The following is a 71,815-nucleotide window of genomic DNA, read 5'->3' on the forward strand; positions in this document are numbered from 1 at the left end:
TGAATCGGCCGGGTATCTCTCTGATTGAAAAATTGCCTTTGGCAAATTGTTCATGAACTGATGGTGCAGTCTCAGGTAGACGTTGCATGTCTTCAAGGTAGAGAGAACACCATCGCAAGTAGTTGGTCGAATCGAATGCCGCAAACAGGTTCAATGCACGCTGGACAGCGTCAAGATGCAGTTCCCAAATCCCTTCACGATCAGCTCTCAACAGATCATGGACAATATCCATCATTTGCAAGAACTGAGTCCAGAACTTGAAGTTTTCATTGGTATCAGACCGTGTTTGGATGAATCTGTTCAAATCTTCGACCAACGTTTTTGATGCATCAGCAAACTGAACCATATACTTCTGACTATCTGTGATGCATTTCTCCTTGACACTAGACTAGACTGGAGATTCGTCAGGATGGCAAGCTCATGTGTATATTGGTCGATGCCTTTCTCGGAGAAAAATTCTTTGTACTGGAGGCGTTCAAAGGCTTCAGCAAGGAGCTGCATACCCTCAAGACAGCGGCTGTAGTGACCTCCATGTAGAACAGAATTCTCGATGACAGTTGGACCAAAAACACCAGCCTGCAACCATGTGATGTCCGCGCCACTTCCATCCAGGAGTTTGCCAATACATTTCAAAACAGTTTTCACTAAGTGAAACGTTCCCAGGCATGGAACCAGGGTCCTGAATTCCTCTGGTCTCAGCAGTTGTATATCACGGACGATGCAATAAACACCTTCATCACAATACATTGGTATCTCATTTTGAGTCAGCTGAGAACCAATGTCCATAAAGTTCTTCATAGCCGTATAAACTGTCGCGTACTCTGTAACTGGATGCGGCAGAACAGGCACAAATGCAAGATTCTTTAATGGGATGGCCTCCTCCGTCCAAACAGAGTTGCTAGCACTCCAAGATGGCATTGTTTGTGACTCGGGGTAGATGGACACTTCATCATGCATGACGTTCAAGCATGCGAGGGACCAAGAAATATCCTTCAGTTTTGCTGCATCGGCTTCGGAGGAAGTGTAAGGCAGTTCGGCCACTTTGTAAGTTGCTGGGATGTCAGCACGGCGTGCAGGCTTGTGAAAGTCGGACAGTACCTGGCATTTTAATATTAAACTGAATGACTGTGGACCATGTGTGACCTGCGTGTCATAAATCTTTGGTTTACTGGTCGACGACGGGGGTTTGTCTTGGTAGAGAACAGTCACAGTGTCATGTTCAGATACATTTGCCCCCTCATGGTCCCAGTTGTCAATTGCACCGGAGGTGAATTGCCCAGGATCAAAGTGTGACGGCAGTGAAACGCGATCGTTGTTGTGCTGTGCTGTAAACGTGGCAAGTTCATGTTGGTACCTACGCAGCTCCGGGTAGCTGATTGCTAGTCCTCCGTGGTTTAGAACTGTAGTTACAATTTTGCCACCACGCCCAAGACCATGAACTGATTCCGCATTCATAATATGCATTGGAGTTCTCTTTCTACCGCAGTGATGGATATAGTACATGACTTGGAAGACAGATTGTATCTTTCTGCAACGCTGTGTGGAGAGGGTGTTACCTGATGGCTTGCTACCGGTATCGTAGTCATCATCATCTTCTTCATCCTCATCAACTGGTTCATCACTTTCTGTCATGACAGCTTCGGCTGCTTTTGCATATGTGTCAGGATTGAAATTGTACAAATGACTGAAAAAACGTAGTACAGGTTCAGGGATATTCATCTCGCTCAAGGAATGCTTTAGATCATGCGCATCACAAAAGCTATCGTCAAGGCCAAAATCATACTCATCTAGAGCCTTCCTAATCACACCAGCGCATACCTGAACAGGATCAAGGGAACAAATGCGCTCAGCTAACACTTTCTTTGGAACACTGAATACCATCATTGATTTTTTGAACGAACTGGGATATGTAAAATCAATCTCATTACCAAAAGTGTTCAACAAGAAAACTTTTACATCTCTATTACGAAAGTTACATTTGTCATCAATATTGTTCAAAGAGTCTCTGATAGCACTAAGTTCATAACCCCTCCCTTCTTTTAGGCCTTGCTCTAACTCTTTAACAACCTGATTCCAAGCAAGCTGTTTCTCAGACACTTTTGGTATGGAAGCTTTATCATGCGAGTCATACTTATACAAGTATTTAGTCATGCAGTCCCTGTGGTAGTACAGATCTGCTCCAAACACAGAATGTGCATCTTGAAGGTCGCACGTTCGGGTGAACACATCATCTTGAAAGAAGTTTGTCGCAGCCAGAAAGGCTGAAGCACGGCCTGATTCACTAATGCGATATTTCGTGTACTGTTGTTTGTGTGATTTACTGTCACAGATAATACACTTCACTTGACGTAAGGCTGTTGTGGACGTCTCTGTATTCGGTGGATGTCGGACGGCCTTAGAATGAGTACTTCTATCTTCTTCCTGCTCAGAATGGGACAGATCTTGGCATACAGCGAGACTCTTCCTTTTCCTATTGAGAACTGAAGTCATGGTATATTTTTTGTAACAGTCATTGGTCACATGATAAACAAACCCATCTCCTTTAACCAGCTTAAGCCGTTTGGAAACTTGATCATTGTGGATGTAACTTGCTTCTCGTATCCTTTTGCAACCATTAGTTGTGCTCACAGTTTTATCCCCCGCGCTTTTCTGGCAGATGATGCAGTTAGTCGCATCAAACGAACTGTCTTCGGGCGGTCCTGAGAGAGTAACAGACTCCATCGTCAGCGGCCACGCCTGAAAAACAAAAAATGGATATTAGTTACGTTTGTACGGCTGTAAAAATCGGCAAAGTCGGACCATATGCTGAAAATATAAAATGTGAAAGACTGATAAGCCACAAAGAAACCCATGTTTATCCCTATTAAAGGGCTTCATAAGGAAGCTTCTGACAAATTTTGGTTGCTTTATCTACATAATTGGGTGTATGAGAGGTGATCGGATTTTGAGCGCCTTTCAAACTGAAAGTGATTTTTGGAGAAAAAAAAGCTAAATGACGGGGTTTTTTTTCTAAAAAAGACAGTTTCTAGTATTGAACCATGCTAAAAATGTGTTAGTTATGTCTAAACATGATAAATAAATGTTACATTTGAATCTAAAGCTGCCTACTCTTGAATTATTCCATGAAAACTGAATTTTGCTATTTCGGCTAATTGGCCTCAAGTCATAATCACGTATTGGGGTGTGCAGAAAAAACGTACTTGATCTGGGAGTGTTACCCAGATTTTTTCCAAGGGTCTCAACATATAGAACAGGAAAATCAAAAGTTTTGCCGTAGAAGAGAGAAGCAACCCCCCAGAGCCAGGAGTACAGGGGAAAGTTTAAACATTTTAAAACTAAACAGTGAAAACTAGCTGGGGAAATTCCTGAAATGAGGGCATGAAGGATTCCTAAGGGGGATTAAGGATTCCAGCACAGGTTCAGAAGCAGGAACAGAAGGATAGGAGATTGACAGAAAGGAGAGCAGAGAACGACGGAACAGGGAGGTGTATAAGCAATATTTTAGAACTGAAGGAGAGGCCTACTTTTTTTAAATTTTTCATTAATGTTTTTTTGAAGGTTTGGTGAAAGTGGATCAGAGGAAGAAGGATAAAGTTGAAGAAATATGGTGAGAAATGGAATTGGAAAGGTGTCGTTTGGCTGGAGAGGATCGAGTTATGAAGGAAGGAGAGGAAAAAACAGAAAAAAACGGGTGGGGCGAAACAAGTGGTTGAAGAATGAACGAACATGGGAAATAGAAGGACATTCCTTCTTCTTTTTTTTTTTTTTGTATTTCGACGAAACAGAGGGTAAGAAGTTCCTGGAAGTATGGGGTGAAAAAATACTGGAAAAATGGACCACAAACGAAAGTGAATGGACCACAAACGACTGCCGAGAGGAGACAATAAAGCCTCGAGGCCTGGAAAACCAGGCCTGAAAACGCGGCAGGAACCAACAGACAATTACACACAGGTATCCACGATTTACACCGAGATCTAACTGGAAACATACTTGAGGTTTGTCAAAAATAAAATCACAAAAACATTCCATTTGATTTAATTTAATGGGGGTGAAATTGTTGTCATGGACACCGTTTTCTCTTTTCCACATGGGACTTGTCTCTTTGCCATGTGGGACGTGTCTCTTTGCCATGTGGGACTTGTCTCTTTGCCATGTGGGACTTGTCAATTTTCCACTTGGGACTTGTCTCTTTGCCACATAGGATTCTTTCTATTCCACATGGGACTTTTTCTATTTAATGTCGTGTTTATAATAAATATATCAGACAATATAGTGCACATATTATTTTTGCCTTTGTCTGTGAGTGCCACATGCTGAATTTTATTTTTTCTGTGTCAGATTTACTTTTCCGTTTCCAGTCACCGATTTCCTGAATTCTGTCCATTTCCCCAAAAACTGAACACTTGCTGTCCAGAACTGCATTGGGAATTTTCATGAATTTGGAAGTACCATTTAATGTACAGCTTGAATGGGGTGTTTTTATTTTCAGATTTTATTGTGGAAGTAAAGGTAAAGTCCGAGTTCATTGACGATTACCCCTCGCTTGTCAGAGGTGTGGAGATTGTCAAAGGACATCATTTACAACAGTAAAAACAAAAATATTGTTGCAGTTTTGTGTTTTTACAAATAAAGGTTAATTTTCCCCTCATAGTTAGTCACACTACAACATGCAGCCTCATTTAAGCTCAGTTATTTCTTCGTAAGTGTAAGTGTAGACCTTTCCGATGTGTAGTTTTGCGTTGAGTAGAATAATGAGAGTTAGGTCTCCTTCCAATGCTTATGCCACCTCGATCCTTTGGTTTTGGCGCAAATTACCACGAGGCCGGCCTGACAAGTCGAGGCAGGCCAAAGGAAGGCGGGACAGGAGTAGTGGGAGTGACCGGTAAGCATGAGCCGCCATTCAGGGCTCGAGGGGAGTGGCTTAGCACTGCGGCAAAAGGCGTGGTTTGGAACATTCGAGGCAGACCAGGGCGTGGCAATATAACCCTGTGCCCGAAGCCCCCACCTCAGTTCTGAGGAGAGGTGTGCTGGAGTAGTTATGAGGAGGACATGCGCTGAGTGATGAGCTTGAGTTATCGGTTCGAAGCGCTGTGTTGAATTACAAGTTCTGAGGAGAGGTGCGCTGAACCAAGTTGGAGTCCTGAGAGTGCGCGCTGTTGAATTGAGTTACAAGTTGAGTGCTCGGTTGAGCTTGAGTCAGATCCTCCGTTGAGTTACGAGAGTGGAAGCGCGCCATTGTATAAATCGCGCTGTGAAGGACAGCCGTGTCGGGCTACAGAGACGCGCGTATATTTTCCCGCCTGCCTGCCTGCCTTTGTTCGAGATACGCGCTGCGAGGATCCCTCCCGCCTGCCTGCCTGCCTTCGTCGAGGGACGTGCTGTGACCGGCAGAGGGCCACGTCGGGTGAGCTGTTCCTGAACGAAAAAGCCGGTGCGTTGAGCACATGAACATTCCTTTCTTTATCCCCCTGTGAGTGTGAATGGGTCCATTGTCTGGGGAGATAAGGTAAGACTGTATAAGATCTGCCCTGTGTCTCTCTTCTTCTCCCGATCATTATAAATAATAATTAAACCTGTTATTTCTTTGATTCGACTGCTTTTGTGCCTTCCATCATTGACTGAGCATGGTACGAATTATATCGCTCTAATCGGGTTCCAATACAAGGTAACTGCAGAGACCATGTGGTGCGCCATCTGCTCGGGTGCACTCAAATTACGCATGGTTCGTGCGAGACTTAATCCCCGCTGCCGCGACAGCGCGGGTACTTAGGTACGTGTGAACATTCTCCCGAAACCCTGTCCCGCGTCCGACCGGAAGTGGCGACTCGAGTCTCGTGGTTTCGAAGACCCAAAGAGAACAAGGGGCTTAATCTGCCCTTGGTAAGGGAACGGGGGTCGCGGCAAAACCATAACATTTGGTGTCAGGAGTGGGATTGGACCTGGAGTGCGCTTCACGCACTCGAAATTACGAGCGGACGAAATTTAGTTGTTAAATCCAAAAATTGTATTCGTACCATGGCTGGCCAAGGCGGTCGAATGCTGGTGAGGGTAGTAGTCAGGTTCACTATGTTAACAAATATAATTTCGTTCACACTTTTGGTAGATAAGCAAAACTATACATTTTTGGAATATTCAGAGCATGAGGAGTCCAAAAATTAATGTTTACATTTGCGTAGACACCTTTGCGAAAATGACACTCAGGACAGTGATGAAGATAGTCAGGTTCACTATGTTAACAAATATAATTTTTTTCAAAATTTTGGGATTAGCAAACTTGTACATTTTTGGAATCTTCAGAGCATGGAGAATCTGAAGATCAATGTTGGCATTTGCACAGACACCTGCATGGCCGCCATTTTGGATTTTGAAAATGGCCGCCATAAAATACATATTTTGCGCGATCTCGGCTTCTCGTCAACCTAGAGACTTAATTAAATATGCTAATCCTATGTTTTCTGGGTCAAGGAATCCAATAAAGGCCTCAAAATAGTGCTCAGGATTATAGAAAAGCAACAAACAAAGGTAATTGAAAACCATTGTCTTTATATTTGTGATATAACTGTATTACATAATACATGATATTGCAAGTCCTTTGAAGTTATAGGTTGTTATAGGAAGTTATAGGTAGTATCAGATTGAACTATAAGTCCTATACACAGGATCTACGAGGTCTATACCGTTCAGGAATATGCTTTTACAGATCTTCATCACTGTCCTGAGTGTCATTTTCGCAAAGGTGTCTACGCAAATGTAAACATTAATTTTTGGATTCCTCATGCTCTGAATATTCCAAAAATGTATAGTTTTGCTAATCTACCAAAATTTTGAACGAAAAAACATAGTGAACCTGACTATAGATGAAGAGGAGGGAATGGATAACCCAGGACCTGCAGGAGAGATAGTTGGTAGTGGAGGAAGCTGAAGAGGGGGCGTCAGCTGGCGAAGAAAATGGCAGCACTTCGCACGTGGCGGCGAGAGTCGAGCCCGCGGTGCCAGCGGTTTCGGATCTGTACATACTCATAACTCAACTACGAGCATCCATAGAAATAGCGAGTGACAAATCCACCAAGGAAATGAAAGATGGGTTAAAAGGATTGGAAAACGAAATAAAGGAATCCAGATGTGATATGGAAAAATTGAAAGCAGCATCAAAGAGGGATATGGAAAAGGTGGGGGAGGACATGAGGCTGCCGGTTGAGCGAGGAGGTCGCATTGGTACACAACGGGGTGAAGCAATGTGGGGAATGCGTGGAGGGCGAAGTAAAGTGGAGCAGAACTAAGTTGACGGGGGCTTTGAAAATCGTGGCGCGGGGTGTAGAAGAGCCGACGGTCGCCGAATTGGACGAGGAAATTTCATGGGCGCCGGCGGTCGTCGAGAAAAAAGAAATGATTGGGGCCGAAGAGACGGTAGAATCGGAGAACAAATCGCGGGAGGTAGAAATGGAATGCACACAAAGTCTGTATTCACACCGTGATGCCGTGCTTGCTCACCTCAACAAAGGTTTACAGGTGCTGGCAAAGAAGCCGGGGAAGGGGGACCCCGAGGTGAGAAATAATGGCGCGAATGTGTTTGGCGCGAACGGGTTTTTGGCGCGCTTGGGAAAGAGATGAGACCCGGGCGGTCGCGGAAGGTCCATTGTGCAGTGTACGAGGGCGATTGGTGTGCTGTATGAGAGAGAGTGTGCGCCGAAGCGGGAGTGAGAAAAGTGTGCGACAGAATGTGCACGAGAAGAGTGTGTGGAGAAAAAGTGTGCGCCAGGGTGTGCAATGATTGAGTGTGCGAAGGAAGAGTGCACACCCGAGAGTGTAGAAAAAGAGTAACGGGAGAGTGTGTTACAGAGTGTGTGCAGGAGTGCACACCCGAGAGTGTGGAAAAAGAGAGTGCGATAACGGGATGTGTGAGGGGCGCGTGTGCGCCTGGTTGTGCGGTAGAAGAGTGCATAACGGAGTGTATGGGAGGCGCGGGGATGCCTGGGTGTGCGAGAGCAGAGTGGGTCGCGAGGTGCGAGGACATGGCTCAAGCATCGACACCGACCGGGGTAGCGTTTTGCGGGACGGATAGCGGACGCGAGCCCCCGGTGAGTTGTGTACAGCAGGGACCGGCGGGGATCGGTGCTGCGGCCGTTTCACAAGGACCGACGTGCACGATTCGTGCCTGCCCCCGCACTGTATGGTTGGTGCCGTGCCGTGACGGCAAAGGCGCTCGGCGAGGTTCAAGGGGAGGTAGATTTCGGAGCCACGCACCTTGGTGGGTGCGGTGCTCCGACCGTGGGCGGTTGGGCCACCGTGCGTGGGACCGCGAGGCCCCGCGCAGGGATGGAGCCTTGCACCTTGGCCTATCCATACCTCCCCCTTTGGATTGAAAATGCTGGAAGGACACCCCATACAGGAGACCAACCACCCGAATGGATCGCTCGGCCCTGCGAGGTCGAGCCGTGACGACAATGTACATCCACATGGGGAGGCTTGAGTGCAGTGGACTGATGAGAGTGGTGTACCCTACATGGAAGAATGGTAGTTTGACCATTTCTTGCACGACCGGTGCCCATGAGCATTAGTTTAGGGGGATGGCAGTGATAGGCACATGGGGGTGCCAGGAATGGTTACCTCCATGGGGCACCGGGGCTAGCCGAGGGAGGGCTAGGATAATGTTAGGGAACTAGAAGACTGTAGTGACATGAGAACTAAGCAGTGACACAGTACTATAGTGGGGACGGAGGTAGATTAGGTGGTTGATAATGACGAAGGGAGTGCATAGTTTAAAGGGAAGACGGGTAAGCACGAGTTGTAGGGGAAGTAGTTAGATAGATGATGCTGTGTGTTTGATGAGAAATTGTGTTGAGAATAACCGGAACTGTGTGTTTGAGAATAAATGGAATTGGTTTGAGGAGTGAGAACAAAAGGTGTATGTAAAAAGGCACTTGAGCACAAAAGGGGTGCGAGACAAAAGGTGTGCCAGATATTTGGTGTGCGAGAGTAGTGGTGAGTGGAAATAATTGCTGTGCGAATAAGTGGTGTAGAATGCTTGGTGTGAAATAAAAGGTGTGGAATGCATGGTGCGAAGGAGTGAACGGGGGGAGGTGGAACCCAGTCACGGACGCCCGGGGTGGGTAGTGTAAAGCCAGGTAGAGGGCATAGGCAAAATTTGTATGAATCTTGACACCTGTGGTGTGGGTCATAGCAAGTCGTGCTTTGTTGGGTGCATGAGTATGTGGAATGGCTGGGCGTGTGGTTTAATTGGTGCGTTGGTTATTGGGGCACTCCGCCACTGGTAGTTTGTCGGCCAGGTGAGGCTGCAGGTAGGCGCTGGGAGCCGGTTAGTTGAAGTGTGATTGGGGCCCGAGGATCCCAGGAGAGGACCCGGGTTGCCCAATGCCAAGGTGGGCATCAGGGGGTAAAGTGCCAGGAGGGGCCTTCCCCAGTCAGGGTAGTTGTGAGTTGTTCAGTGGGGCCCGAGGATCCCAGGAGAGGACCCGGGTTGCCCAATGCCAAGGTGGGCATCAGGGGGTAAAGTGCCAGGAGGGGCCTTCCCCAGTTAGTTAGTCGCAGGAGCAGGTAAGCTCGGGTGGCGACTTCAGTGGCGGAGGTGCGCAGGTAGGTCGACCTGCTAGTGGAGCCACACGACCCAGCCCCGAAATTGTGCAAGGGCACAGAGAGAAAATTTGTTGGGAGTGAGACCCAAATTCAGATGGCACCACAGGGTGGACAATGGGAATTCGGGTTTTTAGAACCACATCGTTTAAAGAGGCCGATTGGCAGGGTACGACCCCGGGTAGGTTAAAAGTAAATGCCAGTAGTGTAGCTAGGAGATGAGAAATCCCTTCGCACCATCCACAGCCAGTCACCAAGGAGGATGAAGCTCCACACCAAGACACTATGAAACTGTTTGAGTAGTAAAGACCCATCATGACGGAGTGTGACATTGTGTTTGTTCCATTCCTTCCTGGGAGGGATTGGGAGACGAATTTGGATTGGAGGGGGATATGGGAGACAAGACGTAGGGACGAATTTGTAAATACAAGGAGGGCTAGGGTAGTGTAAGCCGACGGTGGGGGGTACGGATGGTTAGGGACGAGCCTGCTCTGCTCGCTCTTCCGCGCCCCTCGCATCGCATTACCTTGTGTTTCTGTGTGCCGTTGCGTCCTTTCCTCTTTGCTGGTTGTGCTTTGTCTCTTCCCCCACCCCAGAACCATTTTGGAGGTGGAACTGTGCAGCACCATCAATCTGTGCAGCATCCCTGCTGCACCTTGCTACCTCTGTGCAGCCGAAAGGCGAAGCATTTGCTGCCGTATGCTTTTGTTGTAACTTTGCTGCCACCTGTGCAGTACTTGGCTGCCACAAACCCCTTGCTGCACATTATTACACTTATGGACCACAAGTCTTGTGGTCTTGCACCTCTGCTGTGCAGCACCTTGCTGCAGAATCATCTTGCATCTTCGGACCACTTGTTTTGAGTGCCATTAATGTCACGCAGTCAGACCACATAAGGTTGGCCCTGCCTGGCAAATAAATGAAATAAAAGCATTTTTGTGCATTTTTATTATGGTGTGCTGGGGATGAGAAGATGTGTAAGTTTAGGTAGCCCTGAAGATCAAAAATGGCCTGTATGCCGGTCCGGGGGCTAGCCTGTTTGATAGGCACACAGAAGAAGCAAGATGCAAGAAGCAAGCAGCAAATGTCATGATTGATGAGTGTGTTTTGTGTTTTTGCTGTGCTTTCTCTCCCCTCCAATCTTCTCTTTCAAAAAGGACAGGTCCTGGGTCATAGAATTGTAAATGAGGTTAAGTTTTTGTGCTTGTAAATATGAAAATGCTGCCCACTGGCTATGTGTTTAGTTTGACAAATTCTGGAATTCGGTTAATTGTGGGTGTGAATCTGATAGGTAGCTACTCAACACAATAGGAGGGACATATTTAGTGTTTTAAAACTGTCGCATACATGGGTTAGAATAAATGTTAGGGGGAACCACACCTATATGTGACATGTAAAAGTAAAGTTAATTTTGCATGTCATTCTCTAACCGGTCGTTTCAGTTGTTTGTTTCGACTCGGGGACGAGTCTGATGAGGGAGGGGGGAAGTGTTGCAGTTTTGTGTTTTTACAAATAAAGGTTAATTTTCCCCTCATAGTTCGTCACACTACAACATGTAGCCTCTTTTAAGCTCAGTTATTTCTTAGCAAGTGTAAGCGTAGACCTTTCCTATGTGTAGTTTTGCGTTGAGTAGAATAATGAGAGTTAGGTCTCCTTCCAATGCTTATGCCGCCTCGATGCTTTGGTTTTGGTGCAAATTACCACTTGGCCGGCCTGACAAGTCGAGGCAGGCCGAAGGAAGACGGGACAGGAGACGTGGGAGTGACCGGTAAGCACGAGCCGCCAATCAGGGCTCGAGGGGAGTGGCTTAGTACTGCGGCAAAAGGCGTGGTTTGGAACATTCGAGGCAGGCCAGGGCGTGGCAATATAACCCTGTGCCCGAAGCCCGCACCTCAGTTCTGAGGAGTGGTGCGCTGGAGTAGTTATGAGGAGGACATGCGCTGAGTGATGAGCTTGAGTTATCGGCTGGAAGCGCTGTGTTGAATTACAAGTTCTGAGGAGAGGTGCGCTGAACCAAGTTGGAGTCCTGAGAGTGCGCGCTGTTGAATTGAGTTACAAGTTGAGTACTCAGTTGAGCTTGAGTCAGATCCTCCATTGAGTTACGAGAGTGGAAGCGCGCCGTTGTATAAATCGCGCTCTGAAGGACAGCCGTGTCGGGCTACAGAGACGCGCGTATATTTTCCCGCCTACCTGCCTGCCTTTGTTCAAGATACGCGCTGCGAGGATCCCTCCCGCCTGCCTGCCTGCCTGCCTTCGTTGAGGGGCGTGCTGTGACCGGCAGAGGGCCACGCCGGGTGAGCTGTTCCTGAACGACAAAGCCGGCGCGTTCAGCACATGAACATTCCTTCCTTCATCCCCCTGTGAGTGTGAATGGGCAGATCTTATACAGATAAGTTAAGACTGTATAAGATCTGCCCTGTGTCTGTTCTTCTACCGATCATTGTAAATAATAATTAAACCTGTTATTTATTTGATTCTACCGCTTTTGTCCCTTCCATCACGGACTGAGCGTGGTACGAATTATATCGCTTTAATCCGGTTCCAATACAAGGTAACTACACTACACGGACCACGTGGTGCGCCATCCGCTCGGGTGCACTCAAATTACGCGTGGTTCGTGCGAGATTTGATCCCCGCTTCCGCGGCGGCGCGGGTACTTAGGTACGTGCGAACATTGTCCCGAAACCCTGTCCCGCGTCCGACCGGAAGTGGCGACTCGAGTCTCGCGGTTTCGAAGACCCAAAGAGAACAAGGGGCTTTCTCTTCCCTTGGTAAGGGAACAGGGGTCGCGGAAAACCATAACAATATTAATCTTCAGTGATGGTTCTCAGACATGCCTTCATGGGAAAGCAATAAATTGTCAAATGGTTTGCAGATGAAGTGCTTGTGGGGACGATGGAAACTTTCCAAACTTATTTCGAGACTTCCCAAGATGCTTTGAGCAATGAACATGGAAAGGAGGAAACACGTGATTCTCATCCCACGGAGTCCAGGAAAGATGTTCAGCTGCATGAGGGGAAGTCAAACTTTGTAATGAACATATCACACGGCTTTGACTTGTTTGTTTGTTATTTTTAAAGATGAAACCTTTTTGTTCCAAACTCAGGAATAACAGATCCATTAAATTGTGGTCAACCAAGTGAGCTTGTTTACATTCACTGGACATGGATATTAGTTGCTTATAAAAGACGTAGATGTGGACAGGGATTGTATTTGAATAAAATACCTCGAAATTTTAATGCAATTTGCATTTCTGGCATTTTCTCAGGATTGATCGCACACATAAAGCCAAGTTGGAAAAGTCTCTGCTTTATTAACATACACTTCGGAAATAGCATTGGAAATAACAAATCAAGTGAGATGAATGCACTGTGTTTGGATGACTTGCTGTGGAAGTACGTTGTCCAAATCAGTTTCATAACAATCTTAAAATATATACTATTTGATGTTTCCTTCTCCACAATGTGTTAAACCTGGAACATTTCCGAGAACAATAAATCTGGAACATATTTTGATTTAATGGTAGCCTCTCCCAGCTAAGCTCGAGTTGCACATCACACCATTCAGGTTCAATCTCATCTCACCGTCTCTCCTATTGGACACCAGCTTGCGCTATGACCCCATTCTAGATTCCATTCCTGATTGCTGTTTTTATTTCCTCTGGAAACCTTTCTTAACATTTCACGTACCATCTGACATATGAAAATACTTCAGCCCATTGCCTGAAAAACAGTGATTCCATCTCTCACAGACAACCAGCAGAAGATCAAAAAATACTCCCACACCTGAAGCATTAGTTTTAACCCAGGTAGTCCTAAATACTCACAGTACCTCTCTGAAAGGATGAACCAACCAACTCTCATATTTACTTCTTGGATTAACCTTGTGCTATTTTGAAAGAAATTTATTTTTGACAACTTTGTTGGTATCACCATTCCCGATGGTGTCTCCATGAAAAGGCTAGTTTTCCATGTGCGCTTCCAAAGGCAAGTGCAAGTCGACTATAAATTCTACAACAGGCTTGTCTTCCCTTAATTCTTCACGCTGTCAAAAAAGAAGACCGAAAGTCTAACATCGGCGAAGCCAGGCTTGTTTGATACTTTAGTTGAAGAGGATAGTATGATCGAGGATAGGATAGTATGAAAAAAAATAAAAACAATAAAGCTGTACCAAACCTCCCCATCAACAAAAAGTTTAATCAGACCGAAGAAGCCGTGGAGGCTGCGACATTGACCCTCTCCCCAACCTCCATCCCACAACTCCGGCGATATCCACAGCGTTTGCGTGGAAAAACACTGAGAAGTCCCATGCACACGCAGCAGAGACACCAAGGTCCACATGCAGACCAAGCAGTGGGCGGAGGGGCACAGGAACGAGCATGGTGGTGGGCCCGATGGCGAGCAGATCAACTCATGAGCAGAGGAAGGGCAGCCGTGGCAGGGAGGGAGTGCCCATCTGTGATGCCAAGGCAGATCCAAAACGTTGCCGACAAACCCAAGGAGAGGAGAAGTGGGATTGAAGAGAGTGTGGGAGTGTTAACGCCATTTTTATTGTTACAAAAACGATACGACGGCATTACTTTATTCTGTGTTTCGAGTCAACAATGAACAAACCATACACCACTTCAATCTGAAAATTTTGCAATAATGACAAACGGATTCCAGTGTTACGATTATATTTACTATATTATCTTACTATAATTCACCAAATGTCCGTCTGTCCGTTCGAAGGTACCGCAAAAACGGCTCAATCGATCACAACGATATTTTGGGTGGGTTTTGCTGGGACCCCTGGGAGGAAAATTGGCTTTTCTTGTTTTTCCAATTATTCCAAGTGTTCCAATTTTCCAGTTTTTCCAAACACGATGGAATAATATTTACCGATTATGAACAGTGATGTGGCTTTTATTGAAATTATACAAATACTGTTTCGATTTTGATTACAATTATGAACCTGCCGCGAATGCCGAAGTGGACAGATGACGACAATGCGTGGGTTTGATAATATCCAAATACAACCGTCATTCAATCGTAATGTTAAATCGTTAAATCGTTTTACGATTTGACGGTTTTTCGAAGCTGTTCCACGATCTTCACGCACGCTCGAAGTTAAGTAATTGTCACAATTGTATTTTTGTCGAAACTGTATGTATCTTACGTGTGAGTACCTTTTGTGTGTCCCTCGGAAGATTCTCGGTGTTAATCTTTCATACCTGTATAAAGTAGTCGAGTATTTCATGCCACGCGGCCTCGTTGTTGAAGCTTCCGACCTTGAGGCTTGGTTCTCTCTGGGCATCCAAAGTGAAGTTATTTTTTCATTCGTGTGTTTGTCAAATTTCAACTCGTTATTTTATCGTCAATGCATTATTGTTTGTTTATAGTTAGTTTTGCTTTGAATTTCCTGTAACTCGTAATTAATTAATCATGTTCTGCACCACGTGTGTGCCCTTGTACCTCCGTCGGTGTTTGTTTAATTAAGTCCCCGACATCGTGTTTTGCTTGGCTCTTAGATTTTTCCCTTCTACCCCGAACATAATATTCTTTGTCTGACGTTTAAATCCCCACTCCCCCACCAAAAAAACAACAAAAAAAAACATTTATTTTCCTTTCTCCACGTGTGCTGTTGTCTCATCCTGTACTTCTGTCCAGGTGTGCTGTTCGCACCGCCCCCATTATCTCCTTGCCATCCACCTTTTGCCCTGTTCACGTGACTCGTGGTTGGCCCTCTCGGCCCTCCCCCCGTTGGTATTTTGTGCATACAAGATTGTTCACGGTTCTGTTTAAATATTATTTTAATATGTTTAAACTTTCCCCTTCAGTGTTTTATTCAGTGGTATATTACAACACGCTGTTTTTCTTCCTATTTAAAAGGCTTTTTTCAATTTCCTCTCAAACTCATTCCACGTCAAAAAAAATAAATTCAATCTCTCATACGTCTCATATCCCGGTGTGTACCCTGGTTAGAATAGGTACACTGTATCCCTGCATGTCGTAAGAGGCGACAAAGGGGGTTGGCGTCAGGAAGGGCATCCGGCCATAAAAACATTGCCTCAAAAAGAGAACCATGACAATTACAACTACATATGGGCAGGGTACAGCCCGAAGTGGAGATCGGTTTCTGAGGTTTGGGACATGGAATGTAGGGACAATGACAGGGAGATCAGGAGAAGTGGTGGAAGTATTGGTCAGAAGAAGAGTGGACATATGTTGTGTGCAAGAGATGAGATGAAAGGGAAGTGGTGTGAGAATGGTGAAGGGTAGGCTGGGACAGAAATACAAGTTTGTGTGGCAAGGATGCCCGGAGGGCATGAATGGTGTTGGTGTTCTGTTTTCTGAGGAGTTTGTAGACAGTGTGGTGAATGTGACTAGAGTGAGTGATAGGTTGGTGATGGTGAAAATGATGATTGGAAAGCTCTTGGTGAACGTCAGCTTGGGTGGCAAGGGTGCCCGGAGGGCGTGAATGGTGTTGGTGTCCTGTTTTCTGAGGAGTTTGTAGACAGTGTGGTGAGTGTGACAAGACCACTCACCACAAGACAGTGTGGTGAGTGGTCGGAGCGATGAAGAGAAGGACAAGTTCTGGTGTGCGATAGAGAAGCTGATGGAAAATGTGAAAGAAAAGGAAGTTGTTGTGGTAGGAGGAGACCTAAATGGACATGTGGGTAGGATTATGGACGGTTTTGAGGGAGTTCATGGGGGTTACGGATATGGTGTGAGAAATGGAGAAGGTGAAAGGATTTTTGAGTTTGCTGATGGAGCTGATTTGTTGATTTGTAACACTCAGTTCCAGAAAGGGGATAATAAGCTTGTTACATGCACGTCAGGTGGGTTGACGACAACCGTTGACTACCTGATGGTGCGTAGGCGAGATAGGGGGCACCTCCGGGACACAAAGGTGATCCCGGGGGAGGAGGCTGTTTCACAGCACCACTTGGTTGTCTGCGACATAAGGGTGAAAGGTGCGAGGAGAGCTCGCAAACCGAGAATGAAGGTGTGGAGGTTGAAAGAGGTGACAGTAAGGGAGGCATTAAAAGAGAGGCTGAGTCGGGTAGGCTGGGACAATAGTCTGTTGGGAGTATCAATGAAAGATAGTCTGTTGGGAGCCGTTGGTGAGGTATGTGGATGGACAAAAGGACCACCGAGGCACTCGGAAACATGGTGGTGGGATGATGAATTTGGAAAGAGGATTGACGAGAAGAGGAAGAGGTTCAAGGAGTGGCAGAAGGCGAAGGGTACGGGAGCAGAAAAAGCAGAGCATGAAAGTTATAAGGCAGCCAAGAAGGCTGCAAAGAAAGAGGTAGCAAAGGCGCAGGAGGCATGTAGGAAAATGTTCGGAGAACCCTTGGATTTGGAAGAGGGTCAGAGAGCGGTATTCAGGATTGCAAAGCAGATAGCGAAAGAGAGGTGTGATGTGATGGGGGTGAGTTGCTTGAAGGATGAAGTGGGACAAATCGTTGTGGACCCAGGTGGAATTAAAGGAAGATGGAAAAGATATATGGAAATGCTGTTGAATACAGAGAATGAATGGGATGGCAACAGAGATTAACCCAGTTTTAGGACCGGCAGAGAAGATAACCGAGGAGGACGTTGAGGAAGCGATTAAAGCAATGAAGAGTAGAAAAGCGGGAGGGCTGACGGGAGTTGTGGGAGATATGTTGAAAGCAGCAGGAAGTTGGGGTGTGAAGAGAATGACAGAGATCTGTAATCTGGTGGTGAAAGAAGGCCGCATTCCGGTGGATTGGTAACTGAGTACCCTCATCCCTCTATACAAGGGAAAAGGTGACCCTCTGGAGTGTGGCTCGTACCGAGCGATAAAGTTATTGGAGCATGGAATGAAGGTATTGGAAAGGGTGTTGGAGAGGACGATAAGGAAGAAGGTGAAGATCGACGAAATGCAGTTTGGATTCATGCCAGGAAGAGGAACGACAGACGCGCTCTTTATTGTGAGGCAGTTGCAGGAGAAGCACATGGAGAAGAGGAAGAAGTTGTTTCTTGGGTTTGTTGATCTGGAGAAAGCATTCGATAGGGTTCCACGCGAAGTATTGACATGGGCATTGAGGAAGTTAGAAGTGGAGGAATGGTTGATCAGAGTCATGATGGCAATGTACAAAAGAGCGCGCACAGCTGTAAGGATGAAGGACGGGAACAGTGGTGAGTTTGAGGTGAAGGTGGGAGTGCATCAGGGGTCGGTACTAAGTCCACTACTATTTGTAGCTGTGATGGAGGTGCTGGCTCAGAACGTAAAGGAGGGTTTACCGTGGGAGTTGTTGTATGCAGATGATCTGGTGTTGATTGCGGAAAGTATGGATGGACTGAAGGAAAAGATGAAAAAGTGAAAGGAATGTATGGAGACAAAAGGTCTGAAGGTGAATATAGGAAAGACTAAGGTGATGGCAAGTGGTAAAGCATGTGGTGAGGTGGAAAGAACTGGGAAGTGGCCATGTGCTGTGTGCAGGAAGAGTGTCGGAGTGAACTCCATTCAATGTACAATGTGCGCTGAGTGGGTTCATCAAAAATGTAGTGGTCTGAGAGGGTCATTAACCAGTGTGGCAGCTACATTCAAATGTAAGGTGTGCACAGAGGGAGCTGCAGATGGAGGAAATGCTGAGTTTGATCTTGGAGACGGCATGAAGCTGGAAGGTGTGAAAACATTTTGCTACCTCGGAGACATGCTGAATGGAGAAGGTGGATCAGACACGGCAACAGTTGCTGGAGTGAGATGTGCATGGAAGAAGTTTCGGGAACTGAGTGGCGTGCTGATGAGGAGGGGAGTGTCGTTGAAGCTGAAGGGAAAGGTGTATGCTGCATGTGTGAGAAGTGTTATGATTTATGGGAGCGAGACATGGGTCATGAATGTATAGCAGCAACGAAGGCTGGAAAGGGTGGAAATGCGAATGGTTCGGTGGATGTGCGGAGTATCGTTGAGAGAGAGGAAGACAAATGATGAATTGCGAAAGATTATGGGAATAGAGCCTGTGATTGATGCTGTGAAGGGGAACAGGTTGAAATGGTTTGGTCATGTGTTGAGGAAGGATGAAAGTGACTGATTGAGAAAGAAGAGTGATGGAAATGAATGTAGAAGGAAGTAGAGGACGGGGAAGACCGAGAAAGACTTCGCTAAAGATGGTGGAAGAAGAAATGCGGGCAAGGGGATTAACAAGGAGAGATGCAGAAAATAGGGCAAAATGGAGAAGATTGTCATGGGGACCGCAAGGCTAACCCCCACTCTAGCAGGGAAAATGGCCTTAAAATGCATGTTGTTGTGTTTTGTCTCATACGTCTCCCTCACTACATGTTCTAAATTCACATTCTTTCCATCCCTCCTCCATCGTTCTGAATCGGATTGCTAACTTGAAAATCACAACAAACCCAATTTGTTATCAATGTTCGTCTTTCATTAATCATCCACTTTCTAAACTACCCTCTTGCCCCTCCCCTCCAAATCCCCCCCCCCCTTGCCCCATACACTCGTAAACTCCCCCCTTGCTCCTCCACTCTTAAACTCCCCCCACACTCCTCCCCTTCAAAATTCCCCCCAACCCCTCCCATTCAAATCTCCCCCAATACCATTCCTCTCCAATTCTCCCTCCTCCCCCCTCCTCCTCAAAACTGCCTCCTCCCCACCTTGTCTCCCTTCTATCTCATACCTCCACCTCCCCCAACCTTCTACTTTCCTCTGCCCCCCCCCAAAACAACCCCTCACTGTGCCTCATCCCTTCACCATCAAACCTTTCATCCTCCTCATCCTTCCCTTTCTTGTAACTCTTCTGTAATCTCTGACACACTATCAACTGCTCTCCCTACCTCCCCCTCTCATCCTTCATCTTACCCTACCCCTATCCTCCCCTGTCCTGTACCCGATGCTCCCCCTCTCTCTTCATTAACGGTATGGACCTCAAACATCCGGGGCCTTCGCTCAAACCTGACTGATCTCTCCATACAGGTTGCTTCTGACAATCCAGACTTGATCTGCTTAACAGACTTTCCTCCTTCAAGATGTCTCTGATTCCTTAATATCTCTTCCTGGTTACTTCCTCCTCCGGTATGGTAGACCTGAGCCTCATCCTGGTGGTGGGGTGGCTATCTTTATCAAAAACTCTTCCTCACTCTCCTTGCACTGCCCTCTCTCCTCCTCACCCCCAGGAGTACCTCTGGCTACGGCTTCCTCTCCGCTCCCACCTTTTGTTCATATGTGTTCTGTACCGTCCTCCAAACAGTGATGACTCCATTTACATTTCACTGTCTGACGACATGGACCAACTTCTATCCACTCATCCCAACTCTCTCTTCCTCATATGTGGTGTCTTCAACTGTCATCATGCCAGCTGGTTTGGTGTGGGTTCCTCTCTCACCAGTCATGGCACCTCAGCAAAGGACTTCTGTGACTCACTGGGATTGACACAATCTGTCAATTTCCCGACCCGGATCTCAGCCAATGGAGTATCTTCTCTTCTGGACTTGGTTATGACTAACTTACCTGCAAATGTCTGCTGCTCTTCTTCTGCTCCAATCGGTTCTTCTGATCATGTGCTTGTTAAAGTGGACATCTCACTTGCCATTCTCAGAGAGCCTCCTCAGTGCCGACGAGTCTGGCATTTCACTCAGGCCGACTGGGAAGGTCTTCAAGCAGCCATCAATCATCTGGATTGGTCTCCCATCTCCACTGCCTCTGACATCAATTCTTCCTGCGAATTCTTCCAAAGCAAACTGCTCTCTCTCATGCACAGATTTATCCCATCTCGTCTTCAGTTGTCTTACCCTTCCTCCCGTCCATGGTACAGTGGTACACTGAATCTTGTGGTGAGGCAGTTACCCTGAAACAACTTGCCTTTGCCTCCTGGAAGGCTAATCCAACTGAAGGCAATCTCAGTTCCTTCCACCAAGCTCGGAACAAGTGTGTGTCTACCCTCAGGAGTGCCAGGAAGCACTATCTCTCCACACTCAAGAATGAACTCTCAAACCTGTCTCCTTCCTCCAAATCCTGGTGGCGTCTGGTCAAAGCCGCTTCTGGTGTTTGTTCCCCCTCCATCCCCTCCCTTACCTAAAATGGCTACACAGTTGACCTCGCACGTGACAAAGCCGAATGCCTCAACTCTGTGTTTGCCTCAAAATCTTGTGTCCCAAACCCATCTCTCTCTGTTCCCACCTTTCCCAGTCGAACCCAACTGCTCCTCGACTCTGTGTCCTTCTCTCCTGATAAGGTGGAGGAGTTTTTTGTCAAACCTCGACTCTGAATCTGCAACGGGACCAGACGGCATCAGCCCACGGGTCCTAAAATCCTGCTCTGCCGCTCTATCTCACCCTCTCTCTGTTCTTTTCATCCTCTCTTTTGCTCAAGGGCATCTGCCAGCATCCTGGAAATCAGCAAACATTACCGCTTTACATAAAAAAGGTGCAAAAACAGATCCTTGCAATTACAGACCAATCAGCCTGCTCCCAATTATCAGCAGTCATGGAATCCATCATTGCTTCGGATATGAAATCTTTCCTCTTCTCCAATGGCTTGATCTCTGATCATCAATTTGGTTTCAGACCAGGTCACTCTACTCTGGACATGCTGCTTCTGCTGTCTCAACAATGGATGGAGGTCCTCAATGCCAAACAAGAAATCAGAGCTGTCTCCCTTGACATATCACGTGCCTTCGATACGGTCTGGCAGCCAGCTCTGCTCACCAAACTCTCCTCCTATGGTATCCATGGAAATCTCTGTGCATGGCTTGCGGACTTCCTCTCTGGTCGTAGTCAACGTGTGGCCCTGAATGGATTTCTCTCATCTCCCCTTCCTGTTCAGGCTGGAGTTCCCCAAGGCAGTGTTCTGGGCCCTGTGCTTTTTCTGGTCTTTATCAATGATCTCTCCGACTCTCTGGAAAATCCTCTCTATCTCTTTGCTGATGACTCCACTCTCTGCCGCTCCATTCCTCTTCCCTCAGATCGGCAGTGTGCAGCCTCCTCACTCTCTGAAGACCTAGACAAAATCACAGACTGGTCAAACAAGTGGAACATGTCTTTCAATCCTGACAAATCTCACACTCTTACTATGTCTCTCCGAAAAGATCGACTGGACAACCCTCCCATCTACTTTTTCAACAATCCTCTCCAAGAAGTTCTGTCGCTCAAGCTTTTGGGTCTAACTATCTGCCATGATCTTTCTTGGGAAAACCACATTTCCAAACTGGCCTCCAAAGCCAGTCGCCGACTGGGCATGCTCCGTCGTGCGAAGTCCTTCCTTGGCACACCTGAGCTCCTCACCACATACAAGGCTTTCATCCGCAGCTCAATGGAACACTGTTCTCCCCTATGGGCCGGTGCTCCTGCCTCACACCTAGCTCGGCTTCACGCTGTTGAAACCAAAGCTTTCAGAATCATTGGAATCTCCCGCGATGAAGCTATCTCTGAGGGCCTTTCACTCACTCACCGCAGGCAGGTAGGTGGTCTTTCTGTCTTCTACCGACTCCTCTCCGGCCTTGCTCCCCCAGCTCTCCTACAGGTCGCACAATATCTGCCAGCAACCCTCTGATGGTTAAACTGCCGAAATCTCGGCTCTCTGCTCACCTTCACTCTTTCATTCCTCTTTTCTCCCGCCTCTGGAATAAACTCCCACACTCCCTTCAATCCCACTCCTCCTTCCAGGTCTTTAAAACAGCTGTTCACCACCATCTCTTATCTTCCCCCATCCAAAACCTTGATCTTTTCTACGCCCGCTAACTTCACCCCAGATCCACCTTGTTTGAAATTCCAACTTCTTTCCTTGAAGTCCTGGCAGTGTCCATATGTTTTATACCTCTCCCACCCCCCCCCCTCCCCATGCCTCCACCGCCCCCCAAAGCCCTCTCCCTCCCACAGATCTCTCGATGTCTCGATGTCTCTCGGTCCCTGCTCTCAAATGTTGTTTGTGTCCTTCCCCCTCTCTCCCCATCTTGTCTACCGCTCCCGATATTATATGTATAATGTGTCGGTTTGTCTTTGTGTGATTAATGTTAGCTCTTTCACGACACTCAATCTTGTATACAAAAAAAACAAAAAAAAAAAAAACATTAATCGTGTGAATCGTTTTGTTAAAGTATCAATTGATGATTGGAATTGAGTGAATACAATTACGATTTTGAATTCCTAATTGTATTCACCCAACCGTACGGAACTTCACATCAGGATTTAAATATTTGTTTATGTCACGAATGTTGTTAAAAAAAAATTTTTCATAATGTTATGTCATTTGTGATTGGAGTTATGTTGTTTGGAATGAAAAAAGGGATATTGAGTTCAAGTGAATGATGGAATGCCGTGATGGTTTCTACTTTCTCAACGTGAATTCGCGGATCGCCACATGCAGATTCGCCATTCACTGTGTATGGAACAAACGTACCCGTTTGTTTGCCAATGGGTACGTTTTTAATGGAAGTCCTTAACGAATTGCTGTACATGTCTGACGAGCGACTGAAGGTGCTGCAGGAATGTGGAATTTATTGCTTTCATGCTTTGGCATTTGCCGTTTCTGCATGATCTGTTTGCTTCTGGCCCCCCACCCGTGTGTAGCAAGGGTACCTCACTAGTTAATATTAATGCTGTTATTATTATCATGAAAACAATGCTACTGCATAAAGAAACCTGGGATAATTTGTCCGAGCAGCCTGAAGGCGATGCATAAGAATTTGGACAATCAACGGGAAAATATTCCTTCTGGAGAGGTAAGGATGGGGTATTGGGGTAAGGTGTTATATATATTCCTTAATGGGTTAAGGTGTTATATAAACTCTTAGTCATAACAATATTTTCATATATAACTCCACTTAGTCATAACTCCACGCTCTCCATCGAAATCGAAGTTAAGTCATTGTTCCAATTTGTATTTTCGTTATAACTGTATTTCTTTTATGGTGTATGTACGTATATTGTCCCGTCAAAGATTTTCGGTGCAAATCTTTCATACCTGTATTGAAAATCGCGTTAATTCGTGTCGTCTCGAGGCCCTGTACAGTGTACACTGTACAACCTTGAGGCTTTGTTTTTTCTCTCAGCGCCTGTCGTTTGTGATCCAATAACTTTCGTTCTCTGTTTTCGCAGTCTTTCCACCCCAAAGCCTACTTCCTTATGTAAATCTCAACTAAAAAAAACAAAAAAAAAAGACATTACCTTCTCTGTGCTCATTCGTTTATTCTTTCTTATTCGTTCGTTCGTTCTTCGTCCACGTGTTTCTCCCCCATTTCCCCAGATAGATTGTCAAATTTCAATTCGTTATTTTATCGTCCATGTGATATTGTTTGATTACACTGGTCTGCGTCATTTCAGAGGTCTTGGTTTTCTCAACGGTTCTTATATGCTTTTTGCATGCTGAATTTAGAAATGTATCTCATTTCGCTCAATCAGGTCAAGTTTTTATGCTATCTCAATTTTAAGGAAAAAAATAATCAAAATTTTTGTTTTTTTAAATTAGCATTTTTTCAATTCAAAATCAGACTTACATTGACAGAAAATGTACAAACTATATATAAAATGACGCACAAGTACCGTTAATGTGAAATTCAACATTAAAAAGACGAAGGAAAACAATTAATGCGGAATAAATGGCTTTCGCAAAGATTTTCGTCTGTGTGTCGCATCTGTAACATCTCTCTTGAGGCACCAACAGTAGTCTGCAAGCATGTTGACATCCCATCGGCCCTGGTACCTCTCTTCCATCACTCGAATATCCGGGTGAAACCGTTCTCCTTGCTTCTCGCTGACATCACCACAGTTTTCCGGAAAGTAGTCTAAATGCGAGCTGAGAAAATGCATCTTTATGGACATGTGTGCACCAAGAGCCTGGAAGCTCTGCAGGAGCCCTTCCACAACACATTCATACTCTGGACTTCGGTGATTGCCCAGAAAGTTCGTCACAATGGATTTGAATGAGAGCCAGGCATTCCTCTCATTGCTCTCCATACTTTCGTCGAATTTAGGATCTTTCATAAGCTCCCTGATCTGAGGGCCATCAAAAATGCCTGCTTTCAGTTTGGCCTCACTTACGCGAGGAAATTTCTTGTTCAGGAAAGCGAAAGCTCGACCTTCTTTGTTCAGTGTTTTGACAAAATTCTTCATAAGTCCGAGCTTGATGTGCAGTGGCGGAAGTAGAATCTTCTGAGGATTCACAAGAGCGTGTGACACAACGTTGTGGGAACCTGGTTCCAGGCCAGATCTTTCTGGCCAGTTGCGTTGTACATAGTGCTGCTTGTCTGCTCGGCTGTCCCACAGACAGAGAAAGCAGGGGTATTTGGTGTAGCCGCCTTGTAGACCCAGCACCATGGACACAACCTATAAATAAAAAGAAAGAACACACATATTTGTTTTAAAATTTGTTATTCCAGTTTATTAAAAATATATATTTTAATCCGTGTTAAGAATATTTCAATAAATAAAGTAGAAAAATATATGTAACTAGGTTGACACCAACATACCTTTAGGTCTCCGCAAATCATCCAATTGTGATCTTTGTACTTCAAAGCAGTTAGCAAATGCTCCATGTTACTATAGTTCTCAGTCATCTGTACCGAGTGACCCACCGGAACAGACGCGATCTTGTTGCCATTGAAGAGTAGTACTGCTTTCAAGCTTCTACTTGAGGAGTCGACGAAGAGCCGCCATTCTGTAGGATCATATGCTAAACCCATAGCTGCAATGAGGCCGGTGATGTTGCTACAGTAAACCAGAGAAACTTCATCGTCCGAACTAAAATATTCTCGAAACTCTTCTTTACGGCTGCGGTACCAGGAGAATGTAGTTTCAGGAGCTAACAAACGATTTTCACGAAGTCGTGACCCTAGCAACTGAGCAGATTCTTTGGACAAACACAAATCTCGTGTCAAATCGTTCAACTCCGCTTGGCTAAAGAGTTTGGGTTGACTTGTCTCGCCCGTAGGTTGATATGTACCAGATATGTCACCATCTTCCATTTGTTCATCGGAATTGGACGCCGAATGTCTGCAATTTTCGGGCGGTGCTGGAATTGGAATTCCTGGTCCATGAGGCACTGGTTTAATGGCAGATGGCACGTCTGGATACTTTAAGTGTTGCTTGTTTTTTCGATTTATGCCTAAAATGAAAGAGATAGACATACCGTCAAGGGGGTGACATGATATATAAAGTTAAACAATTTAGAATGTTTGGGAATTTATTAAACATAAAGTTAAACTCAAACAAAATTGATAAACTCACCTTGTAGGTTTGTCATACAGAAATAACAGTCATTAGTATGATCTCTTCCCTCCCTCCACACCATTGGGATACCAAAAGGCAGACACTCAATCTTCTTGTGGCTCCAGCGCCGCAGACTCTCAACGCACGTTTTGCAGCATATGTGAGGGGCAAAGGCTTTGTCCTGGTCACCAAGTTTCATTCCAAAGTATGCGTGATAGCTTTTTCTTACAAAACGTGTGATGTTAGACTGCCGGTCTGGCATGGTCACTTTACGACAGATATAGCAGAACTTGTTTGGGTCATTCTTGCACTTTCGATTCATCATGAATCACAGTAATGTTATAGTAAGGAGGACACTACGCAGGACGTACTGCCGCTCATGTGCACCTAAGTGGACAGGAGACACCAGACTGAGCCACGCAGCTGCTGGAGCGACTGAAGTTGGGTGTTGCCAGAAACAACGATTTATCTATATTTTTCTGAAATTGAAATGAAAGTAATTGAGAAAGCACTTTCTTCCACATTAAGTGTACTTGTGTGTCATTATATGTATAGTTTGTACATTTTCTGTCAATGTAAGTCTGATTTTGAATTTTAAAAATGCTAATTAAAAAAACAAAAATTTTGATTATTTTTTCCCTTAAAATTGAGATAGCATAAAAACTTGACCTGATTGAGCGAAATTAGATACATTTCTGAATTCAGCATGCAAAAAACATATAAGAAACGTTGAGATAACCTAGACCTCTGAAAAAAATATTTCAAATGCAGCCCAGTGTTATAGTTAGTTTTGGTTTGAATTTCCTGTAACTCGTATTTAATTAATCGTGTTCTGCTCCTCGTGTGTGGCCTTGTACTGCAGTTGTACCCCCGTCGGTGTTTTGTTAACTTAAGTGTGTTTTGCTTGGCTCTTGGTTTTTTCCCTTCTACCCCGAACATAATACTGTCTAACGTTCTAAATCCCCACCCCCCCCCCCCCCCCAAAAAAAAAAAAAAAAAAACCAAAAACATTTATTTTATTTTCTCCACGTGTACTGTTGTCTCATCCTGTATTTTCTGTCCAGGTGTGCTGTTCGCCCCACCCCCATTATCTCCTTGCCATCCACCGTTTGCCCTGTTCACGTGACTCGTGGTGGTCCCTCTCGGCTCTCCCCCCGTTGGTATTTTTGTGCATATAAGATTGTTCATAGTTCTGTTTAAATATTTTTAAATATGTTTAACCTTTCCCCTTCTGTTTTTTATTCAGTGGTATATTACAACACGCTGTTTTTCTTCCTATTTAAAAGGCTTTTCTCAATTTCCTCTCCAACTAATTCCACTTCAAAAAAAAGAAATTCAATATCTTATACGTCTCCCTCACTACATGGTCTAAATTCACATTCATTCCATCCCTCCTCCATCATCCTGAACCGGATTGTTAACTTGAAAATCACAACAAACCCAATTTGTTGTCAATGTTCGTCTTTCATTAATCATTCACTTTCTAAACTCCCCTCTTGCCCCTCCCATCTAAATCCCCCCCCTTGCACCTACACTCCGAAACTTCCCCCTTGCCCCTCCACTCTTAAACTCCCCCCTTGCCCCTCCACTCCTGAACTCCCCCCTTGCCCTTCCCCTCCTAAACTTCCCCTTTGCCCCTCCCCTCCTAATCCCCCCCCTTGCCCCTCCACTCCTGATCTCCCCCCTTTCCCCTTCCCTCCAAAACTCCCCCCTTGCCCCTCCCCTCCTAAACTCCCCCCTCACTCCTGCCCTTCAAAACTCCCCCCCAATCCCTCCCATTCAATTCTCCCCCCATACCATTCCTCTCCAATTCTCTCTCCTCCCCCCTCCTCCTCCAAGCTGCCTCCTCCCCACTTCGTCTCCCTTCTATCTCATACCTCCACCCCCCCAAACCTTATACTTTCCTCTGCCCCCCCTCAAACAACCCCTCACTGTGCCGCATCCCTTCACCAGCAAACCTTTCATCCTCCTCATCCTTCCCTTTCTTGGAACTCTTCTGCAACATCTGAAACACTATCAACTGCTCTCCCTACCTCCCCCTCTCATCCTTCATCTTACCCTACTCCTCCCCTCCCCTGTCCTGTACCCGATGCTCCCCCTCTCTCTTCATTAACGGTATGGACCTCAAACATCCGGGGCCTTCGCTCAAACCTGACTGATCTCTCCATACAGGTTGCTTCTGACAATCCAGACTTGATCTGCTTAACAGAGACTTTCCTCCTTCAAGATGTCTCTGATTCCTTAATATCTCTTCCTGGTTACTCCCTCCTCCGGTATGATAGACCTGAGCCTCGGCCTGGTGGTGGGGTGGCTATCTTTGTCAAAAACTCTCTTCCTCACTCTCCTTGCACTGCTCTCTTTCCTCCTCACCCGCAGGAGTACCTCTGGTTACGGCTTCCTCTCCGCTCCCACCTTTTGTTCATATGTGTTCTGTACCGTCCCCCAAACAGTGATGACTCCATCTACATTTCAATGTCTGACAACATGGACCAACTTCTATCCACTCATCCCAACTCTCTCTTCCTCATATGTGGTGACTTCAACTGTCATCATGCCACCTGGTTGGGTGTGGGTTCCTCTCTCACTAGTCATGGCACCTCAGCAAAGGACTTCTGTGACTCACTGGGATTGACACAATCTGTCAATTTCCCGACCCGGATCTCAGCCAATGGAGTATCTTCTCTTCTAGACTTGGTTATGACAAACTTCCCTGCTAATGTCTGCTGCTCTTCTTCTGCTCCAATCGGTTCTTCTGATCATGTGCTTGTCAAAGTGGACATCTCTCTGGCCATTCTCAGAGAGCCTCCTCAGCGTCGACGAGTCTGGCATTTCACTCAGGCCGACTGGGACGGTCTTCAAGCAGCCATCAATCGTCTGGATTGGTCTCCCATCTCCACTGCCTCTGACGTCAATTCTTCCTGGGAATTCTTCCAAAGCAAACTGATCTCTCTCATGCACAGATTTATCCCATCTCGCCTTCAATTGTCTTACCCTTCCTCCCGTCCATGGTACACTGAATCTTGTGGTGAGGCAGTTGCCCTGAAACAACTTGCCTTTGCCTCTTGGAAGGCTAATCCAACTGAAGGAAATCTCAGTTCCTTCCACCAAGCTCGGAACAAGTGTGTGTCTACCCTCAGGAGTGCCAGGAAGCACTATCTCTCCTCACTCAAGAATGAACTCTCAAACCTGTCTCCTTCCTCCAAATCCTGGTGGCGTCTGGTCAAATCCGTTTCTGGTGTTTGTTCCCCCTCCATCCCCTCCCTTACCTCAAATGGCCACACAGTTGACATCGCACGTGACAAAGCCGAATGCCTCAACTCTGTGTTCGCCTCGAAATCCTTAGTCCCAAACCCATCTCTCTCTGTTCCCACCTTTCCCAGTCGAACCCAACTGCTCCTGGACTCTGTGTCCTTCTCTCCTGACAAGGTGGAGGAGTTTTTGTCAAACCTCGACTCTGATTCTGCAACTGGACCAGACGGCATCAGCCCACGGGTCTTAAAATCCTGCTCTGCCGCTCTATCTCACCCTCTCTCTGTTCTTTTCACCCTATCTTTTGCTCAAGGTCATCTGCCAGCATCCTGGAAATCAGCTAACATTACCGCTTTACACAAAAAAGGTGCAAAAACAGATCCTTGCAACTACAGACCAATCAGCCTGCTCCCAATTATCAGCAAAGTCATGGAATCCATCATTGCTTCGGATATGAAATCTTTCCTCTTCTCCAATGGCTTGATCTCTGATCATCAATTTGGTTTCAGACCAGGTCACTCTACTCTGGACATGCTGCTTCTGCTGTCTCAACAATGGATGGAGGTCCTCAATGCCAAACAGGAAATCAGAGCTGTCTCCCTTGACATATCAAGGGCCTTTGATACGGTCTGGCACCCAGCTCTGCTCACCAAACTCTCCTCCTATGGTATCCATGGAAATCTCCATGCATGGCTTGCGGACTTCCTCTCTGGTCGTAGTCAACGTGTGGCCCTGAATGGATTTCTCTCATCTCCCCTTCCTGTTCAGGCTGGAGTTCCCCAAGGAAGTGTGCTGGGCCCTGTGCTTTTTCTGGTCTTCATCAATGATCTCTCTGACTCTCTGGAAAATCCTCTCTATCTCTTTGCTGATGACTCCACTCTCTGCCGCTCCATTCCTCTTCCCTCAGATCGGCAGTCTGCAGCCTCCTCACTCTCTGAAGACCTGGACAAAATCACAGACTGGTCAAACAAGTGGAACATGTCTTTCAATCCTGCCAAATCTCACTCTCTTACTATGTCTCTCCGAAAAGATCGACTGGACAACCCTCCCATCTACTTTCTCAACAATCCTCTCCAAGAAGTTCTGTCACTCAAGCTTTTGGGTCTCACTATCTGCCATGATCTTTCTTGGGAAAACCACATTTCCAAGCTGGCCTCCAAAGCCAGTCGCCGACTGGGCATCCTCCGTCGTGCGAAGTCCTTCCTCGGCACACCTGAGCTCCTCACCACTTACAAGGCTTTCATCCGCAGCTCAATGGAATACTGTTCTCCCCTATGGGCTGGTGCTCCTGCCTCACACCTGGCTCGGCTTCACGCTGTTGAATCCAAAGCTTTCAAAATCATTGGAATCTCCCGCGATGAAGCTATCTCTGAGGGCCTTTCACTCACTCACCGCAGGCAGGTAGGTGGTCTTTCTGTCTTCTACCGACTCCTCTCCAGCCTTGCTCCCCCAGCTCTCTCTGTGCTCTGTCCCCCAAATATTCCTACAGGTCGCACAAGATCTGCCAGCAACCCTTCTTTTGGTTAAACTGCCGAAATCTCGGCTCGCTGCTCACCTTCACTCTTTCATTCCTCTTTTCTCCCGCCTGTGGAACAAACTCCCACACTCCCTTCAATCCCTCTCCTCCCTCCAGGTCTTTAAAACAGCTGTTCACCACCATCTCTTATCTTCCCCCATCCATAACCTTGATCTTTTCTACCCCCACTAATTCACCCCAGATCCACCTTGTTTGAAATTCCAACTTATTTCCTGGAAATCCTGGCAGTGTCCATATGTTTATACCTCTCCCACCCCCCCCCCCTTCACATGCCTCCCCCCCTTCACATGCCTCCCCCCTTCACATGCCTCCCCCCCAAAGCCCTCTCCCTCCCACAGATCTCTCGATGTCTCCATGTCTCTCGGTCCCTGCTCTCAAATGTTGTGTTTGTGTCCTTCCGCCTCTCTCCCCATCTTGTCTACCGCTCCCGATGTTATTTGTTTTATGTGTCTGTTTGTCTTTCTGTGTGATTAATGTTCGCTCTTTCACGAGCCTCGATCTTGTATACAAAAAAAAAAAAAAAAAAAAAAAAGGTGAGCCATGAAGGCATGAAGCTCAAGGCCTATAAGGACTATGTCGTTGGAAGACCCGCAACGCCCATGCTTTTGATATTTGATGGCCATTTTAACTATCCGTTTGTTTGTGTTTCACACTGAATGAAAAACGACAAGGTAGGGCACAGCGATTGTGATATATGACAAGTTCGACGATATATTCGGCCTGAACGAAATTGGAATCAAAATGGTGGTGTACAGAATCAGCCGCCTGACCACCGTAATATTACACGGAATCACATCACCCTGTCATGTGACCAGATCCTCAGCTCTGAGTAGTATACATTTAAGTGGACGTACATACATACATACGGATGGACAAAGACTGTTATAGACGGCTTTGCCCTATGGGCTACGTCGTAAAAAAAAAACCTTTTCAGAGCACTGGAAATTCTTATTCTCCCGAGAGTTAGTACCCTTAAGTTGTTTCACCCCTCTTCTCTGGAAATTGGAGTAGCTAGAGCTTTGACAATCATTCCTTGTCTGCGGACAAGTAGAACGAAGCATTCTGAATTCCACAGATTTTTATTGAAGTTTGGTAACTGTCATGAAAAGCAAGGAGCTGATGTTTCGAGTGTTAACCCTTCGTTGGATGGAGCCACACTTTTGATTGAATACATTTCCAGAATAACGTCTGATAATGCAGTTTGTGTTTCCTCAAATGTATTTTGTGTGAAATATTTGTCAATTATCCAATACTTTTCAAAGATGGTTTGAATTTTTATGCTTTTTGTGATTTGTCTTTACAGAGAAACAAATGAAACTGGTTTCTTGTTCCAACTGTTCCAAGTTGTTCAACCCAGAAGTTTTCAATTCACACATGACTCGGACTATTTCTGATGAAACTGACAAGTTTGGCATCGCGTCTGGCAACCGCAGTTGCAAAAGTTGTACAGAGACATTAATCAGCATCCAAGGAAGTGGGAGATCAAACAGGTGTTCTGTGTGTGACGAATCATTTACTTTTTCGTCATCTGTAAATCTTCATCAAAAAATACACACAGGTCAGAATCCCCTGAATAATGACTTTTCACCAAAAAAAGATGTGGAGATTTTGAGTTCTGGGAGAACCTCCTCCCATATCCTAAAGCCAGAAAGTGGAGAAATTGACCAATGTGAGAATTTCCAAAAGTGCTCTGTTTGCAGTAAGAATTTTCTAAATTCTTCGTCATTGAAAATACATGAAAGAATACACATAGGTGAGAAGCTGTACAAGTGTTCTGTGTGCAGCAAGGATTTTAGAACTTCCTCATCAATGAAAATACATGAAAGAATTCACACAGGTGAGAAGCTTTGGAAGTGTTCTGTGTGCAACAAGGATTTTATGACTTCCTCATCAATGAAAAAACATGAAAGAATTCACACAGGTGAGAAGCCGTACAAGTGTTTTTTTTGTGGCAACGTTTTTGGTCAATCCTCACGTTTATCCGAGCATAAAAAAATACACTTTGGAAGAAGACCGCACAGGTGCTCTGTTTGCAACAAGGATTTTATAACTGCCTCATCATTGAAAATACATGAAAGAATTCACACGGGTGAGAAGCCGTACAAGTGTTCTGTGTGCAGCAAGGATTTTATAACTGCCTCATCATTGAAAATACATGAAAGAATTCACACAGGTGAGAAGCCGTACAAGTGTTCTGTGTGCAGCAAGGCTTTTATAACTTCCTCAACAATGAAAAAACATGAAAGAATTCACACAGGTGAGAAGCCGTACAAGTGTTTTTTTTGTGGCAAGGTTTTTGGTCAATCCGCACGTTTATCCGAACATAAAAAAATACACTTTGGAAAAGGACCGCACAGGTGCTCTGTTTGCAACAAGGATTTTATAACTGCCTCATCATTGAAAATACATGAAAGAATTCACACAGGTGAGAAGCCGTACAAGTGTTCTGTGTGCAGCAAGTATTTTATAACTGCCTCATCATTGAAAATACATGAAAGAATTCACACGGGTGAGAAGCTGCACAAGTGTTCTGTGTGCATCAAGGAATTTATTCATTCAAGGGATTTACATCAGCATCAAAAAATACACACAGGTGAAAAACCCTACAAATGTTCAGTTTGTAGTAAGGATTTTATAACTGCCTCATCATTGAAAATACATGAACGAATTCACACAGGTGAGAAGCCGTACAAGTGTTCTGTGTGCAGCAAGGATTTTATAACTGCCTCATCATTGAAAATACATGAAGGAATTCACACGGGTGAGAAGCCGCACAAGTGTTCTGTGTGTAGGAAGGATTTTCGAATGTACGCATCAATGAAAAGACATGAAAGTATTCACACAGGTGAGAAGCCGTACAAGTGTTCTTTGTGCAACAAGGATTTTATAACTTCCTCATCATTGAAAATACATGAAAGAATTCACACAGGTGAGAAGCTGTACAAGTGTTCTGTGTGCAGCAAGGATTTTATAACTTCCTCATCACTGAAAATGCATGAAAGAATACACACAGGTGAAAAACCCTACAAATGTTCAGTTTGTCGTAAGGACTTTGGTAATTCATCATATTTACATCAGCATCAAAAAATACACACAGGTGAGAAGCCGTACAAGTGTCCTGTCTGTGGCAAAGCGTTTACTTTTTCATCATATTTGCATCAACATAACAAAATACACACGGGAGAGAGGCCTCACAAGTGTTCTGTGTGCAACAAGGGTTTTATATCTTCCTCATCATTGAAAATACATGAAAGAATTCACACAGGTGAGAAGCTGTACAAATGTTCTGTGTGCAGCAAGGATTTTATAACTTCCTCATCAATGAAAAAACATGAAATAATTCACACAGGTGAGAAGCCTTTCAAATGTTCTGTGTGCAACAAGGATTTTATAACTTCCTCATCATTGAAAATACATGAAAGAATTCACACAGGTGAGAAGCCGTACAAGTGTTCTTTGTGCAACAAGGATTTTATAACTTCCTCGTCAATGAAAAAACATGAAATAATTCACACAGGTGAGAAGCCTTTCAAATGTTCTGTGTGTCCGAAAGCCTTTACTTTTTCGCACATTTTGAAGAATCATCAAAGAAGACATACAGGAGAAAACCCCAACAAATGTTCAGTTTGTAATAAGGACTTTGATAATTCATCATATTTACATAAGCATCAAAGAATACACACAGGTGAGAAGCCTTTCAAATGTTCTGTGTGTCATAAAGCCTTTACTTTTTCGCATATTTTGAAGAATCATCAAAGAATACATACAGGAGAAAAGCCGTACAAGTGTTTGGTTTGCAACAAGGATTTTGGTCATTCTTCACATTTATATCAACACAAAAAAGTACACAGTGGAAGAAGACCGTATAAGTGCTCCGTTTGCAATAAGGATTTTCTAAATTCCTCAGCAATGAAAACCCACAATAGAATTCACACAGGTGAGAAGCCGTACAAGTGTTCTGTGTGTGGCAACGCGTATGCTTGTTCATCAAATTTATATAAACATCAAAAAGTACACCCAGGAGAGGTGAGAGGGGCCTCACAAATAAATGTTCTGTAAGTTATGCACAATAGATTTTGCAAATTCCTCATCAGACATGGAGAAATTCACACAGTTGAGAAGGAAAGGGAATAATGTAACAAATGCAAACACTTGGGAGCAGCTATTACAAAAAGATTGTCATTAATATATCACTTTGGTGGAGCAAAATTAAACTCATGAAAACATAAGCGGTTGCAGCAAGGACAAGTCAAAGATGGAATAAGAAGTGAATGGTGACCAACAAATGGAGAACTTCCTTCAAAGCCACAACGGATGAATATGACACATACTTGGGATGAAAATCCCACAGTGCAAACTTTGGAAGAGTAGGAGCACTCAACAGACCAATGGAACTGCACAGCAGATGGAGAGACAAGAGGTGAGTGCAGCACGACAAGAGAAAATGAGATACTGTTCTTCTTGAGAAGCAGAAGATAACGACAACCAATTCACAATAACTGAAAGAGAAGTTGTGAAACAGGATGGGAAATCAGACCATGGCTCAATACCAGAAGCCAAACAGCAAGACCGGAACATAACAGAATGATATGATGCAGTCCCACCTGCGAATGCAGATGAAAAGACTTGTTTGTGGTTTTGTTTGGTTTATTTGTCGTTGTTTATTTTGTCAAGGCTTGTGGTTAAGTTTGCAATAAATGAAGAGAAAACAACCATGAACTCTGATTTCATTATCAAAATAACTTTATACCAGGATCATTTCCATTACAGAGTTGAAAAGTCAATTTTAGAAAGTTCCCTTGACCAGTTTCATTTGACTGGTTTGGCATCATGGAAAGCTCATCCCATGGTTCCACGGTATCTCTCATAACATCTGTGGGCAATCCAAACTTTTTGGACAGCCCTATCTTCACAATGCAATGACTGATAATCCAATCTTTCTTCTCCAACGAGCATCTGTGTTCATCCATTTCACCATGTATTAAAAAGACAGAAGTATTGCAAGGAGTGAGCTGGATGGACATTTTAGTCATGATCACTCAAGTTACAACTGCAAAGACCAACCAGAGATTGCAGACCCTCCCCAGGACATGTTTTGAGTGGTTTTGTAAGGCTTTTGTATCAAAACAAATATGGCGTCCGAACCACGTCACCGATGACCATCATTTTTTTTCTCCACTCATTTAACCCCAGATGATACTCAAGAAATTTCATCTTGCTCAAATGAAGTTTTGAACTTGTCGAATTATGACATCATAATGGATGCACCTATGACATCATCATTAAGATATGTTATTCCCAATGGACAGTTCTTTAGAATGAGCCACGTCTCAATTTTTTCGATGCAGGGCTTTCGGAGATATTAAGGTACAAAGTTTTTCGGTTTTCCCAAGATGGCGGCCGAACACATGACCAATGACGTCATGATTATTTAAAAAAATTATCCACTCATTTATTCCGAGATTATGCTCAAGAAATTTCATCTTGATCGGATGAAGTTTTGTACTTGTCAAATTATGACGTCAAAATGGAGGCACCTATGACATCATGATTAACAGATGTTATTCCACTTGGAGCGTTCTTTCCAATGAGCCATGTCTCAATTTTTTCTATTCAGCGCTTTCGGAGATATAGAGGTGCAAAGTTTTTCGGTTTTTCATCGATGGCGGCTGAACCACGTGACCTATGACGTCACAATTGTCATTTAAAAAAATTATGTCGGTGGAGTTGCACATATGGTGACAATTTCCTGTCATTCGGACCAACGGTTGCAGAGAAAATCATATTTATTCTGTGCGGACAAACAATCATACAGTCAGACAATCAAATGAAAAATCGGTCAGAGACCAAGGACTTGCCGGAACGTACTTTTTTTTTATCAGCCATTTTGGATCGAAATGGCGGGAAATCTATGTCGATACAAGTATACTCTTGAAATCTATACATGTATACTCTTGCCGGCGGTGTATAAGTAGCAGCATAGCCAGCATACCCGCAAGGAGAGCTCGGCGGGTGAAGTACCAACCGAGAATGAAGGTGTGGAGGTTGAAAGAGGTGACAGTGAGGGAGGCATTAAAAGAGAGGCTGAGTATGGTAGAGGATGATGTGGTTGAGCTTGAAAGTGGTTGGATGTCAATGAAAGATAGTCTGTTGGGAGCCGTTGGTGAGGTATGTGGATGGACAAAAGGACCACCGAGGCACTCGGAAACATATGGTGACAATTTGTGACAAACATATGGTGATTCTCAACAATCCTCTCCAAGAAGTTCTGTCGCTCAAGCTTTTGGGTCTCACTTTCTGCCATGATCTTTCTTGGGAAAACCACATTTCCAAGGTGGCCTTCAAAGCCAGTCGCCGACTGGGCATCCTCCGTCGTGCGAAGTCCTTCCTCGGCACACCTGAGCTCCTCACCACATACAAGGCTTTCATCCGCAGCTCAATGGAATACTGTTCTCCCCTATGGGCTTGTGCTCCTGCCTCACACCTAGCTCAGCTTCACGCTGTTGAAACCAAAGCTTTCAGAATTATTGGAATCTCCCACGATGAAGTTATCTCTGAGGGCCTTTCACTCTCTCACCGCAGGCAAGTAGGTGGTCTTTCTGTCTTCTACCGACTCCTCTCCGGCCTTGCACCCCCAGCTCTCTCTGTGCTCTGTCCCCCAAATATTCCTACAGGTCGCACAAGATCTGCCAGCAACCCTCTGATGGTTAAACTGCCGAAATCTCGGCTCTCTGCTCACCTTCACTCTTTCATTCCTATTTTCTCCCGCCTCTGGAACAAACTCCCTCACTCCCTTCAATCCCACTCCTCCCTCCAGGTCTTTAAAACAGCTGTTCACCACCATCTCTTATCTTCCCCCATCCAAAACCTTGATCTTTTCTACCCCCGCTAATTCACCCCAGATCCACCTTGTTTGAAATTCCAACAACTTCTTTCCTGGAAGTCCTGGCAGTGTCCATATGTTTTATACCTCTCCCACCCCCTCCCCTTCCCATTCCCCCCCCCCCCCAAAGCCCTCGCCCTCCCCCCCCAAAGCCCTCGCCCTCCCCGCCCAAAGCCCTCGCCCTCTCAGATCTCTCGATGTCTCTCGGTCCCTGCTCTCAAATGTTGTGTTCGTGTCCTTCCCCCTCTCTCCCCATCTTGTCTACCGCTGCCGATGTTATATGTTTTAAGTGTCGGTTTGTCTTTCTGTGTGATTAATGTTCGCTCTTTCACGAGCCTCGATCTTGTATACAAAAAAAACAAAAAAACAACATGGTGGTGGGATGATGAAGTTGGAAAGAAGATTGACGAGAAGAGGAAGAAGTTCAAGGAGTGGCAGAAGGCGAAGGGTACGGGGGCAGAAAAGGCAGAACATGAAAGTTATAAGGCAGCCAAGAAGGCTGCAAAGAAAGGGGTAGCAAAGGCGCAGGAGGCATGCAGGAAAATGTTCGGGGAACGCTTGGATTTGGAAGAGGTCAGAGAGTGGTATTCAGGATTGCAAAGCAGATAGCGAAAGAGAGGTGTGATGTGATGGGGGTGAGTTGCTTGAAGGATGAAGTGGGACAAATCGTTGTCGACCCAGATGGAATTAAAGGAAGATGGAAGAGATATATGGAAATACTGTTGAATGCAGAGAATGAATGGGATGGCAACACAGAGAGTAACCCACTTTCAGGACCGGCAAAGAAGATAACCAAGAAGGAAGTTGAGGAAGCGACAAAACCAATGAAGAGCAGAAAAGCGGGAGGGCCGACGGGAGTTGTGGGAGATATGTTGAAGGCAGCAGGAAGTTGGGGTGTCAAGAGAATGACAGAGATCTGCAAACTGGTGGTGACAGAAGGCCACATTCCAGTGGATTGGGCACTGAGTACCCTCGTCCCTCTATACAAGGGGAAAGGTGACCCTATGGACTGTGGCTCGTATCGAGCGATAAAGTTATTGGAGCATGGAATGAAGGTATTGGAAAGGGTGTTGGAGAGGAGGATAAGGAGGAAAGTGAAGATTGGCGAAATGCAGTTTGGATTGATGCCAGGAAGAGGAACGACAAACGCGCTTTTTATTGTGAGGCAGTTGCAGGAGAAGTACATGGAGAAGAGGAAGAAGTTGTTTCTTGGGTTTGTTGATCTGGAGAAAGCATTCGATAGGGTTCCACGTGAAGTAGTGACATGGGCATTGAGGAAGTTAGGAGTGGAGGAATGGTTGATCAGAGTAGTGATGGCAATGTACAAAAGAGCGCGCACAGATGTAAGGACGAAGGACGGGAACAGTGGTGAGTTTGAGGTGAAGGTGGGAGTGCATCAGGGGTCGGTACTAAGTCCACTACTATTTGTAGCTGTGATGGAGGTGCTGGCTCGGAACGAAAAGGAGGGTTTACCATGGGAGTTGTTGGATGCAGATGGTCAGGTGTTGATTGCAGAAAGTATGGATGGACTGAAGGAGAAGATGAACAAGTGGAAGGAATGTATGGAGACAAAAGGTCTGAAGGTGAATATCGGAAAAACGAAGGTGATGGCAAGTGTTAAAGCATGTGGTGAGGTGGAAAGAACTGGGAAGTGGCCGTGTCCTGTGTGCAGGAAGGGTGTCGGAGTGAACTCCATTCAATGTACAATGTGTGCTGAGTGGGTTCATCAAAAATGTAGTGGTTTGAGAGGGTCATTAACCAGTGTGGCAGCTACATTCAAGTGTAAGGTGTGCCCAGAGGGAGCTGCAGATGAAGGAAATGTTGAGTTGGATCTTGGAAATGGCGTGAAGCTGGATGGTGTGAAAACACTTTGTTACCTAGGGGACATGCTGAATCGAGAATGTGGATCAGACAACGGTTGCTCGAGTGAGATGTGCATGGAAGAAGTTTCGGGAACTGAGTGGCGTGGTGACGAGGAGGGAAGTGTCGTTGAAGCTGAAGAGAAAGGTGTATGCTGCATGTGTGAGAAGTGTTATGATTTATGGGAGTGAGACATGGGTTATGAACGTGGAGCAGCAACGAAGGCTGGAAAGGGTGGAAATGCGAATGGTTCGGTGGATGTGCGGAGTATCGTTGAGAGAGAGGAAGACAAATGATGAATTGCGAAAAATGATGGGAATGGAGCCTGTGATGGATGCTGCGAAGAGAAACAGGTTGAGATGGTTTGGTCATGTGTTGAGGAAGGATGAAAGTGACTGGTTGAAAAGAGTGATGGAAATGTATGTAGAAGGAAGTAGAGGACGGGGAAGACCGAGAAAGACTTGGCTGAAGATGGTCGAAGAAGAAATGCGGGCAAGGGGGTTAACAAGGGGAGATGCAGAAAATAGGGCAAAATGGAGAACATTGTCATGGGGACCGCAAGGCTAACAAACCGCACTTGCAGGGAAAATGGCCTTAAAATGCCTGTTGTTGTTGTTGTTGTTGTATATGCTAATACGGTTCATCCCTTGTTAGAGAACAGATACAAGCATTAATCAGTTCAAATTTTACCAAAAACAAATGCAATCTTCTGCAGCAATGCTACGAAGTGTAGAAATTATGATCAATTAAGTAAAAAATAGTACCAACTCATTTTGGCGGACTTCACAGACACTTTCCAAACACCATTTTTCTACAAATCCATCAATTTCCACTCATGATCTTGGAAAACTCAAACTCATGTTTTAACCTTGCAGCACAAAGTGCATTGAAAAACGTCATGACTGCATTGATGAGTGCGCTTACCATTACGCTTCTCCTTTCTGGACAGGTAAGTAGCAAGCTTTTCTGTCGCTACAAAAAAGCACAACAGTTCATATTCTTTGTTGTGTTGCCGTCTCTTTTTGAGCCCAAAAATAAAGGCTCGAAAAGTAAATCTGAAATTCATTTTGAACGACACAAAGTCTAACCATTCAAATAAAGGAAAAAGTCTTTCACAACCAATAAAAAAATGAAAAACATCCTCATTTACAGAACAAAAGGGGCAACATGCAAATATCGGGGCAAAATTCCATACATATGTATTGCATGGGATGATCCAGTGGGCAAGGCGCCACTGAAGATCACCTGTGCTTTTGTTAATCAGCTTACAATACATTGATTCCCATACAGGTTCATTGGGGGGCCCGGCAGGGAGTAGCCTCTTCCAACGTGCTACTCCATTTAGCGGAGAAATACCAAGAACTTGAGATAAACACCACCTATACAGGCTCTTGCTGCTCTCAGCGTGCAATTCACTTGTCCCTGTGCTAACAGGTGGAAGTTCCTTGGGAAAGCAGTCAAAAATCAGTTTCGGGAAAAGGGACTCGTTGGGGTGTCCAAAAGTATTCCGAGTCCAAAATTTCTGTAACTGATGACGTTTTTGAACAACTTTCATCAAAACCATTCCAATTGTCCTCTTGGACCGAATCGCCGTCATGGTTGAAATTTCCTCCACCCGACACCGGAGTTTGGCCGAAGGTGCCATACTTTGTTTATGCCTGCCTCAATAAAGCGTTGGCACAAATGACGACTCTTGAGAACATCAGGGAAGAGAGGATTGAAGAACAGAGGTTCAACCTCGAACATCCCTGGGGAGGAAGTCTCTCGCGAGATCTTGGAGACGGCGGCAGGGATTTTCGAAGCTCCACACGGTCTCCACGTTTTTCGAAGTTAAGTCTGTTCACAATTGTATTTTGTCGAAACTGTGTTTATCTTTCGGTGTGTGAAGTTATTGTGTGCAACTTTGGTTGTTTCTCGGTGTTTATCTTTCATAAATTGATCGTCTGTTTGCCGTGTCGCGAGCAAGGCCTTGTACAGTGTGCACTGTACAACCTTGAGGCTTTGTTTTTCTCTCAGTGGTCCGTCGTTTGTGATCAAATAACTTTCGTTCTCTGTATTCCCAGTCTTTTCACCCATAGCCTACTTCCTTGTGTAAATCTCAACTCAAAAAAAAAAAAAAAAAAAAAAAACAAAACATTTCCTTCTCTGTTCTCATTCGTTTATTCATTCTTATTCGTTCGTTCGTTCTTCGACCACGTGTTTCTCCCCCATTTCCCCAGATAGTTTTCACTCATTAACCTTCAATGTTTACACTTTCCCCTCAAGTTATGTATTCCGTCATATTTTATAACACCTTTTTCTTCTTCTTCTTTAAAAGGCTGCTTTCGACTTGCTCACCAAAACAATTCATCCCAAAAAAAATATCCATCTCCTACAGTGCCTTTTTTCTACATTCCCTAAACTCTCCTGCACTCCATCCTCCATCCAGCGTCCTTAAACGTATTTTTAACTCGAAGGTCACAAGAAACTCATTTTGCAATAAATGTTCGTTTCCCATAAATCGTACACTTTCAAAAATCCAATCTCACCCCTCCCCTCCAAATATTCCCCATAACTCCTCCCCTCCAAATCTTCCCCATCACCCCTCCCCTCCAAATCTTCCCCATCACCCATCCCTTTCAAATCTCCCCCCTTGCCCCCTCCCTCCTAAACTACCCCCTCACCCCTCCCCGCCAAGACGCCCCCTCGCCCCTCCCCTCCTAGACTCCTGCCTCACCCCTCCCCTCCAAATCTCCCCCATATCCCATCCCTTTCAAATCCCTCCCCTTGTCCCTTCCCTCCCAAACTCCCCCCTCACCCCTCCCCTTCAAATCTCCCCACCCTCATTGCTTCTCAATTTCCCCCCTCTCACTCCCCCTCCTCAAAGCGTCCTCCCCGCTTGTTCCCCCTTCAAACTCTCACCTCCATCTCCCCCAACCTTCTGCCTCGCTCTTCCCCCTCCTCAAATAACACCTCATTGTGGCTCACCCAATCACCATCAAACCTTTTGTCCGCCCCATCCTTCCCTTTCTCCGAGCTATTCTGAAATCTCTGACACACCTTCAACAGCTCTCCCTACCTCTTCCACCTCTTCCACATCTTACCCTACCCCTCCTCCCCCCTGTTCTGTATCTGATGCTCCCCCTTCCTCTTCATTAACGGTATGGACCTCAAACATCCGGGGCCTTCGTTCAAACTTAACTGATCTCTCCATACAGGTTGCTTCTGTCAAACCAGACGTGATCTGCTTAACAGAAACTTTCCTCCTTTATGATGTCTCTGATTCCATAGTATCTCTCCCGGGCTACTCCCTCCTCCGGTATGATAGACCTGAGCCTCGTCCTGGAGGCGGGGTTGCTATCTTTATCAAAAACTCTCTTCCTCACTCGCCCTGCACTGCACTCTCTCCACCTCACCCCCAGGAATACCTCTGGCTACGGCTTCCCCTTCGCTCCCACCTCTTGTTCATATGTGTGTTGTACCGTCCACCAAACAGTGATGACTCCATCTACATCTCGCTGTCTGATGATATGGACCAACTTCTATCTACTCATCCCAACTCTCTCTTCCTCATATGTGGTGATTTCAACTGTCATCATGCCAGTTGGCTGGGTGTGGGTACCTCTCTCACCAGCCATGGCTCCTCAGCAAAGGACTTCTGCGACTCACTGGGACTGACACAATCTGTCAATTTCCCGACCCGGATCTCAGTCAACGGAACATCTTCTCTTCTGGACTTGGTTATGACTAACTTCCCTGAAAATGTCTGCTGCTCTTCTTCTGCTCCCATCGGATCATCTGATCATGTCCTTGTTAAAGTGGACATCTCTCTGACCATCCTCAGGGAGCCTGCTCAGCGTCGACGAGTCTGGCATTTCACTCACGCCAACTGGCACGGTCTTCAAGCAGCCATCAATCATCTGGACTGGTCTCCCATCTCTACCACCTCTGACATCAACTCATCCTGGGAATTCTTCCAAAGTAAATTGCTCTCTCTCATGCACAGATTTATCCCATCTCGTCTTCAGTTGTCATACCCTTCCTCCCGTCCATGGTACACGGAATCTTGTGGTGAGGCTGTTGCCCAGAAACAACTTGCCTTCGTCTCCTGGAAAGCAAATCCAACGGAAGGAAATCTCATTTCCTTTCACAAAGCCCGAAACAAGTGTGTGTCCACCCTCAGGAGAGCCAGGAAACAATATCTCTCCGTTCTCAAGACCGAACTCTCTTATCTGTCTCCCTCTTCCAAATCCTGGTGGCGTCTGGTCAAATCCGTTTCTGGTGTTTGTTCCCCCTCCATCCCCTCCCTTACCTCAAACGGCTACACAGCTGACTCCGCACGTGAAAAAGCTGAATGCCTCAACTCTGTGTTTGCCTCTAAATCTTGTGTCCCAAATCCATCCCTCTCTGTACCCACCATACCCAGTCGTACCCTGCTGCTCCTGGACTCCGTGTCCTTTCCTCCTGACAAGGTGGAAAAGTTTCTGTCAACCCTTGACTCTGATTCTGCAACTGGACCCGACGGCATCAGCCCACGGGTCCTAAAATCCTGCTCTGCTGCTCTATCTCACCCTCTCTCTGTTCTCTTCACCCTCTCTTTTGCTCAAGGTCAACTGCCATCTGCTTGGAAATCAGCCAACATCACCGCTTTGCACAAAAAAGGTGCAAAAACAGATCCTAGCAACTACAGACCAATCAGCCTTCTCCCAATTATCAGCAAAGTCATGGAATCCATCATTGCTTCTGATATGAAATCTTTCCTCTTCTCCAATGGCTTGATCTCTGATCATCAATTTGGTTTCAGACCAGGTCACTCTACTCTGGACATGCTGCTTCTGCTGTCTCAACAATGGATGGAGGTCCTCAATGCCAAACAGGAAATTAGAGCTGTCTCCCTCGACATATCACGTGCCTTCGACACGGTCTGGCACCCCGCTCTGCTCACCAAACTCTCCTCCTTTGGTATCCATGGAAATCTCCACGCATGGCTGGCGGACTTCCTCTCTAGTCGTCGTCAACGTGTGGCCCTGAATGGGTTTCTCTCATCTCCTCTTCCTGTTCAGGCTGGAGTTCCCCAAGGCAGTGTTCTGGGCCCCGTGCTTTTTCTGGTCTTCATCAATGATCTCTCTGACTCTCTCGAAAATCCTCTCTATCTCTTTGCTGATGACTCCACTCTCTGCCGCTCCATTCCTCTTCCCTCAGATCGGCAGTCTGCTGCCTCCTCACTCTCTGAAGACCTGGACAAAATCACAGACTGGTCAAACAAGTGGAACATGTCTTTCAATCCTGACAAATCTCACACTCTTACTATGTCTCTCCGAAAAGATCGACTGGACAACCCTCCCATCTACTTTCTCAACAATCCTCTCCAAGAAGTTCTGTCGCTCAAGATTTTGGGTCTCACTATCTGCCATGATCTTTCTTGGGAAAACCACATTTCCAAGCTGGCCTCCAAAGCCAGTCGCCGACTGGGCATCCTCCGTCGTGCGAAGTCCTTCCTCGGCACACCTGAGCTCCTCACCACATACAAGGCTTTCATCCGCAGCTCAATGGAATACTGTTCTCCCCTATGGGCCGGTGCTCCTGCCTCACACCTAGCTCGGCTTCACGCTGTTGAAACCAAAGCTTTCAGAATTATTGGAAATCTCCCGCGATGAAGCTATCTCTGAGGGCCTTTCACTCACTCACCGCAGGCAGGTAGGTGGTCTTTCTGTCTTCTACCGACTCCTCTCCGGCCTTGCACCCCCAGCTCTCTCTGTGCTCTGTCCCCCAAATATTCCTACAGGTCGCACAAGATCTGCCAGCAACCCTCTGATGGTTAAACTGCCGAAATCTCGGCTCTCCGCTCACCTTCACTCTTTCATTCCTCTTTTCTCCCGCCTCTGGAACAACTCCCTCACTCCCTTCAATCCCACTCCTCCCTCCAGGTCTTTAAAACAGCTGTTCACCACCATCTCTTATCTTCCCCCATCCAAAACCTTGATCTTTTCTACCCCCGCTAATTCACCCCAGATCCACCTTGTTTGAAATTCCAACTTCTTTCCTGGAAGTCCTGGCAGTGTCCATATGTTTTATACCTCTCCCACTGCCCCCTTCCCACGCCCCCCCCCCCCCCAAAGCCCTCGCCCTCTCTCAGATCTCTCGATGTCTCCATGTCTCTCGGTCCCTGCTCTCAAATGTTGTGTTTGTGTCCTTCCCCCTCTCTCCCCATCTTGTCTACCGCTCCCTATGTTATATGTTTTATGTGTCGGTTTGTCTTTCTGTGTAATTAATGTTTGCTCTTTCACGAGCCTCGATCTTGTATACAAAAAAAAAAAGAAAAAAAGAAAAAAAAAAAAGGTGTCCGCTTTACGGCTCACGGAAAGTCTTTCCCAGGCACTGAGAAGGCTCTGGTAAAATATGGGGAGTGTTGATGTATTCACGTACTTAAGGTGAGTCAGGAATACTTCGAGACCATAGCCGAGTCTACCCGCCTGCTGTAAAATATGACAGGCCAAGGCATGGTTTGGCAGGTTTTCACCAAATAGGAGGCGTTGAATGGAGCACAGGCGAAAGGCCATGAGACGGGATTTCACGTGAACAAGGCTCTGACCACCTTCAGATGAAGTATGGCATATTACGTTTGGCCACAGCCAATGATGGCCTCCCCAAAAAAAGTCCAGAGGTTTGGCCTGTATCCTGTCCAGCAGTACTTCTGGTGGTTGCAGGCAAATAAAGCGATGCCACAACGTTGTTGCAACCAAGTTGTTTGCCACTAAGACTCGGCCCTTAAATGAGAGGTGTGGTAGGGTTCTTTTCCACAGGTTCAGCCTCCTGTCTATTTCTCCAGTCACACCTTCCCAAATCCTTTTCTCAAATTGTGTAGAGCCCAGGGACACACCAAGGTAATCAACACCATCTGCTTTCCACTCTAAGTTTTCTGGAAGAGCAGGCAGATGTGTTGAGACAGGTAGGCAACTATTAAGGTATGGCACCCAAAGAGCTTTGCTTTTCGTCCAATTAACCTTCAGAGATGAAGCCATGAAAAAGGTTCTTAAGGACTTTACAAGAGCAACAATGTCTTGGTGGTTTTTTATGATGACGCAAACATCATCTGCATAGGCCGATATCGTCAATTGTGGGCTTCCAGGAAAACAGGTCAGGCCAGAGATATTCTTTCTCAGTGTGCAAAGTAATGGCTCCATTGCTAACGCAAAAAGCAAACCTGAGACTGGGCAACCCTGCCGTACCCCCCTCTGAAACTTTATGGGGGGAATCAGTTCATTGTTCACCTTAATTACACTGGAGATGTCAGTGTACAATAGAGTTATAAAGGCCCTGAAATTACCCCAAACCCGCATGCTTCAAGAACATGGCACAAGAAAACATGGTCAATGCGGTCAAAGGCTTTTTCAAAGTCTAGAAAAAAATATTCCAAAATCATTTTGGTCATGGCGAGCATACATTAAATCCCGCACGAAAAAAATGTTGTCGTAAATCGAACGACTGGGGATGCAGAAAGTCTGATCAGGTAAAACCAGATCACCAATGACTTTTTTCAAACGATTTGCCATTGCTTTCGAAAACAATTTATAGTCAGTGCACATTATTGAAACCGGTCTCCAATTCTCCATCCGCCGGAGATCTCCTGACTTTGGGAGAAGACTCACCACTGCTCTCCTTAGACTTAGTGGCATTACACCTTTTCGCAAGGATTCTTGGAATACATTCAAAAGTTCCGGGCCCAAAATGTCCCAAATTTCCATGTAAAACTCAGCTGGCAGCCTCATTTATTCATTTATTGTTCATTGTTCGCTTTTTCATAAAAGCATCTTGCTCACGTGATCTTGCTTTGGTCTGGCGCGACCACTGATCTGTATATACTACTGGATAGAGCATCGGCTAATAGGCTTGTACAAAGCTGTGAAGCCGGCGCGCGACAGCGGCGGCCATCTTGCCACTCGCACAAGGAGGCGCGGCCTGTGTCAGTTCCTGGCGTTTGCACAACTGTGGAATGAACTACCTCGTAACATCGCAACTGAAAGTCACTCAACAAGCTGTTTTAGAAAGAAACCTAGATTATATGTGCAAAATTTTCAGAATTATACTTTGTAAATATATACAAAGTGTCATTTTCAAAACTCAATGATTGACAGACAATGTATATATGTTTATGTATTTGGCACGCCAATGTTCTCTTGTAATATCCTTTCGTTTTATTGTTCTTAACTCTCAATGTAATTCTTCAAATTAATGTTTATTTGTACGTTCCAGGTTAGCAGCTCGAAAACTCAATTCTGATTGATTTTTTTGCCAACCTTCCTCACAATTTCAACGCAAATTTCTTGTCCATGTTTGTGTTTTTCTCAAATAATTCTCGATTTAAGTATGAATTTAGTGTATAATCCAAATTGCTTGAGAATAAAGCATTATTATTAAAATTTACTAATTTTTCAAAGATTTTATCATCCTTGATACTATAAATTAGTCCACAATTTAAGGGCATTGTGGTCAACGCTGTTCTCACGGAATACTTTCTCCAGGATGTCTATATGTGATGGTTTCAATGTTGGGTCATTTACTCATTCTATGTCAAGAATTTATCAGTTGACAACAAACAAAGTCTTCTGAAAGACAAATGAAACATAAAAAGCTTAAAGTTGGAATAAAAAGGCACCTTTTATTACAAAGCCTCAATTAATAATAATAATATTGACCGACATATGTAGTGGGCACTTTTCAAAGAGGCTCAACAAAAGAAACAAACATTTTGTCACCAAAATCATCATTGAACAAGTGTCTTCAGTTTGTTCTTGTGGTAATGCGTTTGATTGGCGACCGCCAGGTCAGGGTTTCGACACCCTCTGTCGTGGGTATGTTTCACACTTCATCTCATTACCCAGACAGTTCTCTGGCCCGGTTTGGCACACAGATTGCAGAAATGTGGCCTAAAGTCCCACACATTTCATTTCGCTCAGATACTGATGTAGGAGGTATGCCCGACTTCCTCTGGGAATGGTTCCACAGTGTGGGTGCCACGTCGGAGAAGGCACGACCACCAAAAGTCACCGCCACATGTTGTTTCACAGCAAGCAGGTAATCCCTAGACCAGACAGCACCACAGCCGACATGCCTGACCGAACACTGCAGTGAACAACAAGAGGATTAGCCAGAGTACTGTCACACCACCAAGCAAGCATTATCCATTCAGTTCACTCAAGACTCATTGTTGCTTCCCAGTATTCTTTCACAGAACAAATTTGCACAAAAAAACAATCCAGATCTAAACAATTATCCTACAATATAATCCACATTTGAAGTAAAATTGATCCACATATTCAGATGATATGGTGACAAAATGCGATGATGCACAGGATACAAAAAGCACAAAATGCTGACATTTGAAGGAGCCAAAAAGAGCAGCCTGTCAGTGCTCCATTGTCTCCCAGTTGCAAACAACAAACACAAAGAAGAGAATACAGTCAATACACTATTTGAAATCACTTGTTAGTCACAAGCATAAGGTGAACAAATTTAATGAGAGGCAAGAGCACATCTTGAATGCAGAACGCTTCAGAAGTATTTCTTGAAGTACATAAAAACATCATAATTTAAAATGGGTACATGGCAAGCATAGTTAGTTAACCTTAGTTGCATACATGTGTGCATATGTCGACCAATCATGTTAATTTACATACCATAGTCCTTTCAAAAGGAACATCTGATATGCAAAAATTGTGAAATAAAAACAAAATTACTGGTGTTTGAAGAGAATTAGCTTGGTGAGCCGCTTGCGCACATTGGGCCCCGTGATCTGCTCATTCAGCTGCTTCGTCAGATGATGCATTCGTATCTTGATGTAACAAGAGGACAAACACTTGACAAGAAGGTGGACATGGTTGCATTCTGGAGAACCACTGAGCACGTGCTCATCCAACCTGTCAAAAACACCCCGCTGACATACTTCACCCAACACGGTTGACATGATGGCAGGAGCAATCCTCTTGGACTGTGGTAGAGCACCTTCAGTGGTGTGCAGCATCCTCTGTATGCACTGCTCTGTGGCAGTACACACTGTGATCACATCAGCCGCCGCCCACACAAGACCTCCTCTATTCTTTCTGTCCAAAAGAAGACAACCAGTGGCAACACCACCATCAGTCATCGCATCTATACACTCTGGACATGACAAACGCTTGGCAGCCATACGAACAACATATCCAGCTATGTAGCATATGACTTCTTCCTTGTAGAGGGATAGCCTTCCAATGTCGGGGATATGAGCATAATCATGGTCGTGATGAGGAGCAGATGGGTGAGGCTCCATGCCATACTTCCTCACCAGCAACATGTCTTGACAGATCTCTGACTCTGGTTCCCTGTGCACACTGGAGACATGAAGAACGCCGGTTGTATCCTGGGCAATACAATTTCCACCAAGTGCGGATATCTCGTGGCGAATCAAAAGTCGCTTGTACAGAGCAGTGAACTGCTTGGAGGTGGGGTTGTTGTTCATACCTCCAGCCGCTCGTACAGCACAGAAGAACAACTCCAGATGGTCTTGGCTTGTTTTGTACGTCAGCAAGTACTTCAGTTTTGGTTCTGCAGCACCAACAAGAGATTCATACATATCTTGAAGACTCCTGATCGCCACGAGAAATCCAACAAAGGCTGTTTTTCTTGGGGTTTCGTACATTGGCTTGCCATGAACATCTTTCAGCGACAATACATATGTGAAGGCGTTTCTCAGAAAGGGACGCCACTGAGGCTCGTTGCGGGGATGCATTGGTGCCTTGTAGTTGCGGGCCAAGGGATTTCTCGAGTTCATTATATCAAATAAATGATCAAATGTACGTATGAACTCGACCGTTGCTTCACAGCCTTCAAACTTCTTCAGCTTCAAATCTTTATCGCAAAACTCCAGTGCATCAGCCACACTGCTGCTGAGAGTTTGGGCCGCCAAGTTGACTTTCATCTTTTGCTTGTCCCAGTGGATGTGTGCCGAACTCAGCTTGTTACCAGCTCTGAGCCCCTCCTCCTCTTGCAGCACGTGTAGACGTTCAATGTAAGACCAACAAATCTTCCCTCCCGATCCATCAACCAAAATTCCCTTGGATGCAAGTGTGTTTCTCACCAGTTTCAACACATGACATATGTCAAGAAGGACACTCACACGCAACTCCGGTTTACTGGGATGAGGGAATGAGGGATCCAACCGAGCAATGTCCATATTTGCCCCCAGCTGCTTCAACATGGTCATGTGACATGATGGTCCATCACATGTAAGAGAGGCAACTTCAACGTCAATGTCACACAGCTTCTGTATGCACTGCATCATCAAATTGGCCCTTTCAGCACCTGACATGCCATGTATCAAAAAATAGCCAACTGGAACTTTCCAATTGCTGTTTAATGACACAACCATGAGAACAAGTGCATCAGTTGCAACAGGAGTTGAATCATCGCATACATCTGTTCCAATGTCAACATAGCCACGCAGCTTATCACCATCCCAACTGACGTGCTTTCTGATGGACATTTCATCGAGCATGAGGGCACAAACAACACGTCTCTTTTCAGCTTCAGCCTCCTTCACTTTCAGTTGTAAGGCCACAAAGGATTCTTGTGTGAATCCCGGTTCACCACTGATACAACTGTACCACTTCCTGATGACTGCAGGGTGTGGCAATGCCATGTCAAAAGTTTTGCGTACATACATGTAGGCTTTGGTTGAATAGAATTGAAGGGTCAGAGCAAATGCTCTGAGTGCAGGAGGATACGTCTTCCTTGTCACCTTGCCACTTTTCTTGTTTTGGAGCATTCTTTTCATTATTCCAGAAGGAACATCAGAGAAGGTCTTTGCCAACTGGTCAGCTCCATTCTCAGAGAGCAGCTGCTCATCACAAAGTGCTTGAACAACTGTGGTCAAAGATTTGACTTTCCTCCGGCAGCGACGTGATTTCTGCTGTGTCAATTTGAGCTTTTTCTTGACGCTACAAAGATTGTCATGCACAGACTCCAGTTTACGTTTCACACTCCGTGGACTGGCAGTTACAGCATATGTGTGATCAGCACCAGTCGTTGCTGCAAGCTTTGATGGGCTGGTGATGATTGATGTACTGGGTGTGTTGTCCAGTGGCTCTTGCAGATTGACCAGTGCTTCTTGCGGGAAAGACCGTGGTTTGGGTGGCTTTCGCTTCCTTTCATCCTGGAAATCCATCAGAATAATAGATCAGAATTAATTATGAACGAAGAAATTATACAAGATTATTTATTTGGGATGTTCTTGAGAAAAGAGATGGTGGAAAAGTATTGATAAGTTGCTGATGTTGATATGTTTGCAAAATTTATATATTTGACACATCAATTGGCATGTAAGTAGACAAGTGTGAAAATCACTGCTGGCAGTGACAGCTACAACATGACACTATTTATATCTCAGTTACTCCACCACAACATGAAACTCTTGTATTATGTACCTTAAGGAAGGTGGGTCGGAAAATCAAATATGGTTGGCAGGGAATTTTCTCGGAGTCTTGTGGTCTGACCTGTCCTGTCAAAACATGAGTCATCAAAGTGGTCTGAGCAAAGGACAGACTTCTTTGAAGGTTTCCATTTGTCACGTTTCACATTCACAACCCATTTCTGGAGAACATCTGGACGACTGAATGGAAATCTGAAAAAAATATTTTCAAGAAATTAGCCGATAGTCATGAAAGTACAACTCGAAGCAACAATTTACAACATATTCAATATGTAAGGCTCAACATACTAGCCATATAAACACTCAATTACCATGTACTTATACAGAATCAGTTATTGGTTTCAAAGTTTAACTGCATTGAGTTTTGCAACTTAGAATCATCCAGGGTACACATTATTAGACGGGACCATGCTATTTATACTCGTCCTCGATAACTATATATACAAGATAAAGACTTTGGGTCAAACTTAGCCCTGAGGGACCGCATATTGATGAAATATGTCCAGGCTCAGTGACTTTGCGCACTCTGCGGTTGAGTCAAACTAGTTCTGAAGTTCAGTAGTTGAAACTTGAATCCAGATCGTGGTTGTGCAAACATCATAATTTAACATTCAAATTCAACGTTTTTTAAATAAAACATTCTCAAATAAATGTTAATTTTCAGTACTTACAGATGAAATGTCTTTCCACATCCTCGTATTTGTCTCTTTGTGCAATTAATAGCAGCACAAGCCGGCATTTCATAATACGTTAGCGGAGCGTGTTGACGAAAAATTTATGCGAGTGGCAACATGGCGTCCAGTGGCCGGGCGCTGACTTCAACTCAAGCGCCCGACCCGCTATCCAGTAGTATATACAGATCAGTGGGCGCGACCGATAAATTATTTTCACCTGTTGATTAAAATTATTTTCACCTTGTGATTAAAATTATTTTCACCTTGTGATTAAAATTATTTTCACCTTGTGATTAAAATTATTTTCACCTTGTGATTAAAATTATTTTCACCTTGTGATTAAAATCAATAAATTATATTACAGCACTGCACAGAACGGATTTTGAATTCGAAACCGCTCATCATTTATGCCGCTGCACCGGCTTCAGTTTTCCGCCAGCTACACTGACTTCATTTAAGCCAGGTACACCGATTTCAGTACATACCTGCCAGTCGGACCGACGTACCTGGTCCAGTCGACTAGAAGTCTAGACTATATAGCCGACAGTAGGTAAGTCCTGCATTCTATCCCAATCTATCCATTCAATAAAATTAATTGGAATTTTAATTCTAAGCCCAACATCAAACAACCTAGCCTAGCTAGGCCTAGGCCTACAGATGTTTGCGAGGGCTGCGTACTCGATCGACTGACTATTGTCGATGAAGCTCTCACTCTACGCAATGCGTATTCATATTAGGTATGACAAAATATTATTAGGTATAAAATAACGTTGGAAATTAAAAAAAATAAATGTTGACGCGCAGGGTCAAAATCGATGCGCGCGCTGACCAGAGACCGGAAATATATTTTTCTCGGCCAAACAAACAGACAAACGGCGCCATTTTGGTGAAAAAGGAATCTCCAAACTCGCAACCAGGACCAAACACCTGTCTTGCTGAGGTGAAAAATCATCTTTATTCACACCAATAGAAATGATGCCGCACGAGGCAAAACCATGGCCGATCCACTCCAAACCCCTGCATGGTAACCCCGTTTTAGCCCCAACCCACGGGTGTAACACACATAGTGGCGCAGACCCTCTCCATTGGCGAGGATAATGAATGTCTTCTGGTTCAGGATCCTCAACATTTTATACAAAATAGAACAAATTGATATTTAAATGGAGAACACACGGAAATCTCTTATTGTCCCATTTTAGAGTTCAAGGTTCAAATACGAGCCGTGGTTCCTCGATTGGGGTTCGATCAGGAATTCTTGTTCGTTTTTAAACAAAACACGAATATTTGCAACGAAATCCGCGAATCTGTGGCGAATCTGTGGGTTGGAATTAAACAAAACCCGAATGTTTGCAACGAAATCCGCGAATCTGTGGCGAATCTGTGGGTTGGAATTAAACAAAATCCGAATGTTTACAACGAAATCCTCGATCGACGGCGAATCTGCCGATTGGAATTTGTGAATTAACTATTTTCATGGATTGCTTGAGTGAACTGATTGTCTTTGCTCACACGTTGTCTGCACTGCACTGTACTGTACGGGACTGTACTCTTCACTGTACTGTTCGCCATGAATGGAGATCTCTCTGGTGAGGATAACAGGTTGAACCCTCCGGGATCTTCGAGTTTCTCCGATGGAAGGAACTTGGTCGGTCCTGAAGATTCTCACTCAGACTGCAGGTTCAGGATCGCTCGACCTGAGGAGAACGAGTCCGGACACGGTACGTGATGTTTACTGTTTAAGTACATTTTATACATGGGGAATCACACCGTGGACGGCGAGGGTTCCCTCGTACAAGATCGTGTCGATGTCCTGATCGGGTAACCTCGTACAAGATCGTGTCGAAGTCCTGATCGGGTTCCCTTGTTCAAGATCGTGTCGAAGTTCTGATCGGGTTCCCTCGTACAAGATCGTGTCGAAGTTCTGATCGGGTTCCCTCGTACAACATCGTGTCGATGTCCTGACCCGGTGAATCGATTCCGCTCGTTATCGAAGCTCGAACGGAGATTTTGATTCCTGAGAGAAGATTCGTTAATGGACGAGGTGTGAGAGAAGTTCAAACGTTTCCTCCTCTTCACTCGGATTCTACCTGCTCTCTCCTTTACCTTTGTTATAATCACCTGTACACCTTCGGAACTCTTTATCAGTTTTGGTGCTGAGTTTATTGATTTCGTCTTGTTTGTTACGTCAGAAACACAAAATGGCAGAAGGTTGAGGACGGGAGACGTTTTTCGATGCAGGTGAGGAAGGTGAAAGTTGTAAAGGTGAAGGTGAAAAGGAAGGTGAAAGGTGACGAAGGTGGGAGTTTCAGATAGTGATGGGAGAAACGAGGCTTTTTGAACCAATTGTTTCAGATGGGATGTATATTGTGCGTTGAGTGGATGTTCGTGGTTTGAAGGTTAAATTGTCCTTCAGTTCTTCTTGTGTGAGAAGGAAATCGATCTTGATTTGTAAAATATCAGATCTTGATTTTGGCAGATCTGGATCCACACCTGAACCAAACCCGAATCAGCTTGTTCCTGTCACCGACCTAACTCATCCACCAAGTGTTTTTTTTTTGTTTTGTTTTTTGTATGCAAGATCGAGGCTCGTGGAAGAGATAACATTAATGACAAAAAAAACAAACGGATACATAAGACGAAATAAAGGGAGCGGGAGACCAGATGGGGAGAGAGGGGGAAGCACACAAGTACATTTGAGAGCGGGACATGAGGAGATCTGTGGGAGGCAGAGGGCTTGGGGGAAGGAGGCAACGCATGGACACTGCTAGCAATTCCAAGAAAGAAGTCGGTATTTCAAAAAAGTGGATCTGTGGTGAATTAGCGGGGGTAGAAAAGATCAAGGTTTTTGATGGGGGATAAGAGATGGTGGTGAACAGCTGTTTGAAAGACCTGCAGGTAGGAGTGCGATTGAAGGGAGTGGGGGAGTTTGTTTCAGAGGCGGGAGAAAAGAGGAATGAAAGAGTGAAGGTGAGCAGGGAGTCTTGATTTTGGCAGTTTGACCAGATGAGGTTTGCAGGCAGATCTTGTGTGACCTGCAGGAGTATTTGGGGGACAGAGCACAGACAGGGCTGGGGGGGGGGGGGCAAGGCCAGAGAGGAGTCGATAGAAGACAGAAAGACCACCAACCTGCCTGCGGTGAGAGAGTGAAAGGCCCTCAGAGTTAGCTTCATCTCGGGAGATTCCAATGATTCTAAAAGCTTTGTAGTCCAGGAGGCAGTTTTCAAGAGAGGCCAAGAAAATGGGTTTCGTGTAACACCCACTGCACAGTTGGTTTGTCATTTCAGGGTGCTTGGGATACATCTGTAGAACAAATCCAGCCCTGATGTACAGTTAAATTGTGGCAGCAACAATAAATGGCAGCCACTTTTCTATTAAGGGGGAAGCATAAAGCTCAAAATTTATCTTTTTTTTTTTGGATTTTTGTTTTTTCAGCTCTTCCGATAGGGATTCTTCAACATTATAATTAAAAGGATAGTGGGAAGTATGAGGCGATTTTCGTTATGCTGTTCAAGTATGATTACATTTTTTTAAATATTATACTGTAGCGGTTACCGCTGGGTGTACACAATCGCCTTGCACCTACCAAGGACGCGGCCAGGGAGAAATCACCATGCCGGGCTCGTCCAGGCCGCCCGGACAGGCCCAGACGCGCCTCTCCCGGGCATGCCCGCTCTCACCTTTCCAGGGCTCGCCCAGGACGCCCGGGCATGCCCGCTCTCGCCTTTCTAGGGCTCGCCCGGGCATGCCCGCTCTCGCCTTTCCAGGGCTCGCCTGGGCATGCCCTCTCTCGCCTTTCCAGGACTCACCCTTGACGCCCGGGCATGCCCGGTCTCGCTTTTCCCGGGCAAACGCTCCGGCATAATGTGTATATATATTGCTGCCCGATAAACGGGCTTTTCAGAGTACCCGAGTTTGATACGTGCAATAAAGCAACTCGGACGAATTTCCGTCTTTGGTCGCGTCAATCCTTCCGACTCACGTTGGAGCATAGCTCCTTCATTGGTGACCCCGAACATGGACACGACAGTTGCCCTTAAACTGACTACCTTCTGGGAGGCTCATGCGGCTGTTTGGTTCGCCCAGGCGGACTCCCAGTTCGCCCTGCGAGGCATCACCGCCGACGACACTCGCTTCCACCATGTGGTAGCAGCGCTCGGCTCCGCCACCGCGGCCCGCGCCCTGAGCCTCCTCGAGCGCCCGCCAGCCGCTGACAAGTATGGCGTGATCAAGACGCTCCTCCTCGATGCTTTCGCCCTCTCACCGGCGGAACGCGCACAACACCTGCTCGACCTGCCCGAGCTCGGCGACACGCGCCCGTCCGAGCGAATGGACTACATGCTCTCGTTGCTCGGTGAGCACTCTCCGGATTTTCTGTTCCCAGAGCTGTTCCTCCGCCAGCTGCCTAACCAGGTACGCCTCGCTCTGGCAGGCACGTCGATCACGGATCCCCGTGCCCTCGCCAGGGAAGCCGACAAGATCTCCTCGGCAGGCCAGCACATCGGAGCGGCTACCTGGAGCCCGCCGCCGTCCGAGGCGATGCCCATGACGCCTGAGTTCCCTGCGTGGTTGGAGGCCGAACTGCCGGTGCAACTGGCGGCCGCCACGCCGCGCCGACCGCTTCCAACACGACAGCCGGGGCCTCCACCTGACCAGGCGTGGTGTCATTACCACGCCAGGTTCGGACACAAGGCTCGGACATCCCGACCCCCGTGCACTTTCGGCAAGTCGGGAAACGGCCGGGCCGGCGTCCATTACCAGCCATGAGCGCCGGCCACTCGGGCAACTTGCTTTTTATGAAGGACAAAGCGTCCGGGCGGCGTTTCCTTTGTGACACCGGCGCCCAACTGAGCGTTATACCCGCCTCCGAGCAGGACAGGCAGAACGCCGTTTGCGGCCCCTCCTTGGTCGCTGCTAATGGATCGGCCATACGCACCTTTGGCCCGCGCAACGTCACCCTCTGCTTCGGCAGCCAGCGCTTTCAGTGGACCTTTGTGACCGCAAGCGTCCCCATGGCTTTGCTGGGCGCCGATTTCCTCTGCGCGCACGGGCTGCTGGTCGACGTCAAATGGTGTCGCCTTGTCAATGCCGAGACCTTCAGCTCCCTGGCATGTACGATGAGCAGCTCCGCGCCGACCGAACTGGCATGCGCCCTCCCGACGGTGAACGAGTTCGCTCGCCTGCTCGCGGAATTCCTGGCCCTCACGCGGCCGACATTTTCGGCCGTCGCAGTGCGACATGGGATCGAGTACCACATACCCACTACGGGCCCGCCGGTCTATGCCAGAGCCCGCCGCCTCGACCCGGCCAAGCTCGCCGTGGCCAAAGCCAAGTTCGACGCATTGGAGCGCCTCGGCATCGTGCGGCACTCCGATAGCGCGTGGGCCTCACCACTGCACATCGTGCCAAAGCCGGGGGGCGGATGGCGCCTGTGTGGCGACTACCACCGCCTCAACGACACTACCACCCCCGACAGGTATCCTATCCCGCACATCCAAGACTTTTCCGCCCGTTTGGCGGGACGGGTTATTTTTTCAAAAATTTACCTGATACGGGGATACCACCAGGTACCTGTCAGGCCGGCCGACGTCCCAAAGACGGCCGTCATCACGCCATTCGGCCTGTTCGAATTTTTGAGGATGCCGTTTGGCCTCAAGAACGCGGCCCAGGCGTTCCAACGCTTGATGGACGGCGTGCTGCGCGACCTGCCATTTCTTTTCGTCTATCTGGATGACATCCTCGTCGCCAGCACGTCCCGAGCCGAGCACCTCCTCCACCTCCGAACTCTGTTCGGACACCTCAGCGAGCACGGCTTAATTGTCAACCCGGCCAAATGCCACTTTGGCACGACGACCGTTGACTTTTTGGGCCACCGCATCACCAAGACCGGGGCCGTGCCACTGCCGACCAAGGTCGAGGCCATCACCAAGTTCCCGCGTCCCCGCTCCATCAAGGCCCTGCAAGAGTTCCTCGGCATGGTGAATTTTTATCACCGATTCGTGCCCCGCGCTGCTCAGCTCATGCGGCCCCTTTACGAAGGCCTCCGGGGCAAGCCGGCCAAGCATGACATCGTCTGGTCCGCGGCCATGGACGCGGCATTCACGAGCACGAAGCGGGCCCTCGCCAACGCAATGCTGCTGGCTCACCCGGTGCTCAACGCTCCCATCGCCCTCACGACGGACGCCTCCAACTACGCGGTGGGCGCCGTCCATGAACAATGGGTGAACGGGGTTTGGCAGCCACTCGCTTTTTTCAGCCGGCAACTTCGGCCGAACGAGTTAAAATACAGCACGTTTGACCGCGAGCTCCTCGGTCTATTCCTGGCCGTTCGCCATTTCCGCCACCTCCTGGAGGGCCTACCCTTCACGGCTTTCGTCGACCACAAGCCGTTGGTTTACGCAATGGCCAAAGTCACGGAGCAGTGGTCGGCCCGCCAGCAGCGCCACCTCTCCGCCGTGTCAGAATTTACCACGGACATCCGGCACGTCGCCGGCAAAGACAACGCCGTGGCCGACTGTCTTTCTCGGGCCAGCGCGAACGCGGTCCACCTCGGCGTGGACTTCGCGCTCATGGCGGCCGACCAAACCACCGACACCGCGGTGCAGGCCCTCCAGGCGGCGGACACGGGCCTCCGCCTGGCCGACATCCCCTTCGCGGACACTGTCCTGCTCTGCGACGTCTCCCAAGGCCAGCCTCGCCCCATCGTGCCTGTTACCTGGCAGTGCCGCATCTTCGCCTCCATCCATGGCCTTTCTCGCTCGGGCCGGAAAGCTTCTCAGAAGCTGGTGTCGGCGCGTTTCGTCTGGCACGGCCTTCGACGGGACGTCCGCGACTGGGCCAATGCCTGCACGGCCTGCCAGCGGGCCAAAGTCCACCGCCACACCCAGGCCCCGCTGGCACCTTTCACCGTGCCTGAACGGCATTTCGACCACATCAACGTGGATTTGGTTGGCCCCCTTCCCCCTACGCGGGGTTTCACACACCTGCTCACCATTGCGGACAGGACCACCAGGTGGCCCGAGGCCATTCCCCTCATTTCCACCATCACCGCCGACGTGGTACAGGCTTTCATCGCCACCTGGGTCCCCCGTTTCGGCGCACCGGCAGACATCTCTGCGGACCGCGGTCCGCAGTTCATCTCCGAGCTGTGGGGCGCGGTCGCCTGCAACCTGGGAGTCCAGCTCCACCGTACCACGGCCTACCACCCCCAAGCCAATGGGTTGTGCGAGCGTTTTCACCGCTCCATGAAGGCCGCGCTCATGGCCGGCCTTCAGGACGACGGTTGGGCCGACCGGCTGCCGTGGGTCCTTTTGGGCCTCCGCACGGCCCCCAAGGAGGACCTCCAGGCGTCCACCGCCGACCTCGTCTACGGCCAGCCGCTCCGCGTCCCGGGCGAGTTCGTGCCCGACACTACCAGTCCCTGGTCCGCAGCTCGCCAGCGCTCGGACCTCCAGGAGGCCGCCCGACGATTTTCCCCCGTGCCAACGTCCCGCCACGGTGGCCCCCAGTCCTACGTCCCCCCAGCACTTCGCACAGCGGAGTACATCTTTGTGCGTCACGACGCACACCGGGGGCCACTCTGGCCGCCGTACGACGGGCCCTTCCGGGTCCTGCGACGGGACGACAAGTCATTCGTCATCGACTTCGGCGGCCGGTCGGACCGGATTTCAGTGGACCGCCTCAAGCCGGCGCACATGGACGTCGACCAACCACCACGGTTGGCCCTTCCTCCGCGGCGAGGCAGCCCCCCGTCCACAGTTCCCCCCGCTCGACCACCCACCACCACATCGGACCCCCCCCCCCCCCACGACCCTCCAGGGGTCGCTTCGGCCGGGTCATCAGGACCCCCCTTAAATTGACCCTGCCGGTGCAAGTCGATTCTGGAGGGGCGTGTGTAGCGGTTACCGCTGGGTGTACACAATCGCCTTGCACCTACGAAGGACGCGGCCAGGGAGCAATCACCATGCCGGGCTCGTCCAGGCCGCCCGGACAGGCCCAGACGCGCCTCTCCCGGGCATGCCCGGACTCGCTGTTCCTGGGCTCGCCCGAGCCTCCCGGGCACGCCCGGTCTCGTCTTTCTCGGGCATGCCCAGACTCGTCTTTCCAGGGCTCGGAGGGGCGTGTGTAGCAGTTACCGCTGGGTGTACACAATCACCTTGCACCTACGAAGGACGCGGCCAGGGAGCAATCACCATGCCGGGCTCGTCCAGGCCGCCCGGACAGGCCCAGACGCGCCTCTCCCGGGCATGCCCGGACTCGCTGTTCCTGGGCTCGCCCGAGCCTCCCGGGCACGCCCGGTCTCGTCTTTCTCGGGCATGCCCAGACTCGTCTTTCCAGGGCTCGCCCAGGACACCCGGGCATGCCCGCTCTCACCTTTCCAGGGCTCGCCCAGGACGCCCGGGCATGCCCGCTCTCGCCCAGGACGCCCGGGCATGCCCGCTCTCGCCTTTCCAGGGCTCGCCCGGGCATGCCCGCTCTCGCTTTTCCAGGGCTCGCCCAGGACGCCCGGGCATGCCCCCTCTCGCCTTTCCAGGACTCGCCCTTGTCGCCCGGGCATGCCCGGTCTCGCTTTTCCCCGGGCAAACGCTCCGGCATAATGTGTATATATATTGCTGCCCGATAAACGGGCTTTTCAGAGTACCCGAGTTTGATACGTGCAATAAAGCAACTCGGACGAATTTCCGTCTTTGGTCGCGTCAATCCTTCCGACTCGCGTTGGAGCATAGCTCCTTCAATACCTTGTATTATACCCGAAACACACAAAATCGCTGAAATATGTAGTTTTTGCTTTTTGACTGTAATTATGCAATATCATCTTTATGTTGTTCAAATGCGGTTATGATTGTAATATGATATATATCTTTATGATGTTTTCAAGAAACAAAATTGGACAATCCATTCGTAAAGTCAGAAAAATATAGATTTCATTTCCCCTTAAATCATCAACCCCACTCCTGTTATGACCAAAAGTCCACCAGGAATCTCAGCAAAAATATCTCACCAGGTCAAATATGGCTGCGTATCATAACCATAGTCATTCACTGAACATTACAATGTTAACATATAACTGTTATTTCTTGTATTATTAAAATAAACACATATTTTGCTACTGAATCATCCTCAAAGTGGTATAAAATCACGAAAATGTCATCATTAATCTTCCTCATCATCATCATCATCTTCTGAGTCGCTTGTGGAAGGTTCTTTGTTTGGGTTTTTGCATTGGTCACCTCCTGTGCAAGTGCAGGCTTCTGTGCATGGCATGTTATTGTTCTTGCAGGCACATACGTGGCTGCGTTGACATGCAGACACTTTACACTTGCACGCGGTCAGCTCAACTAGTCCAACTGGAGCAGGGTCTTTGTTCATGAGGGTGGGCTGGAGAGTTCCATCTTCGATGTTCCATCCATTACCATCTGGCTTTGGTAGTGCTTGGTTGGGGAGCAATCACTTCTTCCAGATGAATGACTGATAGTTAGCTCGATAAATGTGTTGCCTAATACTGTCAGATGTTGGTGGTAGGCATTCACTCTTCTGCCTTTTCTGGCAGAAGAACATACAATATCTGATTTCGTCTGCCGTGTCACCTGCTGCCTGAGCTGTTGTGTACAGAGAGCATATGAACTGTTCACAAGCACGGACAGTATCTTATGTCGGTGGGATAATATCTCCCTGTGGCCTGTAGGGGTTAAGAATGAATGAATGAATGAATGATCGTTTTAAGGCCATTTGCCCCGCCAGAGCAGGGGTTAGCCTTGCGAGTCCCATGACAATCATGGTTCCCTGTTTGAGGCAATGTTTTTTTTATGGCCGGATGCCCTTCCTGGCACCAACCCTTAGTCACCTCTTACGATGCGCAGGGTTACGGTGTACCTATTCTAAGCCGGGGTAGACACCGGGATCATTCATCCCAGCAAGCTGGTACTCAATTTGCCGGCCTCGGAAGGATGACAGGCTGAGTCAACCCCCATGGCGTTAATTTAGCGATCGACTGGGATTCGAAGTCGGCACCCTAACCTCTAAGCCAACACCAGGCCAACACCAGAGAAAAAATAAATAAATTAAATCCGTCAAAATCTCAGATTTACGCCTCGGACACCACCCCCCTCATAGAAAAGTGGCTGCCATTTATTGTTGCTGCCACAATTCAACTGTACATCAGGGCTGGATTTGTTCTATAGAAGTTCCCCAATCACCTGGAAGTGACAAACCAACTGTGTAGTGGGTGTTGCACGAAACCATTTTGAGCAGATTCTGGCTCCTGGACTATTGGTTTCAACGGCGTGAAGCCGAGCTAGGTGTGAGGCAGGAGCACCAGTCCAGAGCGGAGAGCAGTATTCCATTGAGCTGCGGATGAAAGCCTTGTTTGTGGTGAGGAGCTCAGGTGTGCCAAGGAAGTACTTCGCACGACGGAGAATGCCAAGTCAGCGACTGGCTTTGGAGGCCATCTTGGAAATGTGTTTTTTCCAGGAAAGATCATGGCAGATTGTGAGACCCAAGACATTGAGTGACAGAACTTCTTGGAGAGGATTGTTGAGAAAGTAGATGGGAGGATTGTCCAGACGGTCTTTTCGAAGAGACATAGTGAGAGTGTGAGATTTGTTAGGATTGAAAGATATGTTCCACTTGTTTGACCAGTCTGTGACTTTGTCCAGGTCTGCAGAGATTGAGGAGGCTGCAGACTGCCGATCTGAGGGATGATGTATGGAGCGGCAGAGAGTGGAGCCATTAGCAAAGAGATAGAGAGGATTTTACAGAGAGTCGGAGAGATCATTGATGAAGACCAGAAAAAGGCACAGGGCCCAGAACACTGCCTTTGGGAACTCCAGCCTGAACAGGAAGGGGAGATCAGGGAAACCCATTCAGGACCACACGTTGACTACGACCAGAGAGGAAGTCCGCAAGCCAAGCATGGAGATTTCCATGGATATAATAGGAGGAGAGTTTGGTGAGCAGAGCGGGGTGCCAGACCGTATCGAAGGCACTTGATATGTCAAGGGAGACAGCTCTAATTTCCTGTTTGGCATTGAGGACCTCCATCCATTGTTGAGACAGCAGAAGCAGCATGTCCAGAGTAGAGTGACCTGGTCTGAATCCAAATTGATGATCAGAGATCAAGCCATTGGAGAAGAGGAAAGAGTTGATATCCGAAGCAATGATGGATTCCATGACTTTGCTGATAATTGGGAGAAGGCTGGTCTGTAGTTGCAAGGATCTGTTTTTGCACCTTTTTGTGTTAAGCGGTGATGTTGGCTGATTTCCAAACTGATGTCGGATGACCTTGAGCAAAATAGAGGGTGAAGAGAACAGAGAGAGGGTGTGAAAGAGCGGCAGAGCGGGATTTTAGGACCCGTGGGCTGATGCCGTCTGGTCCAGTTGCAGAATCAGAGTCGAGTATTAACAGAAACTTCTCCACCTTGGCAGGAGAGAAGGACACAGAGTCTAGCAGCAGCTGGATACGACTGGGTATGGAGAGAGACTGGTTTGGAACACTGGATTTTGAGGCAAACACAGAGTTGAGGCATTCAGCTTTTTTACTTGCTGAGTCAGCTGTGTAGCTGCTTGAGGTAAGGGAGAAGATGGAGGGGGAACAAACACCAGAAATAGATTTGAAAAGTCGCCACCAGGATTTGGAAGAGGGAGACAGGTTTGAGAGTTCAGTCTTGAGAGTAGAGAGATAATGTTTCCTGGCTCTCCTGAGGGTAGACACACTTGTTCCAGGCTTTGTGAAAGGAAATGAGATTGCCTTCCATTGGATTTGCCTTCCAGGAGGCAAAGGCAAGTTGTTTCAGGGCGACTGCCTCACCACAAGATTCTGTGTACCATGGACGGGAGTAAGGGTATGACAACTGAAGACGGGATGGGATAAATCTGTGCATGAGAGAGAGCAGTTTACTTTGGAAGAATTCCCAGGATGAGTTTATGTCAGAGGCAGTCGAGATGGGAGACCAGTCCAGATGATTGGTGGCTGCTTGAAGACCATGCCAGTTGGCCTGAGTAAAATGCCAGGCTAGTTGACGTTGAGGAGGCTCTCTGAGAATGGCCAGAGAGATGTCTACTTTAACAAGCACATGTTTAGATGAACCGATTGGAGCAGAAGAAGAGATGCAGACATTTGCAGGGAAGTTTGTCATAAGCAAGTCTGGAAGAGAAGATGCTCCATTGACTGATATCCGGGTCGGGAAATTGGCAGATTGTGTCAGTCCCAATAAGTCGCAGAAGTCCTTTGCTGAGGTGCCATGGCTGGGGAGAGAGGGACCCACACCCAGCCAGCCGGCATGATGACAGTAGAAATCGTCACATATGAGGAAGAGAGAGTTGGGATGAGAAAATATAAAGTTGGTCCATGTTATCAGACAGTGAGATGTAGATGGAGTCATCACTGTTTGTTGGATGGTACAGAACACATATGAACAAAAGGTGGGAGTGAAGTGGAAGCCGTAGACAGAGGTACTCCTGGGGGTGAGGTAGAGAGAGGGCATTGCAGGGAGAGTGAGTAAGAGAGTTTTTGATAACGATAGCAACCCCACCTCCAGGACTAGGCTCAGGTCTATCATACCGGAGGATGGAGTAACCAGGGAGAGATATTAAGGAATCAGAGACATCTTGAAGGAGGAAAGTTTCTGCTAAGCAGATTTAGTCTGGTTTGTCAGAAGCAACCTGTATGGAGAGGTCAATCGGATTTGAGCGAAGGCCCCGGATGTTTGAGGCCCATACCATTAAGGAAGAGGAAGGGGGAGCACCGGATACAGGAGAGGACAAGGGAGGGGAGGGATAGGGTAAGATGAGGAAGAGGAGGAGGAGGTAGGGAGAGCTGTTGATAGTGTGTCACAGATTTCAAAAGAGCTAGGAGAAAGGGAAGTATGAGGAGGACAAAAGGTTTGATGGTGATTGGGGGAGGTGCAATGAGGTGTTGATTGAAGGGTGGCAGAGTGAGGAAGAAGGTTGGAGGTGATAGTTGGAAGGGAGAGAAAGCGGGGATGACGCTTTGAGGAGGAGGAGGAGTGAGAAGGGAGAATTGGAGAAAAAAGGAGGGTGGGGAGATTTAAAGGGATGGGGGGAGTTTTGAAATGGAGGGGTGAGGGGGGAATTTGGGAGGGGAGGGGTGTGGGGTGAGTTTGGGAGGGGAGGGGTGAGGAGGGAGTTTAAGAGGGGAGGAGCAAGGGGGGAGATTTGAAAGGGATGGGTGAGGGGGGAATTTCAGAGGGGAAGGATGAGTTTGGATTTTGGAAAGTGTTGGACATATAATGGAAAACGAACTTTAATTGCAAAATGAGTTTCTTGTGATTTTCAAGTCATAGATCCGTTTGAATACGTTGGAGGAGGGTTGGAATGCAGGTGAGTTTTGGCAATGTAGGAAGGAAGAATTGTAAGAGATTGAATTTTTATTTGAAATGAAGAGATTTAGTGAGCAACTCGAAAACAACCTTGTAAAGAAGAAGCAAAATGTGTGTTATAATATACAACAGAACAAAACACTTCAGGGGAAAGTTAAAACATTTTAAAACTAAGCAGTGAAAACTAGCTTGGGAAATTCCCGAAATGAGGGCATGAAGGATTCCTAAGGGGGATTAAGGATTCCAGCACAGGTTCAGAAGCAGGAACAGAAGGATAGGAGATTGACAGAAAGGAGAGCAGAGAACTAAGGAACAGGGAGGTGTATAAGCAATATTTTAGGACTGAAGGAGAGGTCTACTTTTAAAATTTTTCATTAATGTTTTTTTGAAGGTTTGGTGAAAGTGGATCAGAGGAAGAAGGATAAAGCTGAAGAAGTATGGTGAGAACTGGAATTGGAAAGGTGTCGTTTGGCTGGAGAGGATTGAGTTATGAAGGAAGGAGAGGAAAAAACAGAAAAAAAACGGGTGGGGCGAAACAAGTGGTTGAAGAATGAACGAACACGGGAAATAGAAGGACATTCCTTTTTTCTTTTTCTTTTTGTATTTAGACGAAACAGAGGGTAAGATGTTCTGGGAAGTAAAGGGTGAAAAAATACTGGAAAAATGGACCACAAACGAAAGTGAATGGACCACAAACGACTGCCGAGAGGAGACAACAAAGCCTCGAGGCCTGGGAAACCAGGCCTGAAAACGCGGCAGGAACCAACAGACAATTACACACAGGTATGCACGATTTACACCGAGATCTAACTGGAAACATACAGTAGGCACTCGCACCGTAAAATAAAAATGCAGTTTTGACAAAAATACAAATGGTAAAAATTCTTACCTTTGGTAGCGTGGAGAGCTGGCAAAAACACACGACCTCACCGGCAAAACCGGAAGTGGAAGGGATGATGATCTCAAAGTGTTATCAAAATCCATCCACAACTTTTTGAAACATCATGTTTGTATATCGTTTGTGGCCCTGTCTTTTAAAAAAATTATAAATTCTATGCGGATCCAGATCTTCACCAACATCGAATCAGTTTGTCATGTGGAAAATTTGGCGTATGAAGTGTTTACATGATAAATTGTCATCACAAATTTGGATGATAAATTTTCAAATTGATGCCAAATAGGTGTTTTACATGTTTTGGATGGCAATTACCCTGACCTTTGACGAATATTGACAATATTTAATCCCACACATGCATAGAAATAAGATGTGCAAGTTTCATTCTGAGATCTTGAAAGATTCCTAAGGTTTGTCAAAAATAAAATCACAAAAACATTCCATTTGATTTAATTTAATGGGGGTGAAATTGTTGTCATGGACACCGTTTTCTCTTTTCCACATGGGACTTGTCTCTTTGCCACGTGGGACTTTTCTCTTTGCCACGTCGGATTTTTTCTATTCCACATGGGACTTTTTCTATTTTCATGTCGTGTTTATAATCAATATATCAGACAATATAGTGCACATATTATTTTTGCCTTTTTCTGTGAGTGCCACATGTTGAATTTTATTTTTTCTGTGTCAGATTTACTTTTCTGTTTCCAGTCACCGATTTCCTGAATTCTGTCCATTTCCCCAAAAACTGAACACTTGCGGTCCAGAACTGCATTGGGAATTTTCGTGAATTTGGAAGTACCATTTAATGTACAGTTTGAATGGGGTGTTTTTCTTTTCAGATTTTATTGTGGAAGTAAAGGTGAAGTCCGAGTTAATTGACGATTACCCCTCGCTTGTCAAAGGTGTGGAGATTGTCAAAGGACATCATTTACAACAGTAAAAACAAAAATATTGTTGCAGTTTTGTGTTTTTACAAATAAAGGTTAATTTTCCCCTTATAGTTAGTCACACTACAACATGTAGCCTCATTTAAGCTCAGTTATTTCTTAGTAAGTGTAAGCGTAGACCTTTCCGATGTGTAGTTTGGCGTTGAGTGGAATAATGAGAGTTCGGTCTCCTTCCAATGCTTATGCCACCTCGATGCTTTGGTTTTGTGGCAAATTACCACGAGGCAGGCCAAAGGAAGGCGGGTCAGGAGAAGTTGGAGTGACCGGTAAGCACGAGCCGCCAATCAGGGCTCGAGGGGAGTGGCTTAGCACTGCGGCAAAAGGCGTGGTTTGGAACATTTGAGGCAGGCCAGGGCGTGGCAATATAACCCTGTGCCCGAAGCCCCCACCTCAGTTCTGAAGAGAGGTGCGCTGGAGTAGTTATGAGGAGGACATGCGCTGAGTGATGAGCTTGAGTTATCGGTTCGAAGCGCTGTGTTGAATTACAAGTTCTGAGGAGAGGTGCGCTGAACCAAGTTGGAGTCCTGAGAGTGCGTGCTGTTGAATTGAGTTACAAGTTGAGTGCTCGGTTGAGCTCGAGTCAGATCCTCCGTTGAGTTACGAGAGTGGAAGCGCGCCGTTCTATAAATCGCGCTGTGAAGCACACCCGTTTTGGGCTCCAGAGATGCGCGTATATTTTCCCGCCTGCCTTTGTTCGAGATACGCACTGCGAGGATCCCTCCCGCCTGCCTGCCTGCCTGCCTGCCTTCGTCGAGGGACGTGCTGTGACCGGCAGAGGGCCACGCCGGGTGAGCTGTTCCTGAACGGCAAAGCCGGTGCGTTCAGCACATGAACATTCCTTCCTTCATTCCCCTGTGAGTGTGAATGGGCCCATTGTCTGGGTAGATAAGTTAAGACTGTATAAGATCTGCCCTGTGTCTCTGTTCTTCTCCCGATCATTGTAAATAATAACTAGAACGGGCACTCGGTAGAGCGCATACCTTCGCCGCAGCTACTGTTCTGTACTTGGCATGGGAGTGTAGGGAACAGAACAGTGAACAGTTTGGTGCTGATTTCATGCAAATCGGATAAGAATTGACCGAGTTATGACAAAAAAAAAATACGATTTTGACCTTTTCGTGACCTTGACCTTGACCTTTGACCCGATTGCTCCCAAAATCTAATCAAATGTGTCCCGTATAATAACCAATCATCCCACCAAATTTCATGCAATTCGGTTGAATACTTTTTGAGTTATGCGAATAACATACACACACACACACACACACACACACACACACACAGACATACAAATAAATACACAGCGATCAAAACATAACCTTCCGCTTTTGCGAAGGTAATTAAACCTGTTATTTCTTTGATTCTACCGCTTTTGTCCCTTCCATCATTGACTGAGCGTGGAACGAATTATATCGCGCTAATCGGGTTCCAATACAAGGTAACTGCATGGACCATGTGGTGCGCCATCCACTCGGGTGCACTCAAATTACGCGTGGTCCGTGCGAGACTTGATCCCCCGCTGCCGCAACGGCGCGGGTACTTAGGTACGTGCGAACATTGTCCCGAAACCCTGTCCCGCGTCCGACCGGAAGTGGCGACTCGAGTCTCGCGGTTTCGAAGACCCAAAGAGAACAAGGGGCTTAATCTCCCCTTGGTAAGGGAACGGGGGTCGCGGCAAAACCGAAACATTTGGTGTCAGGAGTGGGATTGGACCTGGAGTGCGCTTCACGCACTCGAAATTACGAGCGGACGAAATTTAGTTGTTAAATCCAAAAATTGTATTCGTACCATGGCTCGCCAAGGCGGTCGAATGCTGGTGAGGGTAGATGAAGAGGAGAAATGGATCACCCAGGACCTGCAGGAGAGACAGTTGGTAGTGGAGGAAGCTGAAGAGGGGCGGAAGCTGGCGAAGAAAATGGCGGCATTTCGCACGTGGCGGCGAGAGCCGAGCCTGCGGTGCCAGCGGTTTCGGACCTGTACATACTCATAACTCAACTACGAGCATCCATAGAAATAGCGAGTGACAAATCCACCAATACAAGGAAATGAAAGATGGGTAGAAAGGATTGGAAAACGAAATAAAGGAATCCAGATGTGATGTGGAAAAATTGAAAGCAGCATCAAAGAGGGATATTGAAAAGGTGGAGGTGGACATGAGGCTGCGGGTTGAGCGAGGAGGTTGCATTGGTACGCAACGGGGTGAAGCGATGTGGGGAATGCGTGGAGAGCGAAGTGAACCGGAGCACAACTAAGTTGACGGGGGCTTTGAAAATCGCGACGCGGGGTGTAGAAGAGCCGACGGTCGCCGAATTGGACGAGGAAATTTCATGGGCGCCGGCGGTCATCGAGAAAAAAGAAATGATTGGGGCCGAAGAGACAGAAGAATCGGAGAACAAATCGCGGGAGGTAGAAATGGAATGCACACAAAGTCTATTCACACCGTGATGCCGTGCTTGCTAACCTCAATAAAGGTTTGCAGGTGCTGGCAAAGAAGCCGATGAAGGAGGACCCCGAGGTGAGAAATAATGGCGCGAATGTGTTTGGCGCGAACGGGTTTTTGGCATGCTTGGGAAAGAGACGAGACCCGGGCGGTCGCGGAAGGTCCATTGTGCAGTGTACGAGGGCAACTGGTGTGCAGTATGAGAGAGAGTGTGCGCCGAAGCGTGAGCGAGAAAAGTGTGCGGCAGAATGTGCACGAGAAGAGGGCGTGGAGAAAAAGTGTGCGCCAGGGTGTGCGATGATTGAGTGTGTGAAGGAAGAGTGCACACCCGAGAGTGTAGAAAAAGAGTGTGTAACGGGAGAGTGTGTTACAGAATGTGTGCAGGAGTGCACACACGAGAGTGTGGAAAAAGATAGTGCGATAACGGGATGTGTGAGGGGTGCGTGCGCGCCTGGTTGTGCGGTAGAAGAGTGCGGGGAAGAAGAGTGCGTAACGGAGTGTATGGGAGGCGCGTGGACGCCTGGGTGTGCGAGTGCGGAGTGGGTCGCGAGGTGTGAGGACGCGGCTCAAGCATCGACACCGACCGGGGTAGCGTTTCGCGGGACGGATAGCGGACGCGAGCCCCTGGTGAGTTGTGTGCAGCAGGGACCGGTGGGGATCGGTGCCGCGGGCGTTTCACAAGGACCCACGTGCACGATTCGTGCCGGCCCCCGCACTGTATGGTTGGTGCCGTGACGGCAAAGGCGCTCGGCGAGGTTCAAGGGGGGGGGGGTAGATTTCGGAGCCGCGCACCTTTGCGGGTGCGGTGCTCCGACCGTGGGCGGTTGGGCCACCGTGCGTGGGACAGCGAGGCCCCACTCAGGGATGGAGCCTTGCACCTTGGCCCATCTATACCTCCCCCTTTGGATCGAAAATGCCGGAAGGACACCCCATACAGGAGACCAACCACCCGAATGGATCGCTCGGCCCTGCGAGGTCGAGCCATGACGACAATGTACATCCACATGGTGAGGCTTGAGTGTAGTGGACTGATGAGAGTAGTGTACCCTATGTGGAAGAATGGTCGTTTGACCATTCCTCGCACGACCGGGGCCCGTGAGCATTAGTTTAGGGGGATGGCAGTGATATGCACATGGGGGTGCCAGCAATGGTTACATCCATGGGGCACCGAAGCTGGCCGAGGGAGGGCTAGGATAATGTCAGGGAACTAGAAGACTGTAGAGACATGATAATTAAGTAGTGACACTGTACTATAGTGGGGACGGAGGTAGATTAGGTGGTTGATAATGACAAAGGGAGTGCATAGTTTAAAGGGAAGACAGGGAAGCACGAATTGTAGGGGAAGTAGTTAGATAGATGATGCTGTGTGTTTGATGAGAAATTGTGTTGAGAATAACCGGAACTGTGTGTTTGAGAATAAATGGAATTGGTTTGAGGAGTGAGAACAAAAGGTGTATGGAAAAAGGTGTGTGAGCACAAAAGGTGTGCGAGACAAAAGGTGTGCCAGATATTTGGTGTGCGAGAGTAGTGGTGAGTGGGAATAATTGGTGTGTGGATAAGTGGTGTGGAATGCTTGATGTGGAATAAAAGGTGTGGAATGCATGATGCGAAGAAGTGAATGGGGGGAGGTGGAACCCATTCACGGACGCACGGGGTGGGTAGTGTAAAGCCAGGTAGAGGGCATAGGCAAAATTTGTATGAATATTGACACCTGTGGTGCGGGTCGTAGCAAGTAGTGCTTTGTTGGGTGCATGAGTATGTTGAATGGCTGGGCGTGTGGTTTAATTGGGGCGTTGG

The 71,815-nt window shown here is 46.9% G+C and overlaps 2 protein-coding genes across 2 annotated transcripts; one reads left to right on the forward strand and one right to left on the reverse strand.

Moving 5' to 3' along the window:
- Window positions 1-23,992: 23,992 nt before the first annotated feature.
- LOC137417130 (uncharacterized) lies at window positions 23,993-26,533 on the reverse strand. Its single transcript, XM_078778229.1, has 3 exons — window positions 25,776-26,533; window positions 25,019-25,653; window positions 23,993-24,875 (listed from the first exon to the last, which is right to left on the reverse strand). Exons 1-3 carry the CDS (start codon window positions 26,080-26,082, stop codon window positions 24,135-24,137), a joined length of 1,683 nt encoding a protein of 560 aa, XP_078634355.1. The 5' UTR covers window positions 26,083-26,533; the 3' UTR covers window positions 23,993-24,134.
- Window positions 26,534-31,091: 4,558 nt separating this feature from the next.
- On the forward strand, window positions 31,092-34,602 carry LOC144892141 (uncharacterized). Its single transcript, XM_078777368.1, has 4 exons — window positions 31,092-31,181; window positions 32,188-33,220; window positions 33,389-33,808; window positions 34,061-34,602. The coding sequence occupies exons 1-4, from the start codon at window positions 31,092-31,094 to the stop codon at window positions 34,600-34,602; spliced, it is 2,085 nt and encodes a 694-aa protein (XP_078633494.1).
- Window positions 34,603-71,815: the final 37,213 nt, after the last annotated feature.

Source organism: Myxine glutinosa, chromosome 5, assembly GCF_964187855.1.
Source record: "Myxine glutinosa chromosome 5, kmMyxGlut1.1, whole genome shotgun sequence".
NCBI lineage: Eukaryota > Metazoa > Chordata > Myxini > Myxiniformes > Myxinidae > Myxine > Myxine glutinosa.

Bases quoted from the DNA above. Each gene is read 5' to 3' on its own strand.
- LOC144892141 (XM_078777368.1), top strand. From the start codon at position 31,092: ATGAAGCTCAAGGCCTATAAGGACTATGTCGTTGGAAGACCCGCAACG. The intron at 31,182-32,187 runs GTTTGTGTTTCA...CATATCCTAAAG, and splicing joins GCCATTTTAACTATCCGTTT to CCAGAAAGTGGAGAAATTGA. The intron at 33,221-33,388 runs GTGAGAAGCCGT...GTATTCACACAG, and splicing joins ACATGAACGAATTCACACAG to GTGAGAAGCCGTACAAGTGT.
- LOC137417130 (XM_078778229.1), bottom strand. From the start codon at position 26,082: ATGATGAATCGAAAGTGCAAGAATGACCCAAACAAGTTCTGCTATATC. The intron at 25,654-25,775 runs GTGAGTTTATCA...CTTTCATTTTAG, and splicing joins CTGTATGACAAACCTACAAG to GCATAAATCGAAAAAACAAG. The intron at 24,876-25,018 runs GTATGTTGGTGT...TTTTATTTATAG, and splicing joins TGATTTGCGGAGACCTAAAG to GTTGTGTCCATGGTGCTGGG.